Source organism: Juglans microcarpa x Juglans regia, chromosome 3D, assembly GCF_004785595.1.
Source record: "Juglans microcarpa x Juglans regia isolate MS1-56 chromosome 3D, Jm3101_v1.0, whole genome shotgun sequence".
NCBI lineage: Eukaryota > Viridiplantae > Streptophyta > Magnoliopsida > Fagales > Juglandaceae > Juglans > Juglans microcarpa x Juglans regia.
Genome location: NC_054598.1, coordinates 18,175,726 through 18,243,838, shown reverse-complemented (window position 1 = coordinate 18,243,838; position 68,113 = coordinate 18,175,726). Strand labels below are relative to the sequence as shown.

General features: G+C 37.1%; 3 long non-coding RNA genes and 2 pseudogenes across 3 annotated transcripts; 3 read left to right on the top strand and 2 right to left on the bottom strand.

Moving 5' to 3' along the window:
- The first annotated feature begins 8,984 nt into the window (after nucleotides 1-8,984).
- LOC121255107 lies at nucleotides 8,985-10,330 on the top strand (annotated as a pseudogene).
- A 12,646-nt stretch (nucleotides 10,331-22,976) lies between these two features.
- On the bottom strand, nucleotides 22,977-25,280 carry LOC121255106 (annotated as a pseudogene).
- Nucleotides 25,281-26,885: 1,605 nt separating this feature from the next.
- On the top strand, nucleotides 26,886-27,841 carry LOC121256632. Its single transcript, XR_005939038.1, has 2 exons — nucleotides 26,886-27,191; nucleotides 27,235-27,841. It is a non-coding gene; the product is annotated as an uncharacterized LOC121256632 (long non-coding RNA).
- Nucleotides 27,842-28,718: 877 nt separating this feature from the next.
- LOC121254040 lies at nucleotides 28,719-30,600 on the bottom strand. Its single transcript, XR_005938554.1, has 2 exons — nucleotides 30,148-30,600; nucleotides 28,719-29,141 (listed from the first exon to the last, which is right to left on the bottom strand). It is a non-coding gene; the product is annotated as an uncharacterized LOC121254040 (long non-coding RNA).
- Nucleotides 30,601-60,584: 29,984 nt separating this feature from the next.
- LOC121254078 lies at nucleotides 60,585-61,984 on the top strand. The gene is made up of 2 exons (XR_005938571.1): nucleotides 60,585-60,635; nucleotides 61,524-61,984. It is a non-coding gene; the product is annotated as an uncharacterized LOC121254078 (long non-coding RNA).
- Nucleotides 61,985-68,113: the final 6,129 nt, after the last annotated feature.

The following is a 68,113-nucleotide window of genomic DNA, read 5'->3' as shown; positions in this document are numbered from 1 at the left end:
GGCCTGTATGAAGCAAAGTTTGTTCAGAAAAATAAGACATAGGGCAGTGTTGTGAGTGAGCTTGCTAACAGAGATCAAGTTGAAGGTGAATGATGGAACACAGAGTACATTGTTGAGGGTTAATGAATCAGACAGTTTCACAGTTCTAATGTGAGTTACCTTGGCTTGAGTTTTGTTAGGTAATTGAACAAAGGAATGGGTCTCACAACTGATGGAAGTAAGCAGTGATGTAGAGCAGACCATATGGCTTGTAGCTGTAGTGGCAAGTATCCAAGGTGCAGTTTGTGAGTTGGTTGGGTGATGGTTCAAAAGAGATGAAAAGTATTCATGATAAGTTGCAGAAAAAATGGATGAATTTGGCAAGGAATGAGCAGTAGATGGATATAAATCTGTACCTGCCATGTTGGAGGAATGATGAACACTAGTTATGGTTTCAGTAGGATTATCTTGGTCAGGTGATGGAGGGTTACTAACATTGAGCTGAGATGTTTTAGCATTGACAAGTGCAAGGAGCTTTTGAATTTGAGCTTCAGTAATGGGCAGGTGTGGTCCTTCCATAGGTGCTCTTTCATGGCTTTGTGATGTGACTTGGTTTGCAGAGTGTCCAGCTAAGAATCCTCCCTTTGATTTGGTGAATTTGAAGTTTGGAGGGAAACCAATCAGTCGATAGCACTTGTCCTTAGTGTGTCAACTTTTACCACAGTGGTAGCAAGTTACCTCAGCCTTCTCTCTTCTTTCCCTAAGATTGGAATGTAGTAGAGGCTGAGGTCTCATGGTTAGGCAACAAGAGGGCACAAGTTTCCCTCTGCCTTTCTTCCTGCAAAACTAATGAAAAACTCCTATCCAAAGATGGCATAAGAGTCATCAAGATAATCTGCCCCTGATGCCACAAAGCTGTCATTCAATCCCATTAGAAATTTAAAAATACAATCTGTCTGTTGATCCTCAGCAAGAGTTTTTATAATGTTATAAGTGCATAGGCTACAATAACAATGAGGAAGGGGTCTGTAGTTGTGCATTTCTTCCCAAGCAACACTGAGTTGGGTAAAGTAGTCACTTATAGTTTGAGATCCTTGTGTGATGGAGGCAAGGTGTTGTTGGAGCTGGTAAATCCTTACACTATTTGGTTGTGCAAATCGAGTCTTGAGCTTATCCCACACTATTTTGTCAAAGCTAATGTATAAAACATTAGATGCAATCTCTTTAGAGATGGAGTTTAAAATCCATGATAGGATGAGGTTGTTACACCTTAACCAGGGTATGTAGAGAGGATTTGTGAGGGCAGCTGTCTCGATGGTTCCATCAAGGAACCCAAGTTTGTTCTTGATGGAGATGGCTGGTGTGAATGATTTGTTCCATGAGAGATAGTTAGGTTCTATCAAGTGTGGAGTGATCACCACAGTATTGGCATTATCATTATGGTGCAGGAAAAATGGACTGTTGGGATTTTCAGATGGAGATGAGTTGCGAGAGGTGTTAATAGAAGAAGCTTCATCAGCTATTGTGACAACAACACATTCAATGAGATGAAACTAGAAGAAGATTAGATTAATAGAAATAGAGAAAGTCAGTAGCAGGAATCACTAATGACCCTGCTCTGATACCATGTTGAAGAAATGAAAAACAAGTTGATGAATGTGATGAGTGTGCTGAAGGTGAAAAAATAGATAGATGAATTGAGAGAAATGCTTGAGGACGTGTACTAATGAAGAGAAGAGAAGAAGCTATTCTCATTAAGTTATTTCTGCCATATACAAACTATTATGCATAGAACATGTATAAAAAGCATAATTGCCAAAAATAGAAAAAGAACAAAAGGGACCAATTATGTCCATTGTACATAAAAGAATGCTTTTAGTCTTCTTTACTCCTAGCCAACTTTATCAAATGGCTGTTGTGTCATGCTCCCACTATCATCCTTTGTTTTATCTGTTCTTATCATAATAGGTGCACTACCATGATGTGCATTGTTTAATGCCTCAGTTATCCCTTGGACAACTGCTTTATGTAGTGAGTTTTGGACAGCAGCTCCATGCTGCAAACCTTGGATAGCAGCTTCATGCTGCTAGTTTATTGATAAACTTTGTGAGGGCTGGTGGCTGGGCGTGGTAATAGAGCACTAGGAGAGGGAGAGGGAACTGTCACTCTCGGTGGATAGAGAGAGAGAGAACGTAGTGAGAGAAAGAGAGGGAGAAAGGGTGTTCCATGTAGAGAGAGAGAGCTTTACCAAGGGAACAACCAAGAGGGGTGGAGATATCGTGTGATGGTGGCTCATGGCGGCACAAGGTTGGGCATGGTTGTTTGGGGTGGTGCAACGGCACCGTGAGCTTTGGGATGCTTTTTTTTTTTTGTGGTGAGATAGAGGCTTCTGTGCATGGGTTGGGGCGCGTGTGCTGTGCTTTCCGTTTGCGGTTTCCATGGTGGTTCACGGTGGAGGAGAGGCTGTTGGTGTGAAAGGTCTCAGCTTGAGTGCATGTTGTTCATGCGTCAAGAAGGGCTAGAGCTTTGATCCCTTACGACAATACTGGCTGAGTAGCTGGGATGTTGCAGGGTGGTGGTCAAAGGTTGGCTACAGTGGAGAATAGGTTGTTGGTGTGGGAAGGCTCTCGATGGTTGACTTGTGGTCTTGGGTTGGCGTGGGGGAGAGTATGACGGCTTGGACTCCTTGGGGAACTGCAATTCCGTGCGAGAAGGCTGAGGGAAGGAGGCAACAACGTGGAAGAGCTTCCCCAAAAGAATTCACGGCTGCAACAACCCTTAGGAAAAATGAGCTTGCTGTGACCATGAGGGAACCACTGGGTATGTTGTCGTGACCATGAGGGAGTCACTGATATGTTGTCGTGTTTGCTTCCTGGACGTGAGGACGTCGGGACGTCGGGAGGAATGTTCATGCAGAGGGTTGTGGTGGCCACGTCTTGCTTGATGGAAATTTATTGAGAAGCTGCAGCTTGATTTGAGGAAACGAATGACATCTGTAGGGTTTGAAGAAGTTTGTGATGGATGAAGGAGATAGACACACAGGTCTATTATATGTGTGTATATATATATATATATATATATATATATAGCTGGAAACCCTAGATTATGGTGAGGAAGATCAACTTATGGGATTGGGTCCATAATAATAAATGGTCTTTAACTTAATTATCAAATCCAATTCAAGTTCTTAATCCACCGTAAGAAATATTTGTCCCGGGTTCTATTCAAAAATTATTCTTTAAATCTCAAATGGGCCTCCCATAATATTAACCTAAATACATATATTTATAGAATGTCAGCTTAGCCTAAGGTTGGTATTGGGCCCGGGTGTTAACATAAATAGTCAAGACAATTGAATATTAATCCATAACATATCATTGAAGTAAACACCTACTATGTGGTAGAAACTGCGGAGAGCGACCCTTTGCATCTCGTCATCCTTGTCTGGGGTATGGGTACTTTGTCTTTCTTAGTACGCCTCTAGGCTAGCACTTTACTTTTCCTCATTACTTGCCTAAGGGCGAGCAAAGATCGTCCAAATGTCGGGTTGCACAAAACTTGGACAGAATCCTAGGGCGAGCAAAGTGAGAAATGAGCCCCCATGAGGACCTGAGGTCAACTTAAGATGCCGTTTGGATAGTGAGTTAAGATGAGATGAGTAAAGATGAAAGTTGAATAAAATAAATATTATTCTTGTTTTAAGATTTAGAAAAATTGAATTGTTTATTATATTTTGTGTGAGAATTTAGAAAAGTTGTAATGATGAGATGAGCTAAAACACATCTTATATCCAAACTGGGCCTATAAGTCAATAGGGAGACAATCATTCAACTAAGACGATTATTTTCAATGTTAATACATCTTTTGGTAAGTTCGTGAAAGGAAATTGATACAAATATTTTAAATTGCGGCGACCCTGGCTATTTTGACGGCAAAAATCCTTGCTGCCCAAAGTCTCTGTTTTTTAAATAGTGTAGTAGATGCCATGTACCTAGTGACATGTGGACCACCACCCTCACAAAAATTGAACCCCAACCCTAAAACTCTAAACCCCTATCGTCTAAACTCCAAACCATCAATTCCGCATATTTTGGATTGAGGCTCATTGATGGAAGTGGAAGAAGAGTAGAGAGAAACGACTACCAACAAAGTGATGTGCCTTTTGATAGATCTTGATGGAACGCCTCTGGGAGCTGCCATGTACCTTCCCCAAAATGTTGGGCACCAATAGCTCCAACAAATGGTCAACAAGTTTCTCAGCAATGTAAGCTTTTGGATTTTTGTTTTTTTCTTTTGTTGTTGATCGTAGCTTGTTTTTTTTTTTTTTGTTGTTGTTGTTGTTGTAAGACTAATGGGCAAAATCAAATGTTAGTCCGCTTTCTATGTCTATCTTATGAAATTGACCCTACTATTATTTTGTGAGCACTTTGCTTTCAACTTTACTTGCTTGGTAGTGGAACTTTGCTTTTTGTTGCGCTCGACAAGAGAACGACCCTTAGCATCTCGTCATGGTTGTCCGGGGCATGGGTACTTTGTCTTTCGTAGTGCGCCTCTGGGCTAGCACTTTACTTTCCCTCATTAATTGCCTAAGGGCAAGCAAAGATCACCCTAATGTCGGGTAGCACAAAACTTGGCCCGAATCCCGTGGTGAGCAAAGCGAGAAACGAGCCCCCTTGAGGACCTAAGGTCAACTTAAGGTGCCGTTTGGATTGTGAGTTGAGATGAGATGAAAGTTGAATAAATTTTTGTTAAAATATTATTGTTGTTTTAGGATTTGAAAAATTGAATTGTTTAATATATTTTGTATAAGAATTTAAAAAAGTTGTAATGATGAGATGAGATCAGACGAAATACTTCGTATATCCAAATCAGGCCTAAAAAGTCAATAAAGAAACAATCATTCAACTAAGACGATTATTTTCGATGTTATTACATCTTTTGGTAAGTTTGTGAAAGGAAATTGATACAAATATTTTATTTTGTGGCAAACATATATGGATTGAGGCGCAGTGATGGGGGTGGAAGAATAGTTTAGTAGATGCCACGTACTTAGTGACACATGGACCACCACCCTCACAATAATGAACCCCCAACCCCAAAACCCTAAACCCCTATCTTCTAAACTTCAGACCATCAATTCCATATACTTTGGATTGAGGCGCAACGATGGGGTGGAAGAAGAGCAAAGAGAAATGAGTACCAACAAAGTGATGTGCCTTTTGACATATCCAGATGGAACACCTCTGGGAGCTGCCATGTACCTTCCCCAAAATGCTGGGCACCAACAGCTCCAACAAATGGTCAACAAGCTTCTCAGCAATGTAAGCTTTTGGATTTGGATTTTTTCTTTTGTTGTTGATCCTAGTGTGCTTTTTTTTTACTATGGAGAAAGTGCTGGAAAATAAATCAGTACATTGGATGAGCTCGAACTTTTTCTATCAAATTATCAAGCTCGAATATTTTTGTTTGGTCTCTTCAGGTGCTTCCTTCGATTGTTGAGAGATTTTAGTGAAAGAAAAAAGAACATATCGGAGAATGTTGTGCTTGTTGAATTATATGGCATGTATTTGTTACCAGAATGAATTCCCAGTTTCAGTCCTGTTCCAAATTTTTGCCAACCAACCAAATCTCTTAGTGTCTAGTAGCAAACGAGCAGTTTACCGTTCTTGCACTATGGGCCCAGATTGGACTCCTATGTAACCGATGCTGCAAAATGGAAGCTCTATTTCTTTGCATTTTAGGGAGTATTGGTTTAGGGACTTTCACTGCAGGGGATACTGTCCTAAACTTCTATGATAAAGTGGCAAGACATTTTATAAGTATGTCAAGAATAATTACTTGAGTTTGTATACGATATTTGATATTGTAACACCAGGGTCCAGCACCAAGACACTTTCTACTTTTTTTTCTGAAGTTATATATATGAAAATTCCATTTGAGTTTTAACGAGTAATTTAAGAGTAGGTTACGGGCCCAAAATAGTATGGATTTATTTGGGCCCAATGTTTGGACAAAGGCCCAAATAATAATTCACAGACCAAGGGGCCGAAATATTTAGAACTTGGCCCAATAAAATTTTTCTATATGCTTGAAGATATTGTTGGACAAGGGATTTATTTTGGACATGAGGATTATGGCCCAGTTTATTTTTTATCAAGCCCAAGCCCGTGAGAACCAAGAACTAGACCCCACACCATGCACGTTTCCTTCTCTAGGATTTTCCCATCACCTATATAAATACATGCATACCCTCACGTACGTAGAAATTTTCCCAAGCTAGGTCTGCCGCACATTAGCTCCCCCACGCCTCCACGTGCAGGCAGCATCAAAGTGAGAACGCAACCCAATTTTCCCACCCTTTGATATTTTATTTTTTCTTTCACAGCCACCAAGTCCCATAAACGGCAAGTTGCCTCGCACCTCCCAACCCACGCACGGCCAATCTATGGAGAAATCTGTTGTGATCATGCAAGACACCACCTCATGCTGCCAAGGCCTCCGAGCTCTACCTTGCAACACCTCCAGCCACAACCTTCTGTTTTAAGCCAAGCCAACTGCTGTTGCACCCACCATCACCATCGTCGAACCCAAAAAACCACGTCTTTTCCCGACTATCATAGCTTACGGCAGAGGCACAAACCACCCACCGAATGCTCAGCCCCAGGTTTGACCACCCACGCATGTGCCTAAACAGTCATGTTTTGCACCATCTCAGACGCAGCAACCACGGAAAACCACCTCCCACAGCCATGGCAAACAGCATAACCACCCCGAACGAAGGCCACCTCAACGTGCACTCAAGCCTTTGTCCTACACCACCGTCGCCCAGCCCTCGTAAATCACTGCAAGTAGCACTATGTTTTACTGCCCCGAAATAGAACTTTCTGCCAACACCTTTGCATAATCCCGAACAACCATGCCCAACCTTGTGTTGCAGTGAGCCGCCATCACACAGTATTCGACCCCTCCAGGATGTTCCCTTGGTAAAAATCTCTCTATCTCTCTCTCGATACACAGAACACCCTCTCTCCCTCTCTTTCTCTCACTACGTTCCCTCTCTTTCCACCGTGATCAAGTGATAGTTTTCTCTCCCTCTCCCTCTCAGTGTTGTGTTGTGGCACCGAACACCTTAGACTGTCGCCCACCTCCTTGCTCTTCGTGCCACGACTCCTCTCTCTATGAGTATGGAATCCTCTGTCGCATGGTTGGTTTGGAGGTTTTCACAAGCATAGTGTCCTTTGTTTTGATGTTTTTACCAAATAACCCATACACCTTATGTTTATTTCCTAAAACACCTTGCCTTTATGTGAGTTTTATATTAAGTCTTGTTTTTATTTTGTGAGAGTTTTATTTTTAAATATATAACTTATAAAGAAAATAAATGAAGATTTGAATTATATTATTTAGTAATAAAATATTTTTAAAATATAAATTTTTGAAGTGAACAGTAAGTGCAAAATTTTATTTTTGAACTCTTTAAAGTGAAACTATTTAAGTCTACTTTTCTATTAAACAAAATTTGTTTTCCTGTTTTAATCGATTTTTTTATATTTATGTTAAGAGAATTTTTAAATTGGCTATGTATTTTTTTATGGGCATAGTTATAATTAGTAAAAATGTTAGGATGCTAGTAATTTAGAGTTTAATAATTTAGAATTTTTAAACTGGTTATGTATCTATATTTTTTTTTCTCTCTTTTTGCTTCAAGTTTTTCTTATTATTTTAGAGGTTTTTGGGTCATCTTTCTTGGTGGAAAGTTACCTTTGAAAAGCAATTCGATTAGATAAATTCAATTTATTTTGAGTCGAAAAAAAATCAAATATTTTAAACGCTCTCGTGATCGATTCAATAGCTCATCTAATTAATTCTAGACTAATTTAAATAGACTCTAATTTATTTAAAAGAAGTTATATTTGTAATCGTGGAGTGCGCAAATGCCGTATAATCTCTTTAGAAAAAAAAATATGGCATCCACTTGAAAAATAATTAATTTTTTAATAGTAAACCATACTATTTTTAAAACGAATGCATGACGCTTGCACACTCTATGACTACATGTAACATTACTTATTATTTAAAACCTTATTTATTTTTAAATTTTAATTAAAAAAACATATATTTCCTTCCACATTCTTAATGAATAAAATATGAAAAATGTAACATGGAATTCTTTATTTTATTTATTTGAATATAAAAAGTCTAAAAACAATAAGTATTCTGTGTTAAACTTTGGAATGATCTCCACAAAATACTACCATTGCTATAACCTTCTAACAAGTTATTTATCTTTTCTATAGACAATAATATTTTTATGAAAGACATGAATTTGCATTCTTAATAAAATTATTTAGATTCATCTCATTCTATGATGTTTTAATATTTTTTTATTAACTTTGAAATATGTCATAAATGATCCGATTCAAAAAATTAAAAAATATAAAAAAAAAAATGAAATGAAAAAACGAAAAAAAGGCCGAATGACAATTTCGAAAAATTCGTCGGGTTATATATAGCACGACACCCATATAAGGGTGTTATTAGCATTCGCTTCATTTTCGTAACAACAATGCGACTTCACCTACGCGGTCTCTTACGCGTTGGTCGTAGAGTCTCTCACCGTGTAAGCCCTCTCTCTCTGAACACCCTGAACCCCATTAACCCATTTTTCAATACTATCAATGTTTCGTCATCGCATGGTTGTTTCCTTGATTTCCCTTTGATATGGTTGACCAACTTTCTTTTCATAATCAGATGCCCTTTTGCCAGCAAATGAAGCCTTAACCGTATTTTTGATGATATTAGTAAAGAATCAATTTGTAATATTATTCAAATTATTCAACAAGAGCAGTGGGATGACAATAGTGTTTGACTCGGCGCTGGCGCCCATATGGATGTCTAGGGCTTTGGTGGAATTGAAAGCGGATCCAAGGTTAGCTTTGGGGTTCTTCAAATGGGCGGGAACCCGAATCGGGTTTTGCCAAACCACAGTCATATTGTATCTTGATCCATATATTGTTTTACGCGAGAATGTACTTCGACGCCAATAGGATTATTAGAGAGTTAGTTTTGTTGAGGTGGGTTTTGCCAGGTTGCCATGTGTTTGACGTATTGTGGTCGACAAGGGGTGTTTGTGTTATAGGGTTTGGTGTGTTTGATGCTTTGTTTAGTGTTTTGACTGGGCTAGGAATGCTGGAGGAAGTGATCGAGTGCTTTTTGAGGATGGAGAAGTACAGGGTTTGCCAAAATCTCGGTCTTGTAGTGAACTTTTGCATAGGCTTTCAAACTCAGGGAAGAGGGAATTGTCGAGGAAGTTTTTCAAAGATATGGTTGGTGCTGGAATTAGTCCTTCGGTTTTCACATATAATATAATGATAGACAATATGTGCAAAGGAGGAGATTTGGAAGCCGCTAGAAGCTTGTTCAAAAAAATGAAACAAACTGGCCTTATGCCCAATGTTTTGACATATAATTCTCTTATTGATGGATGGGAAAAGGCAGGCAAGAGGGAATTGTCGAGGAAGTTTTTTAAGGATATGGTTGGGGCTGGAATTAGTCCTTCAGTTTTCACATATAATATAATGATGTACAGTATGTGCAAAGGAGGGGATTTGGGAACCGCTAGAAGATTGTTCGAAAAAATGAAACAAACTGGCCTTATGCCCAATGTTGTCACATATAATTTGCTTATTGATGGATATGGAAAGTTTGGATTCTTGGATGAATCGGTTACTATATTTGAAGAAATGAAGGGTGTAGGTTTCGAACCTGATGTAATGACATATAATGCTTTAATTAATTCTTTCTGTAAATTTGAAAGAATGCCTCAGCTTTTGAGTTTCTCCATGAGATGAAGATCAATGGGGTTGTACTGGATGTTGTAACTTATAACACATTAATCGATGCATTTTGTAAGGAAGGGATGATGCAAGAGGCAACTAAATTTTTTGTTTACATGAGACGTGTTGGTCTTCTACCCAATGAATTTACTTATAGTTCTTTGATTGATGGAAGTTGTAAATTAGGCAATCTAAATGATGCTTTGGAGCTGGCTAATGAGATGATGCAGGCAGGAGTTGACTTGAACATTGTCACCTACACAACTCTAGTGGATGGTCTATGTAAAGGTGGGAGGATAAAGGCAGCAGAAGAAATCTTTCAGGCAATGCTGAAAGTTGGAGTAATTCCTAACCATTTTATGTACACAACCCTTATGGATGCTTATTTCAAGGCAGGAAAAACTGCAGAGGCTCTCAATTTACCAGGCATAATGATTGATTTGGGTATGGAGTTTGATCTGCCGGCATATAATTCCTTGATTTGGGGTTTTTCTCGGTGTGGCGAGGTGCAATGAGCAAAAGAGCTGTTTGATGAGATGATTCAGAGGGGTCTCCATCCTGATGCTATTCTGTGTATATGTCTATTGAGGAAGTATTATGAGCTGGGAAAAGTGGATGAAGCCATTGAATTGCAAAATGAGATGGTCAAAAAGCGTCTAATTACTTGCAGTGATGATCTCGCAGTTCCTACTTTACAAACTTGAGAGAAATATATTTCCAGCCTTAGTTCGACGGAGCTGTGTTCAGTGGTGGATCAGAAACACAGCACAGTTTACCTTTCATAAATGGGAATATGAGAACCCAAGGTATACATAATTCCTCACTTGTTTCTTACTGGATGGAATGATGTTGCGAAGTGATATTTGATGGTTCGTGATTAGATAAATAGGCTGGTGCTGATACTTATTGATATTCGGTTTTTTTTTTGGTTATAAGAACTTACTGGTATTCTGTTCAAAGTCGTTTGTTGTCTCATCATGCAAATTTTGCTACCAAATGTGTAACACCCGGGCTCTAGGCCCAGCCCGTTTGGAGTCAGCCCGGATGCTTGGAGTCCAACCCACAAGCGCATGATGTGAGACCCGAGCGGCATCGTTTGGGTGAAGGTTATTTTCCCTTTTCACGCCGCACTATTCTTCGTCTTCGCGGTTACAGCCTCTGCATTTCATTTTCGTATCTCACTCACCCGTGCGCACCAACCCACGACTCCAGCAGTTGATTTTCATCTCCTTTCACACTCAAGGTTCGGTTTCACTCACTTTTACAGATTTCTCAATCGGGTTCTCTCATTGTTTTTCTTCTTCTTCATCTCTTCACCGTGCGCTCAACTCAAGGTTTTGAAACTACAAATTGTTTTTTTTTTTCCACTGCAGATTTGTTCGACTTCTTGAACAGAGATTGGTAACTCCTCTCTTTTGTTTTATTTTATTTTACTTCTTCTCCTTCCTTCTTCTTCCGGTTTTACTCATACGGGTCTCCTTACTATTTTCGGTTTCTGCCCTGTTTTGATCACACGCACACACTCAGATTCTCAAACTTTCCTTGTGTAGGTCACTTTCTCTTTCACTAGAGATTTCTGTGAATATTTTTGGACGTGAATTTGCAGTGACCCATTCGAAGCGGTTTGGAGTTTTGGGATTTGTTTTTCTCTTGGGGTAAGTTCCCCGAAGCTTTTGGTAGCTTTTGAATGATAGGTTTGGACTGTGAATTGTAATAGAGTTACTGTTTTAATGGTGGTTGAGTGTAATGGAATTTTTTATGTTGAGGAGCATGATTTTTGGATGGATTTGTGAGACTGTTTTGGACTATTATTTGAGACTATTTAGTGTAAATTGATGGGTGTTTTGGAGCTAGTTGTATTGGTTTTTTTTGTGCAAGTCTTCAATTGTTCAATGACTAGAATATTGATGCTTGCACTGAAATTATTTTATTAGAAGGTTGGAAGTGAAGTTTGGTTTGGGTTATGTTTTAATTATTGGAGTTGCTGTTGTTGGTTTTCGAAATAATTATAGTTGGTTTGGTGTTAATAGAAGGTGATGGCTGTTTTGGGTTTTAAATGCGAATGGTTTGAAGAGAGAGTTGTTCGGGTTTAATTGTTAGGATAGTTATTGAGCTGTGAAGGGACGGTTTTGATTTATTACTCAGTAAATAGCAGCCTATTAGATTGGTTATTAAATGTTGGATATATGTTTTTTTTGTTTAGGTGGTGTTACAATTAGAGTTCCGGCTCAAGGTGTTGATAATACAAAGAAGTCAGGTAAGCGGGGTTCATATACTAGTTTTACATAAAACAAATAAAATGAGGTTGACTTTGAAAATAAATGTGTTTATTTTTGAAAAGAGATGATCTGAAAACAACCTCAGATGTTTATTCTGCATATGCATAAATTCTACATAAGAGAAAGTGTTTTTTTTTGTTATGACTGGTGTAGACATGAGCTAGTTTTGTGCACTTTATTTTGAACTATGTAAAAGAGCGAATAAGGAATTCTAAAGGTTTTGTTATGAGCAAATGAGAATATTTTGTTTATGTTTATCTCGAACATGTGAAATGATCTGAAGCTTTTCAGTGTTTTGTTTTGATGTGATGTGTCATCTGAAAACCTTGGCATGAAGTTCTGATTCTGTATATGATTGTAATCGGATTTTTGATGAAATCCGTTCTGTTTCTGTTAAGGCTCAGCCACGGGTATAATGGTGGTTTATAACCCTACCACGGGGGTGAAACATGGTATATGGCCCAACCACGGGTATAATGATGGTTTATAACCCTACCACGGGGATGAAACATGGAAAATGACCCAGCCAAGGGTATAATGGTGGTTTATAACCCTACCACGGGGGTTAAACATGGTATTGTCCCGATGTGATATTAAACGATGATAAGATTATAATGTTTCAGTTTAGAAATGCCAACGGATTCTCTTTTTGGATTAAGTATATTTTTCTGAAAATTTTGCTCTAATGTTTTTGTACAAGTTTTGTTTCTACATTCTGAAAGTAAATATTTTGTTCGGCTTATCAGATGTTATAAATGCTCATGTTTACATGCTAGTATATGCTCTCTGCTTGCTGAGTTGTTGATAACTCACCCCGTTAATCTTCATAATATTTCAGATGACATCGATGGCTCAGCTGAAGATCAGTATTAGAATCTATGGAGAAGATTTGCATTGATTTATTGTTGGGTATCTCATGATATTAGCGTTGGTGTTGGAGGTTAATTATCTTTCTTAAGTTTGCTTCAATGGATTTAGACGGTTTATGGAGACTATGTTAATGTTTTATTATTTCTAGTTGTTATTTGAGACATGAAGAAAAGTTGATTTTATTTGGGTTGTTGGATTGAATATTGGATAAATGAGTTTATTTGATTTATTTAATTGAAGTATTTACGTTCGATTTGAGGTTTGGAAAATGGATATATTCTTGAATTTGGAAGTACTCTAGCCTTGTTAGAGCTGATTATCAGGTTTTAAGAGTTAAGGTCTTACAAAATGGGTTTTAGTTTAAATTTCTCAAGCGATCTTCAGCAGAGAAATCAGTTGATGTTATTCTAGCTCAATTACGTTAAATTCTCACTCAAGGTGAGTGATTGTATTTTTCCAAGTCATTACATAGGGAAAAAAAGAGAAGTAAGCATGCCGCTAACATATATATATATTTTGATAAGTAATAAAAAGTTTTAGTAATGTAAAAATAGGCATAAGCAAGTACACTGGAAGTATACATGAAAAACACCGCTTTATGAACTAGAAACCGTTACAAGGAAATCATGGAAGTTGAGACCATTAAAATCTAAAGCAATGGCTCACATAAATAAAGTCTTCCATAAAACACTCCTAAACTCTTCAATTGAGCGTTCATGATCCTCAAAATGTCTATCATGTCTTTCACTCCAGATACACCAAAAAATACAAATGGGAACCATCTTCCACAAAGCTGTGATCTGTGTTGTCCCTAAGATCCCTCTCCAACTTGCAAGTACTTCAACATCCCTTTTTCGGTATTATCCATGCTAACCCCACCCTGCTAAAAAAATGATTCCATATATCCCGGGCAAACTCACAATGTAGGAGTAAATGGTCCATTGATTCCCCACTATTTTTGCACATACAACACCAATCCATAATTACAAGATCACGTCTTCTTAAGTTATCAATGGTTAGAATCTTCCTCAGGGCCATTGTCCAAACAAAGAACGTAGCCTTAGAAGGTGCTTTACTCCTCCATATGCTCTTCCATGGAAAGTTGGGCGAATGTTGGACTGTAAGCATCTTATAAAAAGAACCTACCAAGAATTTCCCTTTCTTAGAAGGTCTCCAAACCAACTTATCTTCATCTGCAACAGCCGGAGGAATGTTATGGAGCAGATTAAAAAACTCCACCAACACACTCACCTCCTAGTCTATTGGTACCATCATTCATTCATTCGGTCATGGTCGTTATGTAATTTTATACATCAAAACATTCATTTTTTTTGTCAGTCATTTCCTTTTCTTTCATTCATTCCTTTCATTTTCATTCATCAGTCCATTTCATTTCATAAAATATCATTTCATTTCATGGAACATAAATACAATAAATACTATATATAACATCCCTTCATATGCATAAACTATTCTTGAGGTGCGTAAAAAGGGGCTACCAAAGAAGGCCATTGCATACATATACTTAAACATTAATACCATAGCATAAATTCATAAAGTAATTTCATTCTAAGAAAACATTTCATTTCCCTTCATTTCACAAAAGAACATTTTTCTCATAAAAACATTCTATTTCCTTTTTATAAATAAGAAAACTCTATAAAAGTATGAACTATAAAACTCTATAAAAGTATGAACGTCATACTTACCTAGACTCCATGCTATTTACATTCATGCAGTCCATTCATATGCGTGTCAGATGACAACCTACATACATACATAACTTTCCGTCATTTCTTTCTCTATTTATGATAGAACATTAAACATAGAATTGACATATTAAAAATAGTCTAACTCTTAGTTCATTCTCTTCTAAACCTTCAATTGATTCTTTACTTAACTTCATTTCACTTAAACTAGTCTTGTCCAAATAACTTCATCAACTACTTACTTGCATCACTACAACAAATAGTGATTTTTGGGATAGAAATTTTTCCCGCGAATATTATTTGATAGCAAATAATTACGTTTTGCCACCAAATTCACGTGGTCAGAAAATTCTTGCCTCAAATAATTATATTAGACCATTTTATTTGTCACGAGTTACAATCTGTGAAAATTAAAGACTTTTTTCTCACAAAATTAAGATCATCAGAAAAGGTTTGCAGATAATATTTTTTTGCGGTGATATATGCATTTGTTAGTGACGAAATTGGTTGGTGACAAAAAATTTATAGATCCCGTGAATACTATTTGGTAGCAAATAATTACGTTTTGCCACCAAATTCTCGTGGTCAAAAAATTCTCGCTGCAAATAATTATATTGGACCATTTTATCTGTCACGAGTTATAATCTGTGAAAATTAAAGTAGCTTTTCCCACAAATTTAAGATCATCTGAAAAAGTTTGCCAATAATATTTTTTTTTTTGCGGTGATATATGTATTCATTAGTGACGGAATTGGTTGGTGACAATAAATTTACAGTTCCAGTGAAAACTATTTGGTAGTAAATAATTACGTTTTGCCACAAATTAACGTGGTCAGAAAATTCAAGTCGCAAATAATTATATTAGACCATTTTATTTGTCACGAGTTACAATATGTGAAAATTAAAGTAGCTTTTCCCACAAATTTAAGATCATCAGAAAAAGTTTACAGATAATATTTTTTTTGCAGTGAAATATATGTATTCGCTAGTGACGAAATTGGTTGGTGACAAAAAATTTATAGTTCCCGTGAATACTATTTGGTAGAAAATAATTACGTTTTGTCACCAAATTCGCGTGGTCAGAAAATTCTCATTGCAAATAATTATATTGGACCATTTTATTTGTCACAAGTTATAATCTATGAAAATTAAAGATTTTTTCCCATTAAATTAAGATCATTAGAAAAAATTTCCAGAAATTAGTTTTTTTTCCATGGAAGAAAGATTGCTATCTATAGGCTGCTCCCACCCACTAACTAGTATTAAACAAACAAAATGTATTTCTTCAAACACCTGCCTTACATTCATTTTATTTACGCCTTCATAGATGGATAAATAAGCAATCTACAGTGCAAGAGGAAAAAATTGAATTTTCTTGAAAAACATATGGATGAGGCCATAGAATATCTCAATGAGTTTGCTGAAAAAACTCACACTTGGACTAGACCTAGTGCTATTGAGAGCACAAATAGGTCACGACCTGTAGGAAACCCAAATGGTGGTGGAATTTACCTTCTCAGGGAAAAGGATAACCTAAAGGCTAAGGTTGAGATGCTCACTAAGGAGCTAGATGTGTTAAAAATTAAGGACTTAAAGCCAACACATGTGGCTAATCATGCAAAGTCTTTTGGACCATGTTTTGTGTGCGGCGCGGTAGATCACCTAGCCCAAGAGTGTCCCACATTTGCTGAGATGAGAGGGATGTATGAGGAACAATGTAATACCTTAGGTATGTACAAGAAGCCTTTTACACTTTTCTTTGATACCTATAATCTGAGGTGGCGCAATCACCCCAATTTTAGTTGGAAGTCTGAAAACTAGCCGCCTGCACCATATCATGCACCTTCATCTTCTAGGAGTCCTTTAGAAGACATTTTGCATGCATTTATTGAGGCACATGGTATGACTAACCAAAAGTTTGAATCTTTGATTACACAGGTTGTTGAAGAAAACAAGGAGATAAAGAGCCAAGTGTCCAAATTGATGAGCTCCTTGAGTGTAAATGAGCGATGTAAATTCCCTTCTCAAGCTTAGTCCGCACCCCATGGTCAACACATGGTGCAAGAGAATTTGATGGATGTGAATGTCATTGTGACACGAAGTGGTAAGTCATTACACATCCCAACAACGAACAAATCAGAGGATGTGGAAAAGAATCAAGATTGTCGTGATGTCGAGCTACCCAAGGAACCTGAGGTGACAAAGAGTCCTGTTAAGGTACCATTTCCTCAAACTTTAAAATCAAGTAAGTGAACTCTGGATTCTAACAATGAAATCCTAGAAAATCTAAGGCAGATAAAAATCAATCTTCCTCTTTTGCATGTGATTAAACAAGTTTCTACTTATGCAAAAGTTTTTAAGGATTTGTGTACAGTTAAGAGGAAGCACCATGTGAAGAAGACAACGTTCCTGATAGAGCAAGTTAGTGCTCTAATTGAGCAGCGGATTCCTCCCAAGTACAAGGATTCTAGTTGTCCAGCCATTGCATGCAGCATTGAAAATCATGAGTTTGGGCAAGTTTTACTATATTTAGGAGCTAGCGTGAATCTAATGTCATGTTCTATTTATTTGCAGTTGGGGTTGGGAGAAATCAAACCAACCACTGTGGTATTGCAATTCGCTGACCGTTCAGTCAAAGTACCCCGGGGTCTTGTTGAGGATGTTCTAATTTAAATTGACAAATTTTATTATCCTGTTGATTTCCTAATCCTTAACACTAGCTCTGTTGTTGATACTACTTCTAAAATTCTTTTGATTTTAGGTAGGCATTTCCTTGCCACTGTTAATACTCTTATTAATTGTAGGAATGAGCTCATGAAACTATCTTTTGGAAACATGACTTTTGAGGTGAATATCTTCCATATTGCAAAACAGCCAGAAGATGATGACGAGAGAGCCACTAGATATACATAATTGACTCACTCATGGATATGGGAGTTTCTACAGCTCATGAATTTGATCCCCTTAGTATTTTCTTATTAATTCTGAGTTTGATTCTATTAGTGATCCATTTGATGTAGTTGATATTTGTGCTATTTTTTATAGAACTCAGGATTATGGCACTCGGGCATGGCAACTGAAGTTTGAGGAGTTGCCTGAGAAAGGTGAAAAACAAATTCCTTCAGTGTGGAAGCAAAAGTTGAATTGAAGCCTCTGCATAAGGGTTTAAAGCGTGCTTTCCTTGATCCAAGTGATACTCTTTCTGTTATTATCTCATCTAAATTGTCTGAGTCTCAAGGTGAGAAGTTAATTCGTACCTTAAGTGAGCATAAGTCAGCCTTAGGTTAGAGCATTGCTGATATAAAAAGTGTTAGTCCCCAAGTCTGTTTTCATAAAATTAATTTGGAGGAAGGAATTAGCCCTTGTAAAGACCCCCAGCGTAGGTTTAATCTCACTATGAAAGAAGTGGTGAAGAATGAAGTGTTGAAATTATTAGATGCATGAATCATATATCCTATTGCTGATAGTAAATGGGTAAGTCCTACACAGGTAAGTCCCGTCGTAATATGATGCCCTTAAACCCAATTTTAGTGTTGGAATTTTTGATTGTTGGGACATTGATTTTATGGGACCATTTCCTCCTCCTTTTAGATATCAATATATTATTGTGGCAGTAGATTATGTGTCAAAATGGGTAGAGACATCAGCTTACATGAGCAATGATAATAGGACGGTAATTAAATTTCTCAAAAAGAATGTGTTATCTCAATTTGGTACACCACGTACTATCATTAGTGACTGGGGTATGCAATTTTGCAACCGTTCTTTTGAAGCTTTGATGAAAAAATATAGGGTAGTATATAAGATCTCTACTGCCTACCACCCCTAGACAAGTGGACAGGTAGAACTTGCAAATAGAGAAATTAAACAAATTTTAGAAAAAACGGTCAACCCGGATTGCAAAAATTGGTCTTTAAGACTAGTTGTTGCGTTTTGGACCTATCGTAAAACTTTCAAAACTCCCTTAGGCATGTCACCTTATAGGCTTGGTTTTGGAAAGCTTTGCCACTTACCTGTGGAACTCGAGCATCGAGTTTATTGTGCCATTAAGCATTTCAATTTTGACATGGGAGAAGCAGGTAAGCTTAGAAAATTTCATTTGACCGAGTTACAGGAGTTGAGAAATGATGTTTGTGAAAACTCTAAAATCTATAAGGCTAAAATGAAAGCATTTCATGATAAAAATATTTTGAAAAGAACATTTAAGCTTAATGATCGAGTGTTCTTATATAATTCTAGACTCCATAAGCATCTAGGAAAACTTCGGTCTAGGTGGACCGACCCTTTTCTAGTGAAGAATGTTTTTGCAAATGGAGTAGTAAAAATAGAGGATCCTAAGGATGATTGGATCTTTAAAGTAAATGGTCAACGCCTTAAAGTATTAATTGATAGGCAAGTTCCGGAAGTGGAAGACATTCCACTTGTAGATCCGGTCTATCAACCTCGACCACACCATGCAAGTATGTTTTTTCTTTATTTATTTTGCTTTATTTTTGTTTTCTCATATTTTCTTTCTTTTCTTTTTTGTTTGATGTTGTTTTCTTTGTTTTTGTTTGCAGGTTAGTTTCATTTTGTCATTTCAGGTTACCATCTTTGATGATTAGTGAGCTACCCACATCACTCATCAAGTGTATTCTACCATTTTTAGCTACTCCCAATTCAATTTTGAGTCTTAAACATTGATGACAATATTTCATTTAAGTTGGGAGGTGGTAGTGCAAATTCAGTATTTAAAATGCTTGTTGGAATTCTGTGGCATATTTTCATGTGTCAATTCTTTTTTTAAATTTGCATCACACGTGCATCTTTTTCACATGTATACTCATTCTCATTCATAGCCATCTTAGTGAATTCACCAAACCCACCATAATCATGTTTTGCTGAAGCATTCACAGAATCCCTAATGCACTCATCCAAGCTTTGTGGTATGCTGGTGATTTGATACATGTAGCTAAAGAATATTTTGCTTAAGTATTCATGTGAGTTTTGGGGAGGATTGAGAGCCTACAAATGTAGTAAATTGTGATAAGCGTTCACTGTCTGTAGAATTGGGCACTTCTTTTGAGAATATCATTACATGGTTTGTGGTAAGATGGTGGATATACTTGAGATATGATGAAGGTCAATTTAGGATCAACGTTTGAGTCTTTCAAACTAACCATTTCCATGTTAGACCCCTAGTAGCCAACTTTGAGCCAATAAACAAATGTAGCCTTTTCTTTTCAAATGCCCACATCGTTCATGCCTCTCCACATTGGTGTATAGCCTATACACTGATTTTTTTACTCTTTTACTTCCAAGTGTATACTAGGTATGGAATTTGCATTTTCTTTGCTTTGTGTTGGGTTCTCGAATATAAAATAAAATAAAAAAAAGAGTCAAGGTTGGGTAGAAATGGTGAGAATACCAAAGTGGTGTGTTTGTTCATCAAATTGTTGAATAAAAAAAAAAAAAAGAAAAGAAAAAGAGAGAAGAGGAAGAAGAAGGAAAAATATTATTATTCGATAATCTGAAAAGTTGGAGAGTACATCAAGTGAGAAGTGTGGTTTACTGAGATATTTAATAAGATTAACTTTGAATATACTTGGAAGTGTTTGAATCATTTTTTTTTCATATAACCCCGAACCCAAGCCACGGTACAACCTTTTGCGTTGACTGTTCTAATCCTAAGTAAGGTTTTGGAAAGTGTGGTGGAAGTCATTTGTTAGTGTTCCTATCATAATATCAATGTTTGCTTGTTGCTTGTACATAATTTCCTAATTCTCCTTGTGAGTGTGTGTACACCCATTGTCAACTCCATAGATAGAATCCTCACACGAAACATTTTCATACCTGTGAGTTATGAAGTTGAATCTTTCGCTTGAGATGTTCTTGATATTGCATGTGTCAGGGCTTATGGTTAGATGGATATAGTTTGGAACACACACACACACACACACTCCGTGGATTGCTATAGGGGGATTTCTTGTGATATGGTTATTGAATTCCTAAGATTGTTTTGATATGTGAATGTGAAAAGTGTGACTTGGTGGCCTTTGTGTGTGACTTGTTTTGGTCTCTTTCATTGTTTTGGCATGAAAATTGCTAGGAACTAGCAATGAGTAAGTTAAGGGATGTGATGAGTGTGCGAAAGTGCATTTTAAATACCATATTATTGGATTAAAATGCTAAAATGTGAATAGAAATAATGAGATATTAATGTGTATTATTGGATTGAGTTTCTATTTACTTTGGAATACTCATAAGCAGATTTTTATGTTTAATTTCAGGGTCTATAAAAGAGCAAGTCAAAACCTAGTCAAATTCAAAGGACTTTCAAGTGGGCAAAACGTTGGAACAACCCTAAGAACTTTTAACGAGTGTAGGACTCTTCAAATAAGGATAATGATGGGAATTGAGAGTAATTTGGATCAAGAGAAAAAGTCAGAGTCCAAAACGCTTTAGGAGAAAGCTTGGACATACTTTAGTATTTTGATCGTAACTTTCCACTCACATATCCGATTAATGCGATTCTTGATGTGTTGGAAATCTATCTTAAATGGATACAAATTTGTCTGGAATAAGGATTTATAAATTCGAACTCCTCAAGCGTGTACGTGGCTGCCAAGATGAGTTCTAAAATTTAGGCGATTTTTTATGCAGACATTAGGGATTTCTTTCCTACCCTATATAAGCATATCAATAGCACGAAATTGAGGTTTTTTTTAGGGGAGGACAGAGTGAAGAATGAAGAGACGAAATTAATTTCCATGGCCGCCGTTTGCTTTATTTTTCTCTTGAGATTTTTGTTGTCCATTATATTTATGGGTAACTAAATTCTCAAGTAGGGCTAGGGATGAACTTGTACATTAGATGATATTTTTAATTTATGTATTTGATTTTTAATTACTTAAACTCTTGTTTTATCATTCTTAATTCATTGTTAATGTTTTCTTCTTTGAATAATCATAGAATTTATTTTGTTTATGGATTCAGTCATGCTTTTTCTATTGAAGTGATTAGTTCTTTGATTATGTTTGGATCAATTATTTATCTATATTGATTTAATTATTTGCTGCAATATCGCTCACTGAGTATATTGTTGTCATTGATTTTCTCAAAAGGGATAATAATTTATGTATTTTAAAAGTGGTGAATGATTTTTCAAAGGGTTACATTTGTTTTAATTTTGGTTTATAAATCTATACCTTCTGATTGAGAATTTTGGAAATTGAGTTATTCAATAAATTAAGAATAATTAAAATACCAGATTTGGGCAAGGGATTTCTGATGCGTTACTGCTCGTCAAACTTGAGTACTATTTTTGTTAGTCGCTTTGCTTCACTTTAATTTGCATTTAAAATTAATCTTTATTTTCCATTAATCATTTAAAACTGTGCTACAACTACCATATTATTCTTTGGGTGCAATCAAATTTTGGCGCCGTTACCAGGGAGATAACGGAAGAATCGATACAATTGAGTATTTCAGTAGTTTGTATAGGCCGTAACTTCGTTCTCTCTTTTAACTTGCTACATTATTATTATTTTTTTCCTTTCCTTTCGTAGTATTTTCAGTTTTTAGTATTATTTTATTGTTATATAATGAAAAAATTATATTTTCCAATATGGAGACTTATGTAAATGAAATAGTCAAAAATCAAATTCATCTCACATTCATCAAGAGTGTCTTTTAGTTTTGACTAATCCATTGAGGATGGTCGAGCTCTCAGAACCATAACCATGGTACAAGAGAAAAGAACCGAAAGACAGCTATGCTACCTAAGATAATGTGACAATTCTTATAGGGACGATGCGAAGCGGCGGGATTGGAAGCCCAATGACTAATAGTGAGGGTAACTCCAGGTAATAATTCCCTTGAAGAGTTGAAAGAGAAAATGCAGGAAGGAGTTACTACCAATTTTGGTTTAATTTGTAACTACAAAACTAAAAGGTTACTATATATTTTAGCTGCTAGCTTACTGCTCTTTTTTTCCCTCTGTAATGACTTGGAAAAATACAATCACTCACCTTGAGTGAGAATTTAACGTAATTGAACTGATTTCTAGAATAACATAAACTGATTTCTCTGCTGAAGATCGCTTGAGAAATTTAAACTAAAACCCATCTGGTAGCAAAATTTGCATGATGAGACAACAAAGGACTTTGAACAGAATACCAATAAGTTCTTATATATATATATATATATAAAAAGACAGAATATCACTGAACATAGCTCCCATTTAGGAAAGGTAAACTGTGTTGTGTTTCTGATCCAAACACTGAACACAACTCCATTGATCTAATGCTGGAAATATATTTCTCTCAAGTTTGTAAAGTAGGAACTGGGAGATCATCACTGCAAGTAATTAGACGCTTTTTGACCATCTCATTTTGCAATTCAATGTCTTCATCTACTTTTCCCAGCTTATAATACTTCCTCAATAGACATATACACAGAATAGCATCAGGATGGAGACCCCTCTGAATCATCTCATCAAACCACTTTTTGGCTGCTTCAATACTATTATTTTTACAGAGACCATCAATTAATGCTGTATAAACTGAAACATTAGGTTGCATACCAATGTCGTTCATGCTATTAAAATGCTTGATTGCCTCTTCAACCAATCCCATTTTGCACAAACCATCAATTAGTGCACAATAAGTAACAACGCTGACCTCAATATTCAAGTCCTGTAACTCCTGCAGCAGATTGAGAGCCTCTGTAGTTTTTCCTGCCTTGAAATAAGCATCCATAAGGGTTGTGTATATAAAATGGTTAGGAATTACTCCAGCTTTCAGCATTGCCTGAAAGATTTCTTCTGCTGCCTTTATCCTCCCACCTTTACATAGACCATCCACTAGAGCTGTGTAGGTGACAATGTTCAAGTCAACTTCTGCCTGCATCATCTCATTAGCCAGCTCCAAAGCATCATTTAGATTGCCTAATTTACAACTTGCATCAATCAGAGCAGTGTAAGTAAATTCATCGGGCAGAAGACCAACACGTCTCATGTAAAGAAAAAATTTAATTGCCTCTTGCATCATCCCTTCCTTACAAAATGCATCGATTAATGTGTTATAAGTAACAACATTCAGTACCACCCCCTTGATCTTCATCTCATGGAGAAACTCAAAAGCTTGAGGCATTCTTTCAAATTTACAGAAAGAATTAATTAAAGCACTATATGTTATTACATTAGGTTTGAAACCTGCATCCTTCATTTCTTCAAATATGCTAACCGATTCATCCAAGAATCCAAACTTCCCATATCCATCAATAAGAGTATTATATGTGAAACCATCGGGCATAAGGCTAGTTTGTTTCATTTTTTCGAACAAGCTTCTAGCGGCTTCCAAATCTCCTCCTTTGCACATATTGTCTATCATTTTATTATATGGGAAAACCGAAGGACTAATTTCAGCCCCAACCATATCTTCAAAAAGCTTCCCCGACAATTCCCTCTTGCCTGCCTTTTCATATCCTTCAATAAGAGAAGTATATGTGAAAACATCGGGCATAAGGCTAGTTTGTTTCATTTTTTCGAACAATCTTCTGGCAGCTTCCAAATCTCCTCCTTTGCACATATTGGATATCATTATATTATATGTGAAAACCGAAGGACTAATTCCAGCCCCAACCATATCTTTAAAAAACTTCCACGACAATTCCCTCTTGCCTGCCTTTTCATATACATCAATAAGACAATTATATGTGAAAACATCGGGCATAATGCCAGTTTGTTTCATTTTTTCGAACATGCTTTTAGCGGCTTCCAGATCTCCTCCTTTGCACATATTGTCTATCATTATATTATATGTGAAAACCGAAGGACTAATTCCAGCCCCAACCATATCTTTAAGAAACTTCCTCGAAAATTCCCTCTTCCCTGTCTTTGAAAGCCTATGCAAAAGTTCACTACAAGACCGAGGTTTTGGCAAAACCTTGTACTTCTCCATCCTCAAAAAGCACTCGATCGCTTCCTCCAGCATTCCTAGCCTAGTCAAAACACTAAACAAAGCATCAAACACACCAAACCCTGGAAGACAAACACCCCTTGTCAACCACAATACGTCAAACACATGGCAACCTGGCAAAACCCACCTCAACAAAACTAACTCTCTAATAATCCTATTGGCGTCGAAGTACATTCTCGTGTAAAACAATATATGGATCAAGATACAATATGACTCCGTGGTGTGGCAAAACCCGATTCGGGTTCCGGCCCATTTGAAGAACCGCAAAGCTAACCTTGGATCCCTTTTCAATTCCATCAAAGCCCTAGACATTCATATGGGCGCCAGCGCCGAATCAAACAAACAGATAATCCTATTGTCATCGCATTGCTCTTGTTGAATAATTTGAATAATATTACAAATTGATTCTCTACTAATATCATCAAAAATACGGATGGGGCTTGATTTGCTGACAAAAGGGTATCTGATAATGAAAAGAAAGGTGGTCAACCAAATCAAAGGGCAACCAAGGAAAGAACCATGCGATGACGAAACATTGATAGTATTGAAAAATGGGTTAATGGGGTTCAGGGTGTTCGGAGAGAGAGGGCTTACACGGTGAGAGGCTCTACGACCAACGTGGAAGACACGCCGTAGGTAGAGTCGCATTGTTGTTGCGAAAATGAAGCAAACGCTAATAACATGCTTATATGGGAGTCGTGCTATGTAGCCCGTCGAATTTCTCCAAGAAGAAAAACTCTTGGCATCAGCCAAAGCACGCCTTACGTGACATGTAATTTTTTTCCCTCCTCCTTGTCCTTGTCGCCCGTTTCTCTTCCACTCATTTTGAAATGAGTGGGGCTACTATGCCACCCACTCTTACCGTTGGACGTACCGTCTAGTAATTTTTTTCCTTTTTTTTGTAATGTTTTAATACATTTAAATATTTTTAAAAAATAAAAAAAAATACATCAATATACTTAAAATCATTTCCTTAATCACTAAGTAAGGAAATTTTTTTTTTTACTAGTGGTCAAATGGAGCGGTCAAAGTGGGGAGGCAAAGTAATTTTATTCTTTTGAAATTCTTCTTTGAGCCAACCCCCCCGCCAATGGCTGAGATGTTCAGTCGACTCTTCCCCCCCCCCCCCTCTCCCGGGACGCAAAAGCACAACTTTGTCTTCAACCTCAAGCCAGACGGAAGCCCTCAGCCCCCAATCATGGTAAGCTTCTAGTCCGCAGCCCCGACCCCAAGCACAGCAAGCAGTCGTTTTTGACCTCAGCCCAACGGAAGGCAGAGTCCCCATGCAGCGAAGCTTCTAGTCCGCCCCCTCAAGCACCTCGGGTGTTTCTCTTCAGGACCACCTCCCAGAAGCCACAGTGAGATTCAGAATGATAAAGGAAAAGGAATTGGGGAAGTCACCAGTGGAGGATTTAGCCCCTGCCTTAAGAAGAATATAGCCATGGGGTATGTGAAATCTGGGTCACACAAGGTAGGCACCAAAGTTAAGATTGTGATTCGAGGAAAGGCATACGATGGGGTTGTCACCAAAATGCCATTTGTACCAACAAAATACTACAAGCCATCCTAATTCATGTTTGGTATATCAACTCCAGAATTTTCATTTGGACATATTTATGATAAACTTGACTGCTTGTCCATTTCAATTTCCGTTTCTATTTGCAAGAAGTCGGAGGTGGAATGTACCATTATGTTTTTGTCATTTCTTTATGAAGTTCCACAGTTTCCACAATCATTTGCCAGGTACATAAGTGGTGGAATGGATTAATATGATGTTTCGTTACTAAATGTATGGGTTCAACCAATAAGAATTCCTTGAGAAATGTTGAAAATAATCATAATCAGAGAGAGAAGGGGCAAACGGGTCTCCTCAAAGGCTACCTACTATCGATTCAAGTGATTTTCTTGCACATGTTATACATTCTTCCCCTGCACACAAGACGCTTAAAGAACCCCCCCCACCCCCCCCCCCCCCCCACTTGATATGCTTCATTCATTTGCTGAAGTTAGTTTTCATGCTTTTGGATTGAATATTTGGGGCTTATTCCTCAATTTGTTTTTAGAATTAGGTACTGGGATTGAAAAAAAAAAAGAAATATATGAATTGAGTGAATTTTAGTAGCTTCTCATCGTTCTATCTTTGCCAGCATTCTTTGGATTGCAAATCTCTCGTGATTATTCTACACTTCTAGTATATTATTTTGGATTTGGTTATGTAAATTAATGGAATTTAGATCTGGGTGATGCATATCTCACCACTTTCAATATTGGTTCATGTGTTCTTGGTTGATGACCAGAATAATTTTCCTATTCACATTTTCCATTGCCAATCTCACCACCTATGGCTTCTTAGAGAGTTTCTTCTCAAGCCTAGAGACTATTCCATCTTTCCTCTCAGCAAAAAAAAGAAAGAAAAAAAAAACTATTTCTATCTTTTCTTTTGTTAAATTATTTCTGGTATGCAAGCTATGAGGTATTGGGGTATGCTATTTCCATCTTTGCTCTCGTTTGTATTGCTTTTGACTTCCAATTGTTTGCTACTCCGTCATGGTAGAATCTGTTGTCAAGAATTTTAACATAGTGTAACCTATAAAAAAAACAGAAATTTGTTTTCAAGTATTTTTATTGTTACTATTTATATTCAAGTAGTCTAAATGTCTGGTTCGATTAAAGTTGTCTCTTTTTGACAGTTGTTGCACTAGTGTTGCATGGGTGCTTGGAGGCGATGGTGCTTTTGTTATAGCTCATTAGGATGGAAATTTGTATGTGTATGATATGGCAAGCCTTGGACTTTCATGATTCAATGTGTTGTAGATATTGAGATAAGCATGATTTAATGAAATTTTGTTTTGTACAAAGTAATAGAGGAGAACATTCTGACAAGAGAGAACCAAGATTGGAAGAGGAAGGATAAATTATTGTTGCACGAGTTTGAAACTCGGAAAAAGAAGATAAAGCAAGAGAGACAAATGTTCACATGGTTGAGGTCGGACTTGAAAAGCGAAGGGTTGTGTACACGAATATGGTTGTTTTTGTATTGGGTTGTATCTATTGTAATTTTTCTAGTTGGTTTGGATCAAATATGTAAATAGCTGGAAGCATAGTGTCAAAATCAAGTATGTAATTTCTCTGGTTGGTTTGGATCAACAGACGGAAGCATCATGTCAAAATCACTTTAACATTTGTATTGAAAAAGCCTTTGGTCTTGATGTGAGTTTCTGTCTAAATTTAGTTTGCACAAGATATTATTACTTTTCCATCTCAATAAATGGTTTCTATTTAGCTAAAAAATCAGCCAGCATAACTGTATGCATTCCTCTTGTTCATTAGGCCATCCAAGTCATCAAGCAAAAATGGAAAGGGATGCCACAATCAGCAGTTTAAAAAACAAAATCCAACAAAAGAAAGAAGAAAAAACTTGTAAAAGTAAAACAATATCATGGCTATCGATGGACAATATTTTCATGCTACAGTTGTCACAATTTAGCCAGCTGTATTCCTACTTTCAAGATGAAATGTTCCGAGTATAATTTGGAGATCTTGACTCTTAAGATACAACATTCTTCAAGCTACAAAGTGCAAATTTACAACCGCAATTTGATAAAAACTACAAATTTCAACATTCTTCAAGCTTCAAATTACAAATTACACTTTCTACAAACTACTCCACAACCACATTTTGGAGTGTTGCCTTAACAATTACATTACAATTCCTACAGTATTGCCTTACACTCGAGATGGCTGATAACTGGAAGGATCTCCAAGTCAAAGCAACACTAGAGCAAAAGATTGGCTTAAGAACTTGAGCTCCCTTCACATAGGTTTGAAGCTACCATTTTGTAAGATAAGGAAAACTACACCCTTAACGTTAGAAATTCATAGAGATATGTACTCCTCAGTTAATATGTTGAGCATTTCTACTAATTTTGGCAATATTTGGACTAAATACAACATAAAACATCATGTTATTATCTATATTCAGGAGGATATACGTGCTCCTAGCACTCTCACATGAAAATTTTGTTTCCCTTCTCATTTAATTTGTGAAACTCAAGATTATACAGTTGAGCTATGACAGGAGAAATGTGACAAATGCATGCTTTATTATTATTCAGATAATAATTCATAAATATGTACAATTTGTGCAATTCAAGATTATGCAGTTGAACTAGTACAAAAGGCATAATTTTCATATGTAAAGTGAATGCAAATAATATGCATGGCCAGCTCAACATGACCAGATATAACATCACTAAGAACCTAGACAGAAATTATTGAGGGTTGTGATTACATACAGAGCCAATCTCTATCAAGTAAACATAGGGTTGTGATTACATCAGATGATTTTCTTGGCTATAGTTCCCGTTATACCAACCCTAATGGATCCTCCCCCACCCTTTATAGTTTCTAGTTTCTGAACCATGTTTGTTACAATCTCAAACAAAGGTCTAAGCATATATCTTCTAGTAGGGTAGTTCTATAACTCCAATGCTTGCCAAGAATGAATGTCTATCAAAACAGATTAATAGCCTGTTATTTAATTGCAGCCAAAAACGCATATAGATGTCAATGGTATGATAAAAAGCTTTTTAAAATTTCTTTGTACGGGAGCAGTTTCCCAATATTATTTAGACTCAGGGTAACAATAGATAGAAGGATACGCAGATCTCAATTCATCCAAAACTCTGCAAACTTTACGATCTCTCTCTCTCTCTCCCACACACAGAGGCAGACAAAACATGGCAAGCATACCCAAAGAATACTGATAGATTCAGCAAGCAAATACATGTCCATAACATAGATTATAGAGTAGAGTAGAAAAGCTATATAAAATTTAAAAGGAGCTTAGCAACGAAGTGATGGAAATTGCTTGAATTGATATCAGAAAAGCCATTCACCAAGTGATGGATGCACCTGAATTGAGCCCAGAAGAAGAGACCCAAAAAAGTACTTCCTGAATGTGATAGCTAATGAGAACGGTGTGAAGCTAACTCATCTGAAGAGCTAAACCCATATTGAGTTTTCCTCACAGCAAATCCAATCAAAATATTGGTTAGTGGGAAAGGAGGAAAGCTTCCAACTCCTTTAATTATAAAAATTAAATGTCAGTGAACTCATAGTAGCCATGGATATCAAACCAAGAACTTAAAAAATATATATAATAATTAGAAAAAGAAAAACATTTCCGCTACAAATCTTGAAAGATAATAAATTTACAAGTACGAGTATACAGTCGATCGAAATGGGAACTTAAGATATCACAAAACCATACAATAGATCCATGGAATTATTCAAATCCAGTCTAAATACTCCAAAAAATAAACTTCTTGTACCACAGACTTGAGGCATCCACAAGAAGTAAAAAACCCAGCAACAACGATTTAAATATAGATCAAACGGCATAAATTTCAGTAGTTTTGATATGACATAAAAGCACCTACAACTATCAAACCCACCAGCAGAAATGGTATATGAAACACTTTGCACATCACAGAGCATGAGATTTGAAGCTTACCCAAAAAGCAAAGGGGTCATAAAACTTGAACTCCGAATGCTTGAAGATGACAATTGAAACTGACCGACTCAACAATGAGACAAACCCACGATCCCTTTAAGAATCTCCAACTTTAGATCTTAAAATTTTTTTGCTCGATTTGCACATGCAGGGGCGGCGGCAAAACAGAGCTCCACCGGAAATGTGTCGTTGTTCGTTAAATTAGTTCGTGGGGAGGGTCAGTGCTGGGCAGAGGGATGGTGATGCGGGTTGCTGGTCAAGGGAGGAGGGAGGAGGGAGGAGGAGGGTCTTCGAGGGATGCAACCTGGTTTGCCCCGTTCAATGAGCTCTTGGGGAGTGGCGGCACTGGGCAGATGAAGAATGGCCTTCGCGGGGTGGTGCTGAACCGAGGGATGGCCATCGCGGGGTGGTGTTGGGCTGGCGACGCGGGTGCTGGAGATGTTGGAGTTGGAGACGCGGGATGAACCTAGAATTCAAAATGCACTGGCTATTTGAATTTGGGTAAAACGAGCGTTTCTATCAGGAGGGAAAAAAAAATAATTTACATGTCAGGTGTAGGGTGTATAACATAAATAGTGGCTAATCCCTAGTATAACTCTGGACAAGAATTAATTACTAAAATAAATGTATCGAAATCCATTATGGATAAGAATCCTCTGGACAACTAACATTATTCTAATCGAAAGGTACTAGTCAATTTTGCACAGAGGAGGTTCGAGCATTAATAGATGGGCTTTGAGCATTAATTACATTAAAAAAGGTGTTTTGAAGCTTGTGGGAACCAACTTCTGTTGATCTTTTTTTTCCTACGACAAGAAGTAGCCGAATGAATCAATCGCCCCAAGAACGTTGTTTTCTTGTTGAAAGTTCTTCTTGAGACTTCGTTTCATCTTTTACGTAAGGCTGTATGGCAGCCGTTGAGAACCTAGGTCGACGTCTGTTTGTGGATCTTGTATCGGTGGTTCCTTAGCCTCTTCCAGAATTGTCTGTGGCGCACCGCGTACCGAAATCCAAGGATGCTGAAATTTTCTTTCAGTTCTCTAAGGTGGAAATTCATCGCTCGGCAGAACCTTTTAGATTTTCCATCGTCTTGAAATTTCTTCGAAACCGTCCTTCCTTGGATTCCATTCGGGCATTCATTCAAAAGCGCTGGAATCTTGATGGCATTCCAGTTGTTTCTAATATGATGCATCTTCGAAACGTGTTTATAAGAATGACTTCGGAAGAAGACTGCATGAAGGCCCTTTCACGTGAAGTTAATGATATTGACGGGATTCCATATCATCCATTCCACTGGACTCCAGATTTTAAGGAAGAAGAAGAACCATCTATTGTGCCGGTTTGGATCGTCTTGCCAGGTTTGCCGCCTAACTATTATCATGAGTCTTTTATTAAAATTCTTACAGCCCCAATAGGTAGATTTATTAGATGTGATAATCCCACTCGTTGTGCCACTCGCACCGACGGTGCCTGTATCTGTGTGGAGATGGATGCTGCAAAGGAACCTTTACCTCATTTTTGGATTGGGACTCCTGGACTGGGGTCTAGCCGCAAGCAAGAGATAATTTATGAAACTCTATTGGCGTTTTGTTCCTTGTGCAAAATACAGGGGCATAATGCAAGAACATGTTGTGCTGGGAAAAAGATTACGGGAAGAAAGGTATGGGTTCGGCAACAAGAACCTGTTGTGAAAGAACCTGTTGTGGAAGAACCGAAGGAAAATATAAATCTGCCAGTTGTTGAGGAAAAAGAAGTTGAAGCAAATAAGGATTCTAAGGTAAATCTGGTAATAGGTGAATCCTCCACACCTTTGATTAAGGAGTTGGAAATGGAAAAAGATCATGGTGAGTCTCCTGATATTGAGGTTCCTGCGGACGAAATACATAATAAGGAGGTAGAGAGAAATGACAGAAGATTGGAATGTTCTTCTCGGTCGAAGGAGTTGGACACAAATATGAGGGAGGTGGAAGTAGTTCCTTGTACTGTGGAGAGGGAGGATGATAAATTGCAGGAGGAATAGGTTTTCTTGGAAGAGGGGTCGATGTCTGATCCGGAACCTGAGTTACATGCGGAAGTCTTTCTGCAGGATAAGGAATATCACACGGAAACAGAAGATGAAGTAGGGAAGATAAAATACCATAAGAGGCAATTTGAGAAAATTAGGAGTTCCAAGAGAGTGATCACTCGAGCCAAAAAATTATCTCAGTGACAGGATCAATATTAGTCTGGAATATAAGGGGAATAGATACTTCTAAGGGACAGTTAAAGAATCTGCTGAATAAATGTCAACCGAAGGTGGCAGTGCTGCTGGAACCGTTTCAGTGTGTTGATAAAATTCAGATGTATATGCGGCCGTTTCATTTTGATAAGGTAATAACTAATGAGGATGTTGGTGGGAAAATCTGGGTATTTTGGAAAACTGAAATGGACGTGCAACTGGTCCGAATGGGAATGCAATATTTGTATTTACGTATAGACGACGAGTCTTCTCATTTTTTTGGGAAATTTTATCTATGCTAAGTGTAATAGAAATGAAAGGCAGCTGCTTTGGGAGGAGCTGAGTTCGGCTAGAATGGGTGTGGAGCCTTGTTTGTTTGCTGGAGATTTTAATATAATTCGTTCGGATGTGGAAATGTGTGGTGGTAGTCCAAGGACAAGAGCTGCAATGGATGACTTTAATAGATGGATTCACCAGGGCAGGTTGATTGAAATGAATTCACAGGGGAGAAAGTTTTCATGGTGCAATGGTCAGCATGGATTATCTAGAGCTTGGGCTAAGTTGGATAGAGTGCTTCTTGATGCAAATTTACTGACAGCATTTCCAAGTGCACGTTGTTCGTATTTGTCAAGGACAACGTCGGATCATAGTCCCACGTTTATAGAATTCCTAAAAGATCCTTTTACTTATGGCCTTTCTCCATTTAGGTTTCAGCAAATGTGGGTTGAGCACCCTGATTTTATGAGCTTTGTACAGAGGGTGTGGTATGAACCAGAGGTAGGTACAGGGCTCCTGAAATTAGCTAGTAAACTTAAAAAGCTTAAGGTGGCTCTACAGGAATGGAACAAGAGGGTGTTTGGGCAGACCAATACTTAGATTGCTATTCTTGAAGAGAAGGCTGAGGGTCTTGAGCACTCACTGCAAAGTAATTGGGATAATGAGGTTGAGAGGGAGCTTGTGAGGTACTCTACTAAGTTGTCTACTTGGAGGTGAAGGGAAGATATAAGATTGGCTCAGACGGCTAAAATTAAGTGGAGAATGGAAAGTGATCGGAACTCAAAATTCTTTCATGTTTGGTTATCTAATAAAAGGCGTAGGAAAATTCTTAAGTTGAGAACTACGGATGGGTTAGAGTACAATTCACCAGAAGAAATTCATCTTGGTGCTGTTGAATATTTTTTTGAGTTCCTATAACGATCAAATCAGCCAAGAGAGTTGCCGAATTTAACAAACTTGATATCGCTAGTTATTGAAGAAGAGGATTGTGTCCGGCTTAGTAGTATCCCTTCTTTGGATGAAGTTAAAGAGGCTCTCTCATCTATTCCTATAAATAGTTCTCCAGGGCCAGATGGTTTTGGTGCGGGATTTTTTATGAGCTGCTGGGAGGTGGTAAAAATGGATGTTTTGGGAGCCATCTCAAATTTTTTTCTATCTAAAAGTCTTCTGAGATTTTATTCGGCTTCTTTCATTGTGCTTATTCTGAAGGTAGATGTGCCTTTGGGGTTTGACAAATTTAGGCTGATAAGCCTTTGTTCAGTCTTCTATATAATTTGCTCGAAAATTATTGTGAATCGTCTGATAGGTCTTCTTCCCAAATTGGTATCTCTTGAGCAAGGAGCTTTTATACCTGGGAGGAGTATATTTGAGAATATTAGTCTTACTCAGGAAATAGTTCATTCATTGAAGAGAACGTCACATGGTGGTAATATTATGATTAAAGTTGATATGGCAAAAGCATATGATCGGGTGGAGTGGAATTTTTTGCTGGAGGTATTGAGGTGTTTTGGTTTCCCTCCTCCTTTTTGTGAACTAATTCATGCTTGTATTTCGAATGTATGGTACTCTGTGATACTAAACGGAACGACGAAAGGATTTTTTCAAGGGGTCGGGGATTACACCAGGGGGATCCCCTTTTGCCTTACCTCTTTATTATTCTTCAGGAGGTACTCTCTAGACTTTTAAAACATAGCTTTACGGCAAAAAAGATTGAAAAATTTTCCCAAGCTAGAGGCACTCCTCATATTTCACATCTTATGTACGCTAATGACATTGTGATTTTTCTGAATGGAGGAAAGAAGTCGGCGAGGGAACTGTTATGGGTGTTTGAAAAGTTTGAAGATTGGTCAGGACAGAAAATTAATAAAGAAAGACGGCAATATTTTATTCTCCAAAAATTTCGTTGGTCTGAAAGAGAGCTCTTGAAAGGCTGATAGGGTTCTCGGAAGGCTCGTTTCCTTTTAAATATCTAGGGGTTTCGATTGTCTTGGGGAGTCTTAAGCACGAGCACCTGGAGGAGATGGTTAACAAAGTCTGGAACAAAATCAGTGGTGGGAAAATGAAAATCCTATCATCGGGAGGCCGTTTGATTCTTCTTCCGCATGTGCTTTCTAGTATGGCTTTACATATATTTGCAGTTTTGCAGGTCCTTCAATCAATTATTAAAGAATTAAACCGAATGATGAGCACATTTTTTTGGGGTGAGGTGAATGGTAAAGGGAAAAAAAAGTGGGTGGCATGGGATAGTATTTGTAAGCCAATAAAGGAGGGTGGAATGGGCTTGCGTAATTTGGAGGATATGCAAAAAGCATTGCATATGCAGTTTGCATGGAACTTAATTCAAGGAGAGTCCCTGTGGGCTAGGTTCTTTAAGGGAAAATATGTGGGCTCTTCACCTCGATGTCTCATTGATATGAAAAAAGGAACGAGATTTTGGAAAATGATTGTTAAAAGTATTCCTAGTGTCCTTAATAATGCAAAGTGGAGAGTTAGAGATGAGAACATTTTATTTTGGTATGATAAATGGAGAGATGGGGGTCCGTTAATTGATGAGTTCCAGATAGTGGGTAATCCGATGCTTAAAGTTAAAGAGTGCAAGTTGTCTAATAGTTGGGATGTGGAGCTGTTGAGTACGATAGTGGGACATGATAATGTAGAGGAAATTATTGAGGCTTTGGCCGAATGTAAGGGAGGGTCTGATCTATTGATCTGGATGAAGCATGAGAGTGGGAATTTTTCTACTAAATTAGCTTGGGATTGCATTCGAATACAAGGTTCTAGTATGGAGTGGCATCCTTGGATGTGGCATAAGTTGCTCCCACTTAAGATTTCGGTGTTGATGTGGAAAGCATGGAACATGGCTTTGAGCGTAGATGATCGTCTTCGACGTATTGGAATCTCGATAGTTTCTCGTTGTGATTGTTGTGACGAAGGTAAGTATGAAGACCAAAACCACGTACTTTTCGAAGGTGAGTTTGCAAAGGAAATATGGCATTATTATGGAGCTACCTTTGGCCTTCCACTTGGTCTTACTTGGAGGGAGACGATAATAATTTGGTTTCGATGTGCGTCCTCAATATCTCAAGTGGGGCTCATAGTGGGGATTCTACCTTCCATTATTACTTGGTACCTTTGGCGTAGAAGATGTACTGCACGCATGGAGGGTAGTATTCAGTCTATTAGTTTGGTCTGGCTTTCTATTAGAAGTTGGATGGATTTAGTAAGTCGAGATATGAAAAAGGTTAGTAAATGTTCTAGACATGACTTACAGATTTTACAGATATTGAATATTCTAGCGTTGGTTCCCGATAGGAAGTATTTAAAGCTAGTTGCTTAGCAAAAGCCAGCTCAAGGGTGGTTTAAGTTGAATACAGATGGTAGTAGTCTTGGTAATCCAAGTTCTTCAGGAGTGGGTGGTATTATTAGAAATGATCGAGGCCATCTGGTTTACGCCTTTAATTCTTATATTGGATTCGGTTCAAATAATAGAGTTGAATTGTTAGCTATTTTGCAAGGTCTCAAAGCCTGTAAGAATCTGGAGATTAATTTTGTGGAAATTGAATTAGACTCTCAAGTAGTGATCTCGTGGTGGAATAGGTGGCGGTGTGGGGTGTGGTACCTGGAAAAATTTTGGGAAGATACTTTAGCACTTATGGATTCTATGGTGAGCATAGTTAGACATGTTTATAGGGAGGGAAATAATGTTGCTGATTGGTTGGCACGGAGTGGTGCAACTGGACTGAACTCTGAATGGAGATTTCTCAAGGATGTGCCTAGGTTGCTTCGAGGATTAATCCGTTTGGATATACTGGGTTTGCCATCTTTGCGTTGCTGTTAGCGTCATTATTCATGTGGCGTTTTGGTTGGATTGGTAAGATTTTATGATTTTATGTTTTTGAGTTAACGTTGTTTGTGGTTCTTTTACAGGAATGGTTTTCTTTCTAAGTATTTTAGTATGTCTTGTCTTGATGTTGTTTTCTTTTGTTTTGAGGCTTCCAGTAAAAAATACATTAAAAAAAGTGTGTAGGAAATAAAAGAAACTATATATGAAAGTGGTGAAAAAAAAAAGTATTAATAGTTTACTAAACTCACAAATAGAAGAAAAATATTATTCTTACCACTCTTTTTTATTGCTCGGTATTATCGTTGGAATTTTTTATTTTATTTTACATAATAATTAAGGAAATATTTTTTAATAATATTGTGATTTTTTAATTGTTTTAAAAAATATTTAAAGTGTTAAAAAATACATGTAAGAAAAAGAAAAGAAAAAACACTACTACTATAACTAACTGTAGCTCCTAGCAAGAGTTGGGAGCTGTGACTGTAGAGCCACCCAAAATAGAATTGGATTTGGAGTTGGGCGGTTTAATTTCTTGAATCAGATAATTTATGACAAGCTTGGATAAAATATTTTAATGTTAATAAAAAATATTAAAACATCATAGAATGAGATGAATCTAAATAATTTTATTAAGAATGCAAATTCATGAGTGTCATAAAAATATTATTGTCTATAGGAAAGATAAATAACTTGTTAGAAGGTTATGACTATGGTAGTATTTTATGGAGATCAGTGATAAGTTAAACGCAAAACACTCATTGTTTTTCGACTTTTTATATTCAAATAAATAAAATAAAGAATTCCATGTTAGATTTTTCATATTTTCTCCCATTCTTAATGAATATAAGAATGGGGAAGGAAATATATGTTTTCTTAATTCCAATTCAAAAATAAATAAGGTGATGGAATAAAGAGTAATGTTACATGCAGTCGTAGAGTGCGTAAGTTCAGCACAATCGTTTTAAAAAATGGTAGGGTTTACTATTAAAAAATTATTATTTTTTTCATGTAGATGCCTTATTTTTTTTTTCTAAATAGATTGCATGGCGCTTATGTACTCAATGATTACAAATATAATTTCTTAAATAAATTTGAGTCGATTTAAATTAGTCTAAAATTAATTAGACGAGTTATTGAATCAATCACGAGAGCGTTTAAAATTTTTTATTGACTCAAAATAAATTGAGTTTATCTAATCGAATTGCTTTTCAAAGGTAACTTTCTGTCAAGAAAGATGGGCCAAAAACTTCTAAATTCATAAGAAAAACTTGAAGTAAAAAGAGAGGAAAAAAATATAGATAGATAAGGTGGTGTATTTGTAGGTGGTCACGACTCACGAACATAGTTTTTTGATAGGATAGTACCATGTGAATCAATCCAACCACTAATATCTCCCCTTTCAAAACTTGGAGATGCTTTTTTAATGCAAAAATTTGGTGGACAAGTTGTGGAAATGGTTCAACTTTCCCCTCTTGCATTCTTTTTTAACTGAGAACTGAAAGAACCACATTATCGTTATTATCAAAGTAATTTTTTTTTTTTTAAAAAATGAAACTAATCTTTATTCATAATGAAGACTTACAGCGTTTCACTGATAACAGTGGACTGAATACATTGAAGAAAATCTTCCAAAATATACATGTGTTCATCTAGATTAAGGGCATCTTTAGCCAAATAATGAGCTACCATAGTAGCACCTCTACTGGTGTGAATCATTGACCAAGTAGCAAAAGAATTTAGGACTTTTCTTGCATCCTCAATTAATAAGCCCCCTAAACACCAATCTATTGCAGCATTATTCATCATGTTAACCACTTGTAATTCATCCGCCTCAAGAATTGAGCTAACCTGTTTGACTCCTTATGGGGATGAATATCAGAGTTTTTAAAAAACACCAACTCATCTCTTGCACTTTTGAGCTGGGTGTTTGAATCCCTTCTCGTGTGTAGCAGCCTCCTCAAGCTCATCCCGTTCCAAATTTTTAACCACGTGGTTCCATATATCCAGAAAAGAATCACTTTGACACACCATTTTTTGAATACTTTAAATACATTTATTACTAGCTCAAAAAATACATTTATTATCAGAGTATAAATACATAGTAGAGAGAGAAATAAACGTAGTATATTTAAGAGAGAGAGGGAACGCGCACTGGTTTGTTTTCGTAGATGAGATGAGATAAATTGAGATAAAAGTTTAAAGTTGAATAAAATATTATTAGAATATATTTTTTAATATTAATTTTGTTTTGAAATTTGAAAAGGTTGAATTGTTTATTTTATTTTGTGTGGAAATTTAGAAAAATTGTAATGATTATGTAACGCCCGTCCTTATGGTGAGACTTTTTATAAAATGATTTTAGAAAGGACGACGAGGATTACCGTTCGATTTAAAACTTTTTGCTTCCATACCCAGGGTGCGTGACTCTACGTTATAAAATAAAATGTGCTTTAAGAATAAAAGAGGTTTACAGCGGAAATCATTAATTTTAATAATAAAAAGGCCTCTCATACATTTAAACGCTCATGCCCAGACTTCCGTGCTCTTCTCCTTAGGCCGTGTCCGTCCTGACGCGTACTTCTAATTTAGTTCCTATGGGGGTAGGGGCATACATAAAACTAAAATGAGTCGATGACTTGTAAGCATTACTTCATACAGTTAAAATATAACAACATAGGTTTTCATTCATGCATTCATCATTCCGTACATACTACACGTACATGCATACATGCATACGTGCGTTAATTTGAAAACATCATTGGACGAGGTTTTTCTTCAAGAATGGGCTTTCTTTTCGTAAAACATTTCTCCCGTCAGTGCCTTTATTTCTTAAAGAATGCGATGCATTCATGTATTTATACATTCTTTCTTATCACTTTTATTGGCCGATACACACTGTTACGCCCCTTGTGTTGGGGTTAACAGTCTTCTTTTGGACCCGAACTCCGCCCGTAGCCACTGGTTGGGAATCCTTTTTCAATCAGAGGGTAGCACTGGGTGCACTACCAGTACTACTTACCCAGCATTGCAATCTGCCCATTCATTAGTACCCTTTTCATTCATTCATGTGGCTATTACGTATTTTCATACATTAAACGTTCAGTCCTTTCTTTCAGTTCAATCCTTTCATTCAGTTCATTCCTTTCCTTTTCATTTAGCAGTTCATTCATGGAAAACATCATTTAAAACATGGGCTTAAACATCATCTTTGATGGCATCCATAAAGCATCGGTTCATAGGGGCGTTAAAACATCAGTTCATAGGGACCATTTTAAAACACTTTCTTCGCGTCGTTTAAAGCATCAGTTAAAGCTCGGGGCACAAGCCTCGGCATTTCTTTTCTTTTCTTAGAAAATACATACAATAGAGACTGCGTATAGTCATCTATTCACATGCGTACAATTAATACTTTTGGGTGCGTAAAAAGGGGCTGCCAAGGAGGGGCCGTACATACGTATACATTTGAACACTTATACTTAGCATGTTTTTCGTAAACATCTTTCGTGTCGTTTCGTGAGGAAAAGCGTTTCATTTTCGTTTCTTGTATTTTAGAAAACTCTAGAAGAGTATGAACGTAACACTTACCTGGACTCCATGCTACTTTCACATCATGCAGTCCATTCATGTGCGTGTCAGATGGCAACCTATATGCATATACATAACCTTGATGTTATTCTCTATCTAATGCATTAGCAACTTAAACTAGAAATCAAACTATGCTTCAATTGAAACACTCTTCTTCTATCCTGTGCTCTTACGTACCTTTACTATGCTAAAACCTTCGGGGACCACTTACGGTCACTACCTCTTCCAAACTCGACGTTCTACTACGAGTGCTTATCCACTAAAGCGAACCCATGATTCGCCTTAGGGTTAAGACACTAACACCTTCGTCTTACTCTTCTTACTAACCACATTCCAACGCATGATTCCGATCGACAGAATCACGCATCCCAATCCTAGACAATACACTCGTCACTACTTTCATGCACCTTAGCCAACGCTAAATCCTCATTCCCATCCATACAAGCCACACGGCTCTAAGCCAACTCTGAGGCTTAAGCACCGTGGAACTATGTCTAGGACAGATTATCCATTACATATGGTGAATCCGTCTGGCACATGTGTCTAACTAGATTACACACGTACCTTACCCCCTTATCACTTAAGACCAACATATAACACTTGATCATCTGCTTGTGTAGACAAGCACCATACTCCGATACGAACCTTTTCTTAACTCGGCTAGCATAACTCTTCATGCTACCCGTCCCTTTTGACAGTTCATCCCAACACTTTACACGACAAGACTCCGTTCACAACCATGCCTTACGTCACGTCATATAGCTCGAGATTACTCCCAAGCTACACTGTGACTGTGTCACGTCACCTGACATCTTGCTATGCTATTTCTATGCCAACTCCTATCTCATCACGAGTACGGTTCCTCACGTACTCCTAACACATCGTGTCATCTCGTCACAATCCCGTTGCTCCATTCCTATGCTAACTCTTCACCTATCATAAGCACGACTGCTGGTAACCATGTCACTTCATGACATTCCCCAATCATGCTTTTGCTGCTCACTCCTACACTTGTTCTGCCACTTCACACATACTCCCAGCCATAAGTTAATTATGATGACACTGGTCACCTCAGACTATAGGCCACATCACAACTAATTCGGGACAGTGTTCCACAGTTCCCGACCCGACTCACCATGCTCTACGCCCATCAACCACACAACCATCCTTATCTTTGTGACACACTATACGGTGTATCGCTGTATCTCATGGAATACACTCCACGTATATTCCCTTCACACACACTACAACCCATCACCACTGCGGCATACGCGCCATATGGTGCATCACTCCACCACAAGGAGTACACTCCACGTGTACTTCCTTCACACATGCTACGCCACATGGAGTACACTCCACGTGTACTCTTCCCATTCCACATTATGCCAGGAGGGTATATTTTACACATACTCTCCTTATCCCACACTAGGCCACAAGAGTACGCTCTGCGTGTACTCTTTTCCCAAACCACACGACGCCACGCCACCATTGCAACACAATGCACAACACTACATCGCACACATGCCAGCTACACCCAACACTTCACTACATAGAAACGCCCAACACTTCGTTACATAGAATGCCCAACACTTCACTTCACAGCACATCACAATACAATGAACTCCACAAATACTAATAGCACAGTCCACAACCTAATCAACTCATTAACATCAAACATAAATAACGAGGGATAAAGAGTTATACCATCGACAGGATAACCCGTGCATTGCTCGCTGATCGTCACAGTCGATGATGTCGGAATGGTCGTACGTGGCGGCTAACCCATGTACAGTGGCTGTTTGGGCGTTTGGATAGCTAAGTGTGGTCTTGGAAGGGCTCATGGTGTCCTCATGGTGACGGTGAGGGGTGGTACACAATGTATCTAGCCATGTACAGTGGCGGTCAGCCACATACATTGGCTGTCCATCACGTAAAGTGGCAGTTCTAGGAGGGGCTGAGCATGGAGGGGCTTAGAAGGACCTTAGCAAGGTGATGGCGGCATTGGGGTGGCGCCACGGTGGCCTACGGCTGTGGGTCAAGCTTGGGAAGGAGGGAGAGTCTATGAGGGAGTAAGAGAGCTTGGAAGAGGGGAAGGACTTGGCTGGCTTGGAGGAGCTCGGGGAGGTGTCACAGTGGCCAGAGGAAGCTCCGGTGGTGGTGCGGCACCTGGGTAGCCACGCACGGTGACACAAGGGAAGAAACCCGTGTGTGAGGGAGGAGAGAGCCCGTGCGGTTGAGGGAGGCTATGGGCCTCGAGTCAAGTGGAGGAGGAAGGGGGAGGGAAAGGGAAGTTCATGGTGGTGCTTGGTGGGGTTGGGACTGTCGGTGGCCTTGAAGCCATGCGAAACCCATTTATGGGTTTCGTGCATGCGTGCGACAGAGGGGGAGAGGAAGGTTGTCGTGGCTTGGGTTCCATGGGAGAGGTTCACCGGTGGGAGGGGAGGCCATTGGTGGCGGTGTGGTGGCTGCGTACGGAGGTGCAAGGAGGAGAAATGGGTTTTTTTACCCATTTCAGCTGCTTACCGTGAAAAGAGGGGGAGGGCTGCACGGTGGAGGCCAGCTTCGGTGGTGGAGGGAGGCTCAATGGCGTGAGGGGATGTCGATGGTGGGGGCGGTGAGGCCAGGCAGTGCACGTCGGCACCCAGCTAAGCTGAGGAAGAAATGGCTAGGAGAGGGGCAGTGTACGCCGTACACGTGAGGGAGAGGGAGGAGAGAGAATGGGGAGGGAAAAGTGAGGGAGAAGAGAGAGCGGTCTGGATATTTAATCCAGTCCCTTTGTCTTGAGATCTTCAAAACGATCTAACGATGAGGAATTAAAACACTGATTTGAAAATGCGTAAATATTAACTTAATTAAAAGCACTAAGAGGAATTAAGGTAGAATATTATTTAAACTAAATTTTAGTTTATAAAATAATATTCCTTCATCATTAATAAAATGATGAAATCTTATTTAATATATTTAAAGAATAAAATCATTTACTTTAATTAGAGTTTTAAATATAATTTTAAATCTCATAATATTTTAAATAACTAGAATCATTTTAATAAATGATATTAAAATGATTTCCAACAACTATAATATTTTTGGAGCTCTTCAAAAATATTATAATTGTCTTATTTAAAATCAAGCTTAGTTCAATAACACTGAAAAATACTCCATATAAATATTTTCAATGCATTTAAAACACTGGGTGTACTTTAAAAATCACATAATATCTTTGAAAACATGTCATCGGGGTTCGGCACGCATAACAAGGCTCACAGTCACTAGAGAGGAGGGTAGACTGTTACATAATTTTCGCCCTCAGAATTTGCTATTTTCTGAAAGAAGAAGCGTACGTAAGAAGGAAGGAGCATGGTGTTACAAATTAGATGAGATGCGATGAGATGTGTTGTGAAAACAAACAAGGCGGGATTTTTTGGCATACTATCACTAGGCGCACAATGGGATTTGTAACACCCCGTTCTCGGAGGTCTGGAGAGTTATCTCATATTACCTAAAATCGTCTTCAATATCACAACTATAAAATTTAAAAGACTCCATAAAATATTAATTCCTTTGTTCAACCAAAATATCCATGTTCCTTCAAAGGGACAACAAAGAAATTCTCAATAACATAAATTAAAAACTCCCTAAAGACTCAAAAAATCCTTAACCCAACACATCAAGATATCTGAAAATAATCAATTTACTAACTATGACTCCAAATAAGTACTTGTACTCTTGGACACTTATTCCTCTATGATCATCACACCTTGCTAAAACTTATTACTCTTGTTCTCCAGTTGAACCATCAAAATTATCTGAAAAATGTTAGGAGATAAGGGGTAAGTTATTAATAACTCAGTAAGCAGAGAACATATACTAGTGTGTAAACATGATCATTTACAGAGTTCAGAGTGCAGAACAAAATACTTTTCTTTCAGAATGCAGAATGAGAATATTTGTTTTCAAAATGCAGAGTCAGAACATGTTATAAAAAATATCAGAGTGAAAGTTTGAAAATATTCATACTTAAAATCCCTTTGGTATAGCATAAACTGAAACATCGCATCTTATCTTATCATATCAGAATAGGGACAATGTTTAACTGCTGTGGTAGGATTGTACAAATCTCGGTAGCTAACCGAGCATAAACAGAATGTGAATTTTTAAAAGTACTTTGGCATAACATATATGATTCATCATCATCATCATATCAGAGCATCATATCAGAATAGATACTATGTTTAACCCCCGTAGTAGGGTTGTACATCTACGGATAACCAAGTAGATGCATATAAGAACTGAAATAGAGTACCACTATTCTTTCCCGTGGTAGGGCCATATCATATCAGAACAGAAGCCATGTAAAAGCCTCGTGGTAGGGTCTCTAACTGAACGGAGAAGAAACAAAATCAGAGACAGAACCAGATAGTCATGCCAAAGGTTTTTCAGATGCCACATCTTATCAAAATAAAGTATTGAATAGAATCAGAACATAACAGAATCATATCACAAAAATATAAGTTATGCACAAATTTTCACATTCACTATTTTTGCATAGTTCGGAAACATAATGTCAAAAATAACCTCATGTCTACATCAGTCATGACAAAAATACTTTCTCTTTCATCAGAGTCCATGAGTACTGCTGAACAAATAACTGGGGTTGTTTTCATGACAAAACATGCACATTTTCCAAGAGGGATCTTAGTTCATTTTATTTTATGCAAAGTCTAGTATAGGAACTCCGCTTACTTGGACTTCTTAGTTTTTCAAAAATTTTCCTCAATAAATGCCGAACAAAAATTACTCGTCACCTATAAAATAATCACGTAAGTTTCATAAATTTTCAGTCGGACACGTATTTCGATATTTAAACCTGAAATGCTAAATAACATTTTATCCTAAAAAAATCTAACATTTTCGTGACCCTAAGATGTCAACAATTCTTGAATACATCGATTTTCACTTAATTTCACATGCTAATCGATTGAATTCTAAAACCATCCTCGGCCCCCACTCAACTAATTTCTAACACCATAATATCATCATAATAATAAGACAATTTTATCCGAATCCAACTAAGGTCTTTCGTAAAAAATAAACACATCTTATATTGAAATTTCAAACCTCATGCCTTGACTTATAACTCTAGGGGTAAAAATGTAATATCATGACCTAACCTTCCCTATCAAAACTGTACGTAACATACAACAGTAACTTTCTAAGGGAAAAATTGAATCTTACCAGAAGGGAAACCGTGCTACAGAGGCATTGCACTCCACGAGAGAGAGCTGCTCGAGACGGCAAACTGAGTGGTGCGATGAAGATGCAGTTGAGTTGAAGGGCTGGTTATGAGAGAGAGAGAGAGTGATGAGCAAGAAAGAGAGAATGGAGAGTGAGAGATGCGTGAAAGAGAAACAAAGAGGGAGATTACTGTGAGGCAGCGAGGCTGAGGTGGAGTGAGGTGGACCTAGGGTGACGGAAGTCTTCGCCGACGGTTTCTGTGGGGTTGCAACGTGAAGGAACTCTTGGTGGGGAGTGGTTGCAGTGGCTCAAGGTAGGAGGAAACAGATCCTCTGTTTCGGGAGTGAGGAACAGATGTTTCAAGGGATGGCTAAAGGTGGCTACACTGGTGGGTTCACGGCTGGGTCACGGTGGTGGGGTATGGCAGCATTGTGGAGATGCATGCAGTGGCTTGCCCTCCTTGGGAAGCTGCAGCTTCTGTGTGATGGTTGAGTAAAATCGTGAAGGTGCAGGCTGGCTTTTGGCCGTGTGTGGGTGAGTCTCTTGCCTTGCAATCCGTGTGCTCGGCATCTCAAGTGGTGCTACCCGTGGTGATGATCTTCCTCTGCTGGCCGTGGGTGGTGGACTGTAAAAGTGCATTGGGGGGGGGGGGGAGGAGGGTGATGCGAGGGCTGGGGGTACGATGCTGAGTATGCTGACGGTAGGAGAAAACGGTGGTAGAAGCTATGAGGGTTGTGAATGAAGTGTATAAATAGGTGATTGATATAAAAACCCTAGAGTAGGGAAGTGGAAATCTGCTGTGAGGGAGCGGGATATGGATTGATAAGCAGGGAGAGTTTTAGTATCTAAATCTGTTGATAGGAAGATATTATGTGAGAAACAGAAAGGGTAAACCACAGAATCGTGGGGAGTTAAAAATGAAATGGAGAGAAAATCGGGAGAAATATATATGGTTGTTTGATCAAAGTAGTGGTATATCTAGCCGCTGCTGAAAACCCTAGTGGGAAGATCACATACATGCATGGGATATGGGAGTGAAAACGGCTCCCTGATTTCCACGGCTTGGGCTTACTGGTCCATTCCATGTATTTGGGCTCATGGGTATGATACGATAAATGGGCTTTTCCTCTGACTTTTGGGCCTCGATCCAAAAGTCTATAATATTGCGACTTGTCCTATAAATATTTCTAGCCCATAAAATATATGTAACCCAATCCAAAAATATTTCAAGAATTTAAATCATAATGACAAGTCTATTAGAAAATTTGATGTCCGTTAAAGACAATTTGGGCCAGTAAAATAGTACTAAAAAAAAAGTCAACTAGGTTTTTCATATGCTTAGCCTGAAAATATATATAAAAAAAAAAAAAAAACATGCTTGGCGCTAGGCCCTGGCGTTACAGTATTAATGTAAGCATAAGCATGCAAAATGTGCTTGCTTGGTCCTACTGTTAGTCTGTTTCAATTGTGGTGGGTCGAGACACTAGTGGCGTATGTTGGATGCTAAACTTATTTCAATATATCTTAAATCATTCATAAGATTTATTATTTTATCAACTTTTCACAACACGTTAAACATATCTCAATCTACTTTATATATTTAAACATATGTCAACCTACTTCTACATTTAAACACATCTCAATGGAATTCATAAAGCATTATTATTCACAGATCAACTCAGATCATTTGAGATCCCCTCAACACCTAAATGCAACCAATTCCAAGGTTAGATTTAAAACTAAAATGAGCATGGTTAATAATATGAAAAAAAAAACAAAAGAAAAATCACATAGAATAATAGAAAAGAGAAAAATGAATAAAAATCTTAAATTATATATAATATAATTTATTCTTAATTATATATAGTATAATTTAACCTTAATGAAAATCTTAATTACAGGAGATCTCTCCCCGCCACCACATACAAAGGAAAATGAGAAAGAAAAATAAAAAGAATATTATTTATAGCATGATTAATGGTATGAAAAAAAAAACAAAAGAAAATCAAATAGGACTTATAATTTTATTCCCAGATATCATTTAGGCACAAAACACTTTTTAATTTTAAATCTTTCATCTAATTATTACCTAAAAGTATTCAAATACAAAAATAATACAACTTTTACTAGGGGTGTAACCGGTCCGGTTCAGTCCAGTTTTGGCTATATTTTAGAACCGAATCAGTATACACCGGTTTTGAGATTTGAAGAACTGATACTGTACCAATTACATTCACAAACCGGTACTTTCGATTTTTCCAGTTCCGGTCTGGTTTTAATATAGTATTAGTGGATTATTTAGTTAGTATAACTATACTATAATGATATAGTGGATTATATAGTGGATTTTATAGTGATATAGTACTAGTATAACTACTAATACTATAATGATTTATATAGTTATTTATATATAGTAGATTACTAATAGTATAAGTAATAGTATTAGTGTGCATATATATATATACACACATATGTAATAGTATCATATAGTGATATAGTATTTGATTATGTATGTTAGTGATAATATGCTAGTGATAATATGTCAGTTTCTAACTTATTTATATATTTGATTATATATATTAGTGATAATATTATATATGTTATATATAAAAAATATTTTATGTAATATTAATATATATATATATATATATGAACAGGTCCAGTCTGGTTCAGTCCAGTGTAAGAAAAAAGAAAATAAAAACTAGACTGATTTAAAAAAAAAATGAAATTATTATCAGACTGAACCGGGTTTGGAACCCATCGATTCGGTTCGATTCAGTCCGATTCACCGGTTTCTTTTTTCACTCTTAACTTTTAAAAACTTTAAAACAAAACACAAAAATCAATACAAGTGCTACAAATGTCAAAAAAAAAAAAAAATTAATACACCTTTTCTAAATTTCAAAATAGAAATTATAGGGTAATACTATTGTGCCGCCCAACTTTTATCGCTAGGCGTGTCCCCTAGTGCAATTAACATTTTTTTTTCTTTTTGCAAACATCTTTTAACGCTTTCCAAACATTTAAAAAAAATATACAAATCACTAGTGGTAATTTTCTTAAACATTTTAGAAAAGACTTTTGAAAAATAAAAGAAAATACAATAACAGTCAAACCCAGTTGAAAATTCAAAGGGCAAAGTAGAATTTTCTAAATTATATAGGGGTGCTACTCACACTCTTGGGGTAAGAGTGCCCCCATCTTGCACTCCGACCCTGGCATGGGCAGGAGGGTGGGGTTTACCCATTGGAATCTGGCCCCGCACCTTGTGGGAAGGGCCCCGTCCGAGTACCGAGAGTGAATTTGGACCTCAGCTCCGTCAGCTGCCCCCTCCCTTGTTTGGCCCAAATGGGCCCATAACCTATAAAATGGAACAAATACCATTCTAAATTATCTAAATTAGAAATTAATGTTATACATATTACATAAAATGAAACAAAACTTGTTAAAGCATTAAACATAAAGTCAAAAGTTCTACCAATTAAGTGAGTAACTTCTAATTTCTAACTAATAATTTTAAACTATTACTATAATACAAATTAATATAAAATTATTACAAATTATCGAAAAATATTACAAATTTTTAAGTAATTTAAATGAATAATAATGTTTCAATCAAATAACAAATTGTAGTAAGATAACTTATGACTTATGAGATCATTTGACATTGACTTTGAGTCTTGAGATTGGAATTTAGGCGTCGTCGACAAGTGACATTTTGACATTATAAAACCTGAAACATTAATAGGAAAAACAATTATAATTACAATCAATATATACATATGTAAAAAGTTAGAAACTTAAAACTACAAGTACAAACCAAGATTAGATCATAAGGTTCTGGTTGTAGGCTTTTCTGTCAATAATTCAAGATTAGATCATTGGAAATTTGAGATTAGGGTTGGGCAAGTGAGACTATAAATTGAAAAACAAAATAAGAGAAAAAAAAATCATAAATACGGACATTATTTAGAGAAGTAAAAAAGTTAAAAATTAAAAGTACAAACTAAGATGAGATCATTGAGATTAAGATTGGGCATGTAACAGTGAGACTATAAAAGTTGAAAAAAATATAACATAATAATAATTAGAATTACAGATTATATACATACTACATATAATTAAGAGACAAATTATACAAATCAATGGCAATAGTGGATCTTACTAGGAAGTCATATTGAGGCCGATGTAAACGTAGCCTCATTTATCGAAGTTGTCCTTATAACAATTAAATTTAAAATTAAGACCGGTCAAATGAATATAAGGAATAACACAATATCTTATAAGCAAAAGTAAATCGATGAATTAAAAGCGATTACCCAATCCATTCTGACCACCACCCACCTCCTTGTCTACCTCCACAATGTCTACCACATTCGGAATATAAATTTTCTTCCATTTGATCTAATTTCGAGTGCGAATAAATGCCTCCATAGTAGTAGGAGACAATAAACTATGGAATGGATACAATATGTGCCCCCGGTAGTAATATGGATGACCAAAATACTGCAGGCAATGTCTCTAAGGATGAGATACTGATTGTATTAACCTTCCACCAAGATAAAATATCAAACCCCAGCTTAAACAGGTGCATCTCTACTGCCAAGTATCTATCTAACTCAGAATGGCCGTCTGATGGCTGATGAAGCTTAGAAACCTGCTCCAACCTTTTATCCCACCCCAATGTACGCTTTTTCCCCATTTTGACTTCTGGAGGAGGAAATGCAATAGCTGTAGGTGTCGGAATATTACCCTCCCTGAATGCGGCAAACTCATTAAACAATCTTTTAAGGGTTTCCCTAACCCTTACCGCAATATGATTCATCCATGCCTTCACGTTCACCAATCCAAAGCCATACGTTATGCAATCAATTTTGTACTGGTGTCAAGGACAATAGCCACATATAGGAAAATGTTTATCCTAATCAAATATCTCTAATACTTGTCATATTTAGTCCTCATTCTCATTACCATTTCCCACAACCTAGTATAGTCACTTCCGTATATTTGATTCAGTTGTTATTCCATCTAATATACTTGTTGACAAAATCCATTAGATGTAACATACAAAGAACCAAAAATGGTGGTTGTGACTTCATAGAAAAGCCTAAATAATTCTATAAAAATCTCAACTACAACCTAATCATCATCATTAGGTTTGCCCAATCCCCCCACATCATTAAAATGGTTGACATATTGTATGTCCTCCTCACCCAATAAGTGAAATGCCTTTCTATACTCCTGGCTCATCTCCAACATTAAAAAGGTTGGGTTCCATCTTGAAAAAATATGACATCCCCAAACTCCGCTGGGGATGGAACTGAGACTTGGAGAGTCAAGACATGCAACACATGATTGCATACCCCCGTTCATGATAGTTAATATACAATGCATCATAGTATGCAACTAGCAGTATGGAATAATCATTGTCTAAAAAGGGTGACTTCTACAAATCTTTGCGCCATAATGAACTAAACATCCCAACATTCAAATTAAACATAAGAACATTCAAATTAAACATAATTAATGCCTTACTTAAAAGAGGTCCAATCTATAAGGCATAAGTTCAAACACAACTGGGAGATAGAATCTGCTAAATACAAACAACATCAAGATAGCTTAAATAATTTATCTAAGGTGTAGCATGGTAATCAAGACCATCTCTAAAAACATCATAATCAATTCCAACTTGTGATCAAGGTCGAGCTCATCCTTCATCATACGTATCTAGGGATTGGAGTCCATCACCATCTTGATCGTTAAAGTTTGGTCCTGCTACAACTTCTACAATTTTGAGAAGAATGATAGTTGGGACTACCATAATAAGATTCATTGAAATCTCAGTAAGTTAAATAACCAATTTTTACAAAAATAAGATATTCATGATAGATGATAAATATAAGATGTATGCATGACATGTAGAAAACTGTATTCGACTTTCATCCAGATTCCTCAGCATCTTTAAGAAAACTTTGATGCACATTTTCTTATAGAGACATCTTTTTTTAAAGCATACTTTTAGTTATTAGAGTCATTATCACATAACATAAGGTATCATCATAGTTCCCCATTTACGTTGTGAGTACCTACTGGTGACCATAATACAACTCATGTTGAGACCACATTATAAGAGCTGTGCAGATATATTTTTCAATGCATTGACCTCTTAAACATATCACCATCATCATAACATATGCACCCACCAGAATGATGTGTTATGTACGATTTCACTCCGGTATTCTTTATAATGAATCTACTCGAAGACCGTTGATAGCTTGTTGTCAACCCAAGGGTTACCATTCAATTTTTATTCATTCCAGAGTTGATAAAGGAGTTCTACTAGGATATTCTCTCATCCTAGCATTGGTTCATGCTAAAACATCTTCATGTTATGCTTTTTGACAAAATATTTTATTACATGTTCATTTCGTAACATGTAGTGTACTTTATGATAGAAACATATTTTCATGCTCCATGCTAAAAACAACGTGCTTTCATGGTTCGTGTAAAAATAATATGACACTTGCCATGTATACATGTAGTCAAATGTTCAATGATGTATCATATGATATTTCATGATCAAAATGACATGTATAACATGAATGTGACATTTATACAATAATCATAAATAAATTATCCAAGAGTAAGTTAGAAGCTAACTTATAAACTTCCTAAGTTCTAAAAATGTTGCTTTTGAAATACAATATGTGCTAGAGTTAGGAAGTATGAAATGTCTAGAATCTAACAAACCAAAATTAGTATTTGCAAAATTTACCTCTAGTTTATCCGAAATTGCTATTTAGGCCTTAAACTTTCACTATTTGTATTTTGGCCCCAAATTCCACCAATTTGCACAAACTTCATTTAATCCATCTTCTTATTCTATATATGATCTTAGAATTTCATGAATCAAACATCCACCATGAGAATTTCATCCAATTCGTGGCATGCATATGGCTTGATTTACATTATGTGTGATTTTAAGCCTATAATCCTTAAGAACTCTTTATGACCAATAATTGGATATGAACTTATTAACATGTTAATAACTTAGATTTAAGCAATATGGAATCATATCAACATCCATGTGATGAAAAAAATAAACCATCATGAATTCACAAAAACCTAGTACTTAGCATGATGTATCTAACTTCTCTTTAACATATGAATCCTTATACATCCAAAGAATCATGCATTCTAACTCTTGAAATGGTGATGATAATAGGCTTCTAGAATTTTATAACACATGCTTTGGAGACTTAATCATGATATCACAAGATAACCTCCAAACAAGTCAAAGTTGAAACATGCTAGATGATCAACCCAAGATATAGATTTATAAACCTACCATGACATGTTGTTTTCCTTCAATAAAAACCTTTGATTAATTAAACAATACATTAGCTAATCTTACTAAATCATATCAAGATATGTCATGACTAAAGCTTCACATCAAAACAATTTATCCATGAAGAACACCAAATTTGAACCAAAATATTCTTCCCAAAGATTAAACTCATGTAACTCAATCCATCTCATTCTCATACCTTAAAACAAAGCCTAATATGTGATTCTAACTTCCAAAAAATAGATATGGGAGATTTACTCACTAATTCATGTCTTTAAGACAACCCTATCACCCTTCAAGGACTTTAATCTCACCACTCAGTTTCACTCTCCTTAACACTATGGATGTCTAGATCTCAAGAAAGCTAAGGAAATGCTTGAGATTTGCATTGGAGGAAGTGAGGGAAGGAGAGTGCTATTTATAGAGTTTGAGTGAGGAAGCAAAAGGTGAAGAGGTGCACAGTTTAGCTAAAGTGTAGTGTAGGTGGTCGGTGTAAGTTTTGGTGGAGTGCATGCTTGAATTTCCATATCTGTACAATTTAACACACCACACTATTAACTCAGGGACAAGGACCAAAGGATGGTGATAGATGAGTGGTTTCATAAGTTAGGACAAAATTAATTGATTCCTCAAGGGAAACCAAGTGTAGGTCGATGGTTTTAGTCTTTAAAACTTGTCTAGATATGATCAACTTTAGTCCTAATCCTTGTGGAAAGTTCTTGGTCTCTATTTCCGTACTTTTTGAGTGAATTTTCTAGAAGTGTATTCGAGGCATGAATGTTGGACACTTGGTGTTTGATGTGCAGCAAAAGGAAGTGGGTTGAATGGGGAAGGGTTTAGCCTAGAGTTTGCACTTGGTTTCCCACCATTTTGTCAGTGGTGTTGATCATTTCTGGGGTGGGTTCTTAGGGTGATTTGATGACACATATCCAGAGCTAGGTGTGGTACTATAGGCATGTGAAGATGGTTGGATTTATTGCAGAAACATTTTGAAAGCAATGGTGAAGTTTGGCTGAAAACAAGTTCTATTTTGCAAGGTGAAATAGTTTGGTTTTTGGAGTGACCATGGGGGCTATTCTAGGCTTCATCTTAGGCCTGAATCTTCCAGAACTAGGTATCATGAGAGTGGGTTAATCAAGTTCAGAAAATCAGTTGATGAGGTGGTTGAAAGAATAAGGATTTGTTGGCTTGTTCTTGGAGTGCATCGGTTTGCACCTAGTGCATCCGATTGGTTTGTTTCTTGGCATTGGCATTCCTTCCCACTTCGTGACATTAGTTGCAATCTAACTACTATTCTAGAGCTGTGGAAGATTGATCCAATGCAAGTGAAGAAGATGAAAAATTCAGAAAAAATGATAGAATGAAAAGCTAGAAGGAATTGGCATGCATGGTGTCAAAGTTACTATTCAATGGGACGATGAAGGGTTTTGGAAATATGAGCTTGAGGTCATGATGGAGGGTTGGCCATGATTAAAACAATATCCGTAGGGGTGTGTGGGAGGTTTTGCAAGAGAAGGAAAACTATTTGCTAGGTGGTTGTATTTACTATTTGAAACAATGAGGGGAATCCTAGGCTTAAACTCCGAGTGGTGTATTCTCATTGGGCATAAAACTTCTATTGTGCTAAACCTTAATTTAGGCCTCGAAATGGGCCTTCTCTTGGGCATCATGTTCATTGTGACGCCCCTAGCCCCCCGCTTGGGATTGAACGGTGACTGAAGTGTTGGGACATGTAACACGAGGCTACATACCCCTCGTATATGGTAGTTAAGATGCAATGCACCTATTGGTCTAACCGTATGTAGTATATCGTAGAGGAAAATTCTACTTAGGTCAATTTAAACTAGACAAATATCATGGTACCAAAACACATAAAACTCCCTAAAGGCACAAAGTCTGAAGGTGTAATGCAATTTAGCAACAAGGGGTAACTCCAGAATAATGCATTTCTACTTCGGTCTTATTAAGTTCTTTGTACTGAGAGAGGTAAAGTTTGGGGCATTTTTTTTCTTAGGGCATGAAAATGTTAGTGAGTTGCAGAAAATGCTTCCTTGAAGTTAATGGTTGCTGGTGATGATCTTTAAACTCAGATATGTTTTGTTATGTTTTTATATATTCTGAAACTGGAGGGCCTTATAAATATATATATATATATATATATATATAATATGTTCTGAAACTTATATATGATGGGAATCATAAACTGTGGGGTGTCGACACCAATTAAAGATGCATGCATCTGTCATATAAGAAAGAAAATAGGTGGTTCATGGAGGGATCGAGATCAGTTCCATGAATTTTATGTTAAGCATGCGATATATACATGCGAGTTAACCCGAAAAGTTGTTACCATTATAGTCATCTGTTTCCAAGGATTTTGACTTTTGGTGATGAATGGACCACCTTCTAGGCTGATCCAACTGAAGTATAAATGGTTACATTTAAGAATGTCCTGGGATGGTGAGGAAGTATCAACACCTGGAGGATTTTAACTAGGCAGTGAGACCACTTCTGATAACATGAGCATTATTTACAGCCATGAAGCTAGGAATCTTTATTGGAAAGAAAATAGGGAGATCAAAAGTGAAGAAGCACAAGGCTAGTTCAAAAGTGAAAATGGGTAGCTGTTGTGCTTAGCTTATATTCCCAGAGTTAAAGTACAATAAGAACTAATGTTTCTGCCAAATGTTTATGTATAGCTTCAGGATAGACCTGTCTGGCTCTTTCTAATTTGTAAAGATTCACTTATGCTAGTCAACTAATTTGTTGTGATTATTAGTAATGTTGGCTGGTTTAGCACATGAACATGCTCTGTTTTAGACTCTGGAAAACCAAGTCCTTGAACTCGGATAGGTTATGAATATAATGACAATTTGCAAGTATTTAGACTTCTTGATTCTTTGTTGGGGTACTTCCAATGACATTAGACTTGGACAGGTACAATTTACATACACAGGCGAGATCAAACCATGTGCATAAGTTGTTTTCATTACACATGTTAATTTAATGGCATACAATTTACATACATGGGTTTCATCAAATCATGTGCACAAGTTGTTTCCATTCAAAAACCATCTACATCATGAAGGAGCATTATCACCTCCACTACTAACCTAAAAGTAAAAACAACTAAAAATTCATTACTCAACAAGAAACCAAAAAACTTATCTGCCCATAATCGTACTCAACAATAGATGAAGCTCAAATTACCTTGATATTCCATTGAAATTAACCACATGAGTGCATCTTTTGAAATTAACCACATGTTCATGAAATAAATGCCATCAAGTACAAGAACAGACTCCCATAACTTCAGGATCATTCCAATTATACAAATAATGTGGCTATCTAAATACATAACATGAATGGATATTTTGACCCATAACTTCAGGATTATTCTAGTTATACAAATACTGTGGCTATCTAAATTCATAACATGAATGGATATTTTAAGATTCAATCAAAATCTTTGTAAAAAGAGTAACATCTTCAATGAATCCTCTGTCATTTCAGCACCATAGTCAGAGTTGTAGCCACCCATTGTATAGCCATAACTTGTAAATCAGGGGTTATTTTTCAACTTCATTTAGAAACAACCATAAGAAAGTGAAAGGGAGTGAAAAGGAAAAGTTCGCAAGCGCAGTGATCAAGTGTGATGCAGTGAGCTCCAGGCCTGCATGGTTCACTAGAGCCACAAAGCTCAACGGCCTCTTTAGTTACCTAAAGAGACTTGGAAGACCAACTCCAAGACAATGCACTAAACACCTTCGCAAGCACAATAATAAAGCCATACTTGGAGTAGAAATTTATTAAATCAAAATGAGATTTCCCTGAACAAACTATTCACAAATGATCATATTAGGCGCCAAGTGAATAGAGGGGCAATGAAGCTTAGATCTAAGAAACAATAGAAATACAAACAAGATTTCATGATCATATGATTGGTTTAGTATTACATAAAGAATAATGAAGAATCAATCCATGGTCCAGTTCTTCTATTTAATGATAAACTCCAACAGAACTTGATAGCTAAAATCATCCATGGGAAGGATCACAATAATAAAGCCATTCTTTGTGCAGAAATAATTAAAACCAAAATAAGATTTCTCTGAACAAGCTATTCACAATATCATATTAGGTGGCAAGTGATGAGAGGGGAGTTGAAGCTTAGATCTCTGAAACAAAAAGAAATGAAACAATAGTCACAATCAATTAATTGATTAAGTATTGAATAGAAAATAACGAGAAATCAATCCATGCTCCAGTGTTATACTTCTGAATGCAAGAAAACAAGGATGAAAGAAAGACTAGGTAGTCAATTTTAGAAAGACTAGAGCATAGGAATAGTGATTCACAATATTAACACAACCAAAATAAAGCTAATAACATTTGAGATTCCCTTGAAATTAAATATATTGAGCAAGAGCAGTTAAATGGGATGTCCTCTAAAGAATTCAGGCTTTTCTCAGTAAATAATACATTAAATGATGCGATGTCTTTTATTGAAATTGCAATCACTAATGCAGAAACCACGCCAAAGCTAGACCATAGATAGACCATACAAGAGCAAAAAGTTCAAAATAAAAGGTCTAAAAGATTTAGAAAGAAAGCAAACAGACTTAAACATACATTGAGGACTGAAAACGGACAACACACATGACTAAGGGACATAAACATTTAAAAGATAACGAAGATCAAAACTTATCAAAGGCGAGAGAGTCAAAAAAAAAAAAAAAAACTCCAGTAAATTACATATTTGATAAACAAGTTAGACCCATAAGAAATGATATGAAGAAGAAATTGCATATTTCCCTGCAACAACCTTTACTCACATCCTTGAGGGACTTGTTCTTGCTAGTTTGCCAAGAAATCTCTCTTTCGACATTGTCTTCATCCTCATCATTAAAGCCAAAAGGAGGCGGATGAGGTGGTTTTGACGACTGTTGCTTCTTCTTCTGTTGTGCCGACAACCTTAGGTTCAACCCATATCTTAATTGTTTCATTTTACTTTCTCTTCTTACTCTTTCTCTAAAATAAAGAGCCAAAAAGCAGCAAGATCATTGTCACAAACCAATTTTCTTATTTTTATCAATCTAATAACGCAAGTAAAATCACATTATACAACTTTATTCTCTAAAATGCTTCAACAATAAACAATTAGGGCCTCAAAATGTTTATTGATAAACAACTTTATCAATAGTTATCAAACTATTGATAACTATGGAGTAGTATTTCTCCTATGACTCCAAGTGAATCCTTGAAATCATAGTGAAATCCCAATTAGAATCAATGAAACCCAATAGGAAGGAAAAAATCATCTTACGATTGATAAATCTCAAAATCTGTACAATAAATTCATTGGAAAAATAACCAAGGCTGAAAAAATTTCAAAAATCTTATAAAACTCAAGCATATAACCACGTAAAAGTGAAAAATTTTGGTTTATACATTTAAAGGTACTAGAGAAAAGACGTGAAAAACATATGGAATAAGGAGCCATAAATACGAACGGCTATCTAAAATAGAGAAATCAAGTATATTTTGAAGTAAAAATTGTAAAATGCTAACACAAAATTGCATGAGATCCATTAAAATGCACAAAACTGCCTTTGAGGCCTACGAATCCGAAGGAAAGTGACACTCTACACGCACAAACAAGAATGTTTGAAAAAGTATATATGCAGCGAGAGAGAGAGAGAGAGAGAGAGAGAGAGAGAGAGAGGCTTACGGAGCAGCAGAGTCATAGCGAAGTTAGAGATGAGAAAGGTGGAGCCACCGAGCTTTAGCTGAGCAGAGAGAATGAGAGGGAACTTTTGATCAGCTTTGCACTTGGGGAGCATGGTACGACTGAGTCCCTCAGCGCCTAACGCAGCATTGTAGAACTGAATGGCATCGGTCGCCTTGGGAACCTCCACAAGCAGTTGTGGTGTAATACCCGAATCCTACTACTTAGATTCTTATGTCATTTATTAATTCTTTAAGTTAAATATTTTGAAATAAAGACTTTTATTATCTTATTATCTTATTATTTTATTTTAAAGATGGGTGTGCTTTTATTTCATATGGGTTATTAAATAATTCTAGGGTATGATTTTTAAGACCTTACAATATTTTCTTTCAAGCCCTTTAATTTTATTTACTCGAGAAATGACCCAAACTCTTTTTACCATTGGATGAGTAGGTAGAGGAAATATCTTCCCACATTTGATCTCCACCATTCATTCCCTAGCTTATTGGACAAGTTTAATTAAATCCCTTTGACATTTCTCCCTTTGAACCCGTAGCTTCCCCCATAAGCCAAATTAGATCTCTTTTCCTTCTCCTACACGTCGGCTTCCAAGAGACAAGAAAACAAATCCTCATTTTCCTCTTGCACCCACCGACATCTAGAATAAGGAAAGGAAGAGCACTCTCCTAGCCCTCACTGTGCGACTAACGCACTACTCTCCCATTCCATTTCTCTTCCAATCTCAAGCCAAACATCTATTTTTCCTTCTCTCAAGAGGAAAATAACAAGGTAAGAATACCCTCAATCTTCTCCCTTGTGTGTTTCGAAATATTAGCCATGGTTTAATCAAGTGGAGTTTTCCTTTTTGTGAATGTTAATGCTTCGGTTTGGACTTCCAGCCAAGGGATTTGTGTGCCCTCTATTTCCCTAAGCCGAACCTACCTTCCTCCTCCCCATTTTGGTGTTTTGGGAAAGATTTCACCAAAGGTAAAAAATCCTAACTTGACCCACTCGGTTTTAGTTGATTTTGGGAGACCCATTGAGTTGTTTTAGTTTGGATCTTAATTTTTAGTTGTTGTTTATGTATTAATAAACCTTAAAACTTTGTTTTTTGGCCAAACTGAGTATGTTGAAGTTGTTTTGCCATGTATCTCCTATCATTCGAAAATGGTATATTTTCTTATTTAACTTAGTTAGTCACAAGTGATGATTGGTTGAGCTTTGATGTATACATATAGATGTATGAAGAAGCCGTGTGTTATACTCTGTTTTGTGTTCCAGCCGTGTGCTTTCCAAGGCAGATTTTGTAGTCCTTTCTTGTGTTTTCTTGAGTCTAAGCCATGTTTTAATTATGCCTCTATGTGTTAAATTAATTAAGTTGAGGTTTATAATTTTAGATATATTTTCCTCAAGTTTATGGCCTAAGTAAGCCACTAGGAATTTTAAATTAAACTAGTAAGCTTACCTTAGGAATTTTAAGTTGCCAACTGTTGTACCTTTTTAATTATACTATGTTTTTAGAAAAATATATAAGGCTTTCTTAAGTTTTCTACAACTCTTGTATTATTTAATTGTATAGTTGAGATTTTGGTTAAGAGAGGGATGTTTAAGACCATGAATGTACTAAGACTTGCTAGCTGCCCATGTACTGCAAAAGTTTTGAAATATGTTCTGTTTTGAAGCCAAAATCAGCCCATTCCATCCCTTGCTCAATTTCACCCTATTGTTTAACCAAAGATAAATTTTAGTATGAAAAACCCTTGATGAACAAGTGACAAAAATCGACCCTCTTGTGAGCATTGCCTTTTGTTGGATTTACTTTCCATATAATGTTACGAAGCTATTGAATGCCCTCTTTGATGAAAAGTTTCAGATTTTGTATCACTTCCTTGTTCCCTTCCATTCTTAAATAAATCCCTATCACCTATATATTTCTAACCTACGATTACTACCTATGCTTCATATAGAAAACGATGGCCTTTAAAAAAGGGATAGCAGGCAAGTTATGTACCTTCATGAGTTCTTTAAATGTCAAAATGAGGATATTAATGTCTTCACTTAGTGCCATGTATAGTGGGTAGCTAAATGGGTTAAGAAAAAAAAAACACTTCAATTCCAATTTGGAATTTAAGTGAGCGCGTAGGGGTGTCAGATAGTAAAGCTTTATGTGAAATGAATATTATTATGTTTATCCCATTTCATTGAATAGGAGTTTATTTTTAAGATTCAAGGAACCTACTTGTAAAGCATCGAGGTAAGTAGCTATGACCATGCTCCTTACAAAAAGCTCTCTTATGAAAGAATGTCTCTCTCTCTCTCTCTCCCTCTTCAAATGTTCTTCTAGAGAAAGAATAAATGTATAAATATTATGTATAAGCCTTTCTTGGTAGCCCCTATTAAGCACCCTTTTGATTATAATTGTGTGTATGTAAGGTAATGCAACATGAGATTTTTATGCATGCTCTCTCTTAATAGCTATGCCTTACCTGTATGTAGCATAACATGAAACACTCTTTTCAAAGAAACGCATATGCATTTGGACTAAAGAAAGATAATGAAAATGTTGATTTCAAAAAAAGGAAAGAAAAGGAAAGAAAGCATGAAAGTACATAACGACCATATGAATGAAAGGGTACCAAAGGAATTGGTAGATTGCAATGCTGGGTAAATGGTACTGGTTGTGCACCCAGTGCTGCGCCCCACGAAAGGGCTTCCCAACCTGTGGCCGCGGGTGGAATTCGGGTCCAAAAGACCACTAAGCCCAACACACAGGACGTAATAGTGTGTATCGGCCAAAGAAAGTGAAACTTAAAGTAAAGTTATTTCTTAGAAATGTTTATGCATGAAAGTATAGTTATGCCAACTTAAAGTAAAGTTATTTCTTAGAAATGTTTATGCATGAAAGTATAGTTATGCCTTAAGCTGTTTATGCATGAAAGTATAGTTATGCCTTAAACCATTTATGCATGAAAGTATAGTTATTCCTTAAACTGTTTATGCATGAAAGCATTGTCAAGAATTAGCAAATCTTTTATGTATGCATGTTTTCAAAAGAAAAGATTATGTGATTAATAGGTTAACGGCATGGTGTACTGCTTACTGAGTATCAGACTCACTTTGTGTTTATGTTTTAAACGTCCAGGTATGGATGAAGAGGTTGTGGAGCTAGGCACTGTTGAGGAGGGAGGGGCCGATGCTTAGAGTTCCCTGTTGGTTCAGCTTTTGATGATAATGTTTATGTTTTTATGTTTTTATGATGGGTCCCGTGTTGGGACGTCTTGTTGGCTTGACTTTAAGACAATATGTCTTTGGGCATGATGTAAACAATATGGTGGGATGATGGTAATGGTGTAACTTCTATGGTGGGGTGATGGTAACCCCACATACAATGGTTTAATGCCTTTTTGTATGTGTTGTAGGGATTGAGTCTCCTCTTATTTCAGACTAGTTATGTTTGGTGAATGAATGACGGACTCTGAGAGTCCTTTATTTAGAATATTGAACAGATCATCAATCAGGTGTTTCTTTTAAATTAGAAGTGCAGAGTACATGCATAACATGTTCACGCATATCCCTTATTACCCTCGTAGAAAAATAAATAAATATAGTACTAATAGTGATTAGGAAAGAACAGGTCATGGGTCACGGCCTTGTCCTAGGTTAGGGCGGGGTTGTGACATGTGGCTTTACCACTGTGAAAACTAAGACGTCGATGACAGCTCCCTAAGCGGCTCCTCTGTTATGGACCTCCTGCTGCGCCATTGAATCTCTGAGGGATAGAAAATAAGAACCAAGCCTCAAAGACAGATAGAGAGAGTGTGAAACCCTAGCCTTAGGAGAGAGAAAGAACCAAGCCTCTCGGGGAGTAGCGGTGCTGAGTAGATGGTGTAGCATAGCTCAGTGTCACTAGACAGAGAGACGACATCGCCTGGAGGCGCTGGGCAGAGGAAGGTGAAGCAACGCGGGTGAGCGATGAGGTATTTCGCGGGGCTCTGAAATTTGAATGGGGCTCTAAAAGGTTTTGAAATTTGAATGGGGAAGAGAAAATCAACTGAGAATCAAAATGCACGTTTCGTTTAAAATAAAAAAAAACAGAAACCACATAGGGTGTGTGATTGTGCACCGCTACAGTGGCTACTCCCTAGAAGAACTCTTTTCCCCTCCCCTTTCTCTCTCTTCCCTCCAGCTAAACCCACCCAGTAGCCCCTTCCCCTTCCTCTTCCCCGTAGCCCAGCCCCACCAAGGCTAGCCTCGCTGCCATCGCACATCTGCTCCACTTGATGCCTACAACCTCCCCACCTCACCGATCCCCTCCACCACAAGTCTCCTCCCGCAGCACAACCATGCTTAGCCCGTTTCTCTCTCCCCAAATCTCCCTTCTCCATGCCACACTGCATGCCACCCTGAGACCCAGCCCCTCACCAGTCGATACAGCCCCTCATGGCCTCATCGATCCCCTCCCCTCCACCATGGGACTCTCTCTCTCTCCCTGCGACTAGATGGTAGCCTAAAGCCTCTCCTTCTTCTCTCCGGTTTTGCCACCATGCGCTGCTACCAGCCACTGCCATGTCATGCCTTATCGTTGCAACCTCCTTCTCCCTAGATCCGATGGTCCCCCAGCCCCATGTTTCTCCCTCCTTCTCTTCCCTCATTTCCCTTTCAGCTTCCAGTACCCACATGACACCTCACATCACCGTACACTGCCAAGCTAGCCAAGGATGACCCCTTTCCACCTCCTGCCACCACCAAAGAGCCCACACCAAACCCTAGCCACCCCAGACAACCATTGTTTTAAGGTTATGGTAGTGACCACCAAGCCCTAACCCGGCCCCTCCTTACACGTGCATAGCCGCTGCAGCGGGACCATCCTGGGCAGCAAGCGACGCAATGCTTTCAGCCTCTCGTTATGGTATAATTCCTGTCTCTTTTTATTAAGAATTATACTGTGCGAAGTTGATATTGGATTGGTATTGTAAAATGTTGGTTGGTACGATGTGTTGGTAATTGTGAAGGAGCACTATGAATTGTAGACTGTGAACGGAGTTGTTGATAATGTGGTTGCATAGTTGGAGTGTTTGGTGCTTTATATTGTTGTGGCTTGACTGTGGAGCATGAAGTTGTGGTGTAGATTGTGGTTTGTGAAGCTGTGTTTTCGTTGTACATAGTTGAAATGTTGGGGTTAACTGTGCGGTTTGTATTATGGCCGTAAGTAGTGTGGAGTGACTGGATGGTGTGCCGTGGGATGTAGTTGGTGATGTAGCAATATGCTGTGAAGTGACGGGACTAGGTGTGGAGTTTTGATGTGATGATGTTGTGCACAATGATGTGATGACTACATAGTTGCGGAGTGGTAGGATGCCATTTGAAGGGTTGGGATGAGCCATACAGTTTGAGGTGTGGTGTAAAGTGATGGGATGTGGCGTAGCTATGACGTGGTTATACGTCATGTAGATCGAGGGTAGTGTCGGGATAAGCCAAGTGGTTGGACTGGTTGTGTTAAAGGTTACATTGGTTGGATTCGAGTTGGGTGTTGATGCCGGTGGATATGAAACCTGTATGCACAAGTGGGTGTTTTAGTGAGTTATAAGTTTGTCTTAGGTCATAAAGGGGTGAGGTACATGTGTAAACTTGTTGGACATATGTGCCGGACAGATTTACCATAGGTAATGGATAGTCTGTCCTAAGCATGAGCACACGAAGCTAAGCCTCAAGTTTGGCTTAAAGTTGTGTATTATGCATGGTTAAGATTACGAGGAAGTATCGGTTAGGTTATACATGGAGGAAGGAGGGGATGTGTGTATTGGCTAAGGTTGAGATGTGTAACTTGGTTGGTCCAAGTTATGCATTGAAGTGGATGGTTCGGTACGTAGAGAGAACGATGAAGGCAACTGTGTATCTTAGCCTTTAAAGTGAATCAAGGAGGTTCACTCTGAAGGATAAGAACTTAGAGTAGAATGCTATGTGTAGGAAAGGTGACCTCAAATGGGTCGCAAGTTACAATCCTGAGAAAGAGGAAACGTGATAAAGGAAAGTATAGAAGATGGAATGGAATGAAAGAGTATGTCTGGATGAAGGAAGTACGAAGTCGAGTGTAGTTTATGTATTTTCTAAGTTTAAGTTATTCACTTGAGGAAAGGAATAACGTGAGGTTATGTATGTATGTAGGTTGTCATCTAACACGCAAATGAATGGACTGCATGTAATGGAAATAGCATGGAGTCCAGGTAAGTATTATGTTCATACTTTTTAGAGTTTTCTAAATGATATGAAATGAATGAAAATGAAATGTTTTTTTTTTTTTTTTACGATGCTTTATGAAATAAATGATGTTTTATGAAAATATGCTATGTATGAATGTTTAAAGGTATACATAGTAGCTATTGCCTTTATTTTTATGAAAAGAAAAAGGTTTATGCTCATTGCTTTAAATGATATTTGAAATGATGCAATGAAAGTGTATTTTTAAAATGACACTATGAAGAGGATTTTAAACGAGGCTATGAATTGGATTTTAAACGACACCATGAACTGATGTTTAAGGATGCCATGAGCAAATGTTTACAATGATGCTCATGCTTATGCTTTTAAATGATATTTATGAAATGAATGGACTGATGAAAGGAATGAAAAGGAAATGATTGAATGAATGAAAGGAAATGGTTGAATGTCTTAATGTATGAAAATACGTAACGGCCATGACTGAATGAATGGGAACCGAAGGACTGGACAAATTGCAATGCCGGGTAAGTAGTACTGGTAGTGCATCCAGTGCTATCCCCTGACTGAGGGATTCCCAACTCGCGACCACAAGCAAAATCATGTCTAAAAGACCGCTAACCTCAACACATGGGGCATAACAGTGTGTACTGGCTAGAGGAAAGTGAAAGGAATGAATGAATGTATGTATCTATGTCTAGTTTCTTTATGAATGAAAGTGTAAGGAGTGGGAAATGTTTTATGAAATGAAAACCTTTTTAAAGAAAAACCCCACCTTGTAATGTTTTCAATGAAATGTATGTTTTTATGTAAAGTATGTAGATAAATGTGAATGCATGACTAAAAACCTATGTTAGTATATTTTGACTGTATGAAGTAATACTTAGGACAAACATGATCCAAGGGAAGAGTGACTGCAGCCTAGGCGAGTTTTGTGTAACAAAGGATATTTTGTAAAAAGCCTCTTTATTTAATCTTATGATTTCCGCTACAACTCTCTTTTAATCCATAGAGTAGGTTTTATTTTAAACTTAGAACTCTTTCATATCCTAGGAAGGAAAGTGAAAAAGTTTTAAAAGGATCAGTAATTCCTGTCTCTTTTTCTAAAAATAATTTTCTAAAAGTCTCACCACAAGGACACGGGCATTACACCTCAATTGGTTTCTAAATAACTCTCTATGTACTCTATATAGTTTATTAATTTCCTGCGCCACCGTGTGGCAAGAATGAAAGTTAAACATAGGTTCCAAGTATTTAGAATATGCTTGGAACCCTTCACCCTCCACAAACTAAAAGGCTTGCCTACTATGACCATACAAGCTAAGTGTCTCCTACGCTCCTCTGGATCATACTTTGTATGTAACGTCCCAATCCTGGGTGGGTCGGAAAATTACTCCTTGTCACTTAAAATCATATCTTAACCATACAATCATAGACTCCAAATTTTCAACGACGCATAAGACTCACTATTTCAAATCTTCTACTCCAATATGATTAATCTAAACACCACAAAAGCTCAAAATAAACATCAATCTTCCAGAATACCAAGTAGTTGATTTGAAAATCAGTTGGAACATCCAAAACATCTGAAAATATTATAGAGATAAGGGGTAAGTTATCAACAACTTAGTAAGCCAAGAACATATACTATTACGTAAACATGAGCCATTTCAGAGAGTTCAGATTACAAATCTAAAAAGGTGTTATCAGAAAATGAAAGCTACAATTCAAATCGTTCATATTCAAAAATAAACTATTCATATTCAAAGACTCTTTGGCATAACATGACTGAACATCTTCATCTTATCATATCGTATCGTATAATTTCATATCATATCACCATATTGTAATATATACCGTGTTTAACCCCCGTGGTAGGGTTGTGCTATCTTCGGTGTCAAACCAGGCAGTATCACAGTGTGAATCTTTCCCTTATTCATTTTCGGAGTTCCGAGTGTGCACACAGGAAACAACACGTAGAAAAAGCACTTTATTTCCAAAGTGGGTGCACTCATATCAGAGATGTTACCAACTATATAACAGAATCAGAGCCATTGCATTAGAACCAGAAACATAATCAGATACAGAATCAGAAACTCATGCCAAAGGTTTTTCAGATGCATATCATATAAAAAGAGTGCTGACATATGCATATCATTTTCACATAATAAAAAACGGATTTAGAACATCTTCATATAACATGTACAAAATTTTCAAAGTCCATATTCTCTCTTTTGCACATTTCAAAGATAGCATGTCAAAATATTGCTTATATCTACACCAGTCATGTCGGAAAATATTTTCTCTTTTATACAAATTTCATGAGTAATGTAGAACACATATCTGAGGTAGTTTTCACATTTCTTTTCAAAACATATCATGCACACTTTCATAAATCACATTTAGTTCATTTTCTTTTTATGCAAAGTCTAGTATAGGAACCCAGACTCTTCAATTTTTCTAAAAATCTTCACAACAATGTCAGGTAAAATTGATCGTCACCTAAACATAATTAATACAAACTATTATTAACACAAATAAACTAACACATCTAAAATAAACGACACAATTAAACGACTCCATGACAACTATTTCCATAGTTCCAATTCTTCTAACCCAGTTACTACTAAACCACAAAGTGACTTTCCAACATCGCCTGTTTAAGGCATTTACACTTAAATTCTCTTTTGAGCCTAGCCTAATACAAAATATTATTGTGGTGTTTTGCCTTAACTAAAATCAATCCAACTTAAAATCTAACCCATCAGAAAAAATTAGCCCACTTAAGATATATATATATATATATATATATATAATATAAAACAAAGCCCAACTTAAAATATATTCCTAACTTAATAATTTCTTAACATAAAACCCAACTCAAACACAAGTCCACTATTACATCTAGCCTAAAACCAAAAAGCCCATGTGAACAACTAGTAAAAGAAATTGGCTAACACACTCTGGTGGGCAAGATAATTAAAACTTCAAAGCTTACTCTTTGTAAAAAATAAGTTTTATAAGCCTCTCTTTAATTGAGAGCAACATAGGCGAGAGGCAAAACAAAATAAAAAGTGTTGGTAGTAGAGGTTACCGAGAAAGGAATGATGCCGTGTGTGGGGACAATTGCTTGAGCCAAAAATCGCGGTGGCGCACTTCACTTCCCACATTAGTGGTGGAGAATCTCTAGGGAGAGAGAGAGAGAGAGTTAACGTGAGGGAGAGACTGAGACTTAAGAGAGTGAGTTTTACCAAGGGAACAATCGAGAAGGGTGGAGGTACCCTGTGTTGGTTGCTCAAGGTGGCACAAGATTGAGTATGGTTGTTCAGGGTCGTGCAAAGGCACCGTGGCTTGTCAGCTTCTTGGTCGTGGCATTGCCGGAATGCTCTATTTCGGGTGTAGTAAAACAGGGACTTTTTGGTTTGGTTTATAGTGGGTGGTGCACTAGTAGTGGTGTGCAACAGGGCTTTGGCTTACAATTGGTCTATTCCAACCAGCGTGGTGCTGTCGTAGGGT